The 62630-nt window shown below is 46.8% G+C and overlaps 1 protein-coding gene across 1 annotated transcript; it reads left to right on the top strand.

Annotated features, from left to right (window-relative positions):
• The first annotated feature begins 28686 nt into the window (after positions 1-28686).
• Positions 28687-62229, top strand: FLOT2 (flotillin 2). The gene is given in 13 exon segments (XM_033171608.1): positions 28687-28819; positions 44168-44249; positions 50924-51014; positions 54370-54493; positions 56147-56265; positions 56832-56844; positions 56847-56944; positions 57062-57181; positions 57952-58166; positions 58430-58613; positions 58735-58792; positions 58795-58883; positions 60250-62229. Coding segments are annotated over 13 exon segments (1281 nt in total). The 5' UTR covers positions 28687-28770; the 3' UTR covers positions 60289-62229.
• The last annotated feature ends 401 nt before the right edge of the window (positions 62230-62630 follow it).

Below are 62630 nucleotides of genomic sequence, written 5' to 3'. Positions count from 1 at the left end.
CCCTCTAACCCTAACCCCTAACCATAACCCCCTTCCCGCCCCATAAGGACCGATTCCCGAGCCGCTTTCTCTGCTTTGCAATACAACGGGTGTCCCAGCCTTGTATATCAGGATTTTGAGCTTGTATTTTGAAGTTCGTTATCCACGAAGAATTTATGAGTAACGGCTTCATCTTATTTTGCTATATCTAATGATATGGGGGGGGAGCATATTAAAATTCAGTGTATGTGATGTAAAAGTAGAGGAGAGGAAAGGGTCGAATGTTGTTAAGGGAAATCTCTACACTAAAAAATCACATTGAATCTTGGGAAGATTTGTCATTAGCCTTCCAGAAAAGCATATGGCTACACTAAAAAGTGCACATAGAAGATGTTAAAAGGGTTCTCTTGTACAAATGGTAGCTCATGTCCTGCAGTTCTATATCCATTTACCTGGAAGCCAGTGGGACTTTATTCTTAGTAGTCATGTGTAGGAATAGGCTGAAAGTCAAGGGGAAAACTTCATTTTCCATGATGGAAGACAATTGAAAGACAGGAAAACTCAATTTTAAGCTGTTTCTATTCAGCAGACATTTTAAGATTTCGGATTCTTGCAAGTAGGTTGGCTTTAATGGTTATATTTGAGCAAAAATATTTTAATTTCTTTCTCTGGTCTTGTGTCATTAACTCATTTAGAAGCCGCCCAGAGTGGCCGGGGAGACCCAGCCAGATGGGCGGGGTACAAATAATAAATGTGTTTATTTGCAAATCAGTGTGTAAATAATACCACTGAAATCAATGCATTGTTGACTTGTTCTTTCTCTTCCCATTATAAAGCTGTTCTCCCTCCGTTTAAAATGCCATGTAATAACTAGACCTGGTGCAAAATTGGTTAGAAAAGATCTGCTACGAATGTTTGCAAAGTTCCCAGTTTTAGAGCGTTTTGAAAGTTTCAGTGCTTAGATAACAAGTAGCTGACATTCAAATCACAGTTAAACTAAGATATTTGAATTTCTGTGGGTTTCCCATTAACCTAAATGATAGGCATCATTTCTCTCTTCATAGTTATTATCGGTAATACATTTTTAAAAATACCAGTGATTATACACACACACACAGAATATTAAACCAGATCTCAGAATAGAGATGTAGGGATAGCCATCTTTTTTGGTAATAAAACATTTGGCTATACTTTATTTCTAAACTGGTTTGCGCTTGTCTTTGGTCAGGAGTCCTGAATTTACCTAAGCTGATGGTGGTGATTTTATTTGCCCGTCTGGCCGGGTTACCCCAGCCCCTCTGGGCAGCTTCCAACATATATAAAAACATAATAAAACATTTTTAAAAAACAAACCTTCCCTATGTGAGCTTCCAGTTCATATGAGGGGTGTTTATGTGTATTGCAGTCGTCGTCCCCCCTTCAGCCTCCTTTCGTTCTGGCACATGCAAACTGTTTAAAACGCCCTTCTGGTTCTGCTCCATCAAAGTTGCTGCCCTTGTCGTTCTTTCAATTTGGAGAGGAAACACCGTTTTGCCCCTTCTCTTCCCCAGGTTGCCCTGTGAAGGCAGCAAGCTCAGGAAGAGGAACTGGGCATCAGCCACCCCACTCCGTTGCCCAGCGCCATGGAAATGTACGCGAAGAGAACAACGCAAGCGGGGGGCCCTCCCGCCTCTTGTTGGAGAGCGCCAGCCCACTGCTGCCCACGTCAGCTTCCGCGGTGCCAGCCTCGTCCACAGGTAAACGCAATGCCAAAGGACCCAGCCCTCACCCCGTAAGGTGGCAGTATTTAGAGGCTCTCCCAAGCCAAATAGGAACCCATTGCATTTTTATCCGTCTAGTTTTTCATTCAAGAGCATAGGCATATGCTGCCTCACCCCAGGTGAGATCATTTGTCCATCTACCCATGGCCAGATTTAGGTTTGATGAGGCCCTCAGCTCCTGAAGGTAATGGGGCCCTTGATATGTCCAGCTGTCCTGACTTCCGGCGAGGTCGCCATCACGGGCGGTCGTGGGTTGCCTCGGCAGCGAGGCGACCCAGTCCAGCCCGGGGGTTGGAGCCCCGCTACCGCTAAGCGGGGCTCCGGTGAGGCGCGGGAAGAGCGTCCCGCGCCTCGGGCTCCCCGGCGGGCCCACTAAGCTCTGTACCCTTCCCTCGTTCCCCCTGTAAAGGGGGAGTGGGGGTGAAGGGAGCGCGGAGCTGGGCCATTAGGGGACATGCCCCAACCGGGCGGAAAAGCGGCGAGTGCTGGCCGTGACGAGCGACAACGTTCTCCCTGCAGAAGATGAAAGGAAATGAAGCCCGGTGGTTGTGAGTACTTGATTGGATTAATTTGTGGACTTAACGATCCGGGAGGTTTCAGGGAAAGGAAGCCTGCCTCCCTCCCTTCGGTGGCAAGAAAATAACGGTTTTGACAGACTGCTGCTACAATGATGGTTACATTGTTTTGTCTTTTTGATAAGTGAGACTATTGAAATTTCCCTTTGGGGAGGAAGAGGATGGAAAATATCCCTTTTTAAAGTTGTGGTCTTTACGCCCCGGTTTCGGGGAAAATGGCTGCGAAAGCTTGAGTTGGAGTGGAAAATTACTGGCATTAAGATGGAGAATCATTGAAATAGAAACTGAAATTTGACACCTATGCCCGCTTCTACCATGTTGGGCTTTGTTTTTGAGCTTGTTTTGAACTCTGGATTAACTGATGAACAAAGGATATTACTTTTTTGAGACTGGAACTGCTTAACCAGAAACTGATGGTCTTGAACTGGGGCATGAAGAAAAATGTGCTTCCCACAGAGGAGACCTTTCAGGTGATTGATTCTATGGAAGAGAGCCTTGGCAAAGAGCTGAAGGGGATGATAGAAGAACAGAGAGAGATGGCTTGGCGACTCCGGGGAAAAGAAACGTCCTTTGGGGGTGGCAGGCCCGGGACGGTGAAGATTGTTATATCCAGCCCTCGAGGTGAGAGCTCGGGAGCGATGGGCAAAAAATTGAGATGTCTACAAATAGAAGAAGAATGCAGCATTGAACCGGAGAAGCTGGAAGAAGATCAATTGTGTACCCTGATGCTCGAGGCAAGGACTGTTATGGACTACGTCTGGATCTGTGGACTTATAAGAAAAGAGGACAATTCGAGGAGTGGTTCCTGTGTAAGGTGGAGGACAATGGTTAGAGGGGGGATAGGGTGAACTGTATTAAGCGTAAAATATAAATGGTCTGTTATGGTAACCTGAAATCGGTGTGTCAAGATATTAAGTCTTTTTAAATAAGAAAGGGGATATTTTGAAAAAAATTTTGTTATTAGCAGCAGTTTAAGGGAAAGAAGAAGTTTGTTTTGATGTGATACAAGAATAATACGTTAAGATAGAAAGTTTTGTTATGAAATGTCATGAAGTTACAATATGATTTGATTTTATCCAAGATAGAAGTGAGATATAATTGTAAATTGAAAAGATTTTAAGAGGTTGTTTAGATTTGATTTTTTTTGTTTAAATGAATTTAATTTTTAGAGAGGTGAAGTTATTAAAGTAGAATCTGGATTTGAAACCGAAGGAGAGAAGGCAGGGGAAGTCAATTGTAAAGATTCGAAACAAGAAATTTTTTTGTGTATGTAAACAAGAAGAAGAATCTTGGTTATGTTTGTATTTGTCTGGTATAATTGTGGGTGGGTGATTGTTTGGGTAGATGTAGGTGTGGGTGTGGGATTATTCTTTGTTATGAAAAATACCAATAAATTCTTTATATATATAAAAAAAGATATGTCCAGCTGTCCTTTGTCAACAACAAATTGCCGCTGTTTTTTGTGTTGAATATATGCTACTTGGTAATTTATGGACCTAATAGGTATCTCAAGCCATTTGCACATGTTGCCATGCAAGCAGTCCATGTAGAATGTAGGCACTGGACCTAATTGTCAGGGGTCCCTTTTCCCTTAACCTTTACTATGCTAATTTGCAGGACGAAAGATGGTGTGAATCTGGAATTGCATTTCTGAACTGTCTCGTTTGATTGTTTCAAGCCCAATCCTCTGAAGCCAGAGATTTTGGGGGAAAGCATTCAGTGGCCTATGGATGGGACTGTTTGACTCTGTGACCATCTCCATCCACTCTAACAAACCTCCAATCCTTCTAATATAGCAGGAGTCAGCCCTTCTTCCTTCTGGTCACATTTGGCAAATAACATTCCACATTCCACTGAGTACTGACATCTAGTACGCAAATACAGCATTTCGGTTGGTGCTGTGGGGTAGGATGGCTGTTGTTTGCCTAACACAGTTTGAGTGCAAAACTCTTATAGACTCACCAAACATACATTCCCCAAAGTAATGTTTTGTATAGTGTGTACACAGGGTATTGGAAATACACAATTCCTCTCTGTTCAGCATTAAGCATGTTAACAAGGCCTGATTGTAACCATGCTGGTTTTGTTTCTCCCCCTGAAGGTTTTTTTGTTTTGTTTTGTTATTGTTGTTTTTTGCTTTGGGATTGTAAGACACATTATTGCTGGGCTTTTCTGCTGCCTTACCTACAAATCTTAATTTCCAGAATATCACACACTGTTGATGTCCAGGGGGGTCAGAATTCCTTTCTGACATTTCCAGAGTAGCAGCAGGTTCAATTTCACCTTGTCAGGATCCACCCCCCCACACACACACCTTCCTTCCAGTAACAGAACATCCAAATTGTCTTGCACTCATAGTCTATGACAACAACACCCTTAGGGTTCAGTTTACGAGTAGCTCTATCATTTATCTTTCTCATCATGTACCACATTGTGTAACACATGCTAGTCCCCATATATTTACTTTTGGGACAGGTCTTGATTTTGAGTGGGAAACTGGCTAGAAAGGAGAAGGGCCCACTGGTTCTTCTCGCCTGCAGGTGACGAAATCAGGCATAACGTTTAGTTTTGGCACTGGGTCTGCCCAGTGGGCCCAATCTTCCCCACCCCATGCGGACCAAGTCTGACAGACAGACAGGACTTGCCATCAACCTGAGATAACAATGACACCAGGTTTGGTTTTGTATTTATATCCCACCTTCCCCCTCCAGGGAGCTCATGGTGGCCTGAAAGATTCTCCCACTCCTTGATTTAATCCCAACAACCTTTTGAGGTTGGTTAGGCTTGAGAGGCAGTGACCCACTGAGCTTCATGGCTGGGTGGGAATTTGAACCCCACCCATCTCCAGTTACACAGAAATCCATCCCAGCCCAGAATAAACAGGAAGTTCCGGCTGGTGGACTAAGATTCCTTTTGTGTCCACTCTAGCAATGTTGTATTTGACTGCTCCTGCGTTTTACATCCCACAGAAAGAAATCAGCATTCAGGATTTCTCCCATCAAATACATTCTTTCTTGGATTAGTCAGAGACTGGATGTCACTCCCAGGGACGTGGACTCCTCCCTATTTTAGTAGTCTGATTATGCTCCTATAGGGATGCGGGTGGCACTGTGGGTTAATATTCCAAGATTTAATTTTTAAGTTCATTAATTTTATTAAAGATCACGAAAAATTGTAAATAAAAATTGGTTCTTTTAATGGATAATGGATTTAATTAGTTCTCTCTATCTCCTTCACTTTCTTTAAAGGTATGGAGAGTAGGAAAAGTTTCACTAATAGAGGATTCAAATGCAGGGAGTGTGGAAAAAGCTTCAGTCTGAGTCAAAACCTTTATTAGTAGCTTTCTATACAAATATGAAAAAATATAGAATTGGAAAGTTGTGTTGAATGATCTTAGATGAGAAATATAAGCTTTAAAATACTTTTCACACAGTAGGCTTTAGGTTTTCTTAATCCTTTAATATCCATCTAGTAAGTGGTGTGTGCTAAAGTAAATGGCAAATCTCAACTTTTGCAACAAAATCTTTTCATTATAAGAAATAAGTTTGAACAGGTTATGCTCACAGGACAATGCTTTACTGGGTAGCAAGCAGTGGTTGAAAGAATTGCTTTATGCACAGCACTTTTGACTAGTTAGTAATGGACTGGATGGCTATTCTTGGTTTAACAGATTTTATAACTGACTGTGATGTTTGGAGCTTTCAGAGTTAAAGAAGCTCAACAGTTTGCTCCTCCCACAGGGAGGATGTGTCACAACATCCAGGTTATCTGCTGTATGCAATGTCAAAATAGCTAAATGAATAACACTTTGGCATAAATAGTTCCATCAAATGAAGTTACAATACATTTTAAAGAAGTGATGCCCTTATTGGATAAACTGTGTTGTAAACATTTCTGAATTTCAATCTGAAAATGTTGCTTAGAATATTCAGTTTCTTAACATTTTGCTTATAGATACAATACTTCAGGTAGAATCTGTTTACATTTTCTTGCTCCAATTTGCATTTTATCAGCTATAATAAAGGTCTGCTATTTTCTCTTCCATAAATGGTTTAACATCATTCCAAGGGGAAGCACAGGATGCTCTTAGATAACCTCACATTTTGAACTGATTCTGCTTACCTTTAGCTCATAGAATACTGTACATAGCAGTTAGCATGCAGAAAAATGGTTTTTTGGAAGGCATTTCTGAAAGATGTGTGCAGGGTATAAGCTATTTATTAAGTAGTGGATGGACATAGCAGACAACACAGTGATTCTCCAAGCAGCTCTCCTTATCTCAGGCTGGAACAGAACTGAACTGAAGGGCTGAGCCAGCCTGCTTCTATAGTACTCAGTAAGATACTTAGTATTAAGTAATGATGTGGAAGAGTGCCTTATCTTGTAGCTGAAGTGGTGTGATTATCTGTAAACTCATTCAGAAGTTTTAGGTATGTTGCAGCAGCAGCAGCAGCTCTACTGCCCTACAAATATATGGTGAAAAATTACGAAGGTTGTGCTTATTGTAGATAGCATTTGTATAAGGCATTTGTACTAGGTGCCTAGTCTAAATTTTGTAGGAGGCAAAACTTAACAATAGTATTCTAGGTTTGCTGTTGTTTAACAGGTCACATAAGAGCTTTAGCCTACTCAATTTTTCTTTGTAAAATGTATATTGTGTTTTCCCCCCTCCCCTTTTTCTACCTTCTTTTCTTTTCTTTTTATTTCTCTTTGGGCAAATGACAATCTGTATAATCCTTTTTAAAATCAGGAACATTTTCAGTCCCTGCATGTGGAACAAAGCAATGATCATACAGTTGAGTCTAACAACAACTCAACAATCCTGTCATCAGGTAAATGAGAAAAACTACAGTAACCAAATTTAGTATCAGTTTCAGGTAGGTAGCCATGTTGGTCTGCCATAGTCAAAACAAAATAAAAAATAAAAAATTCCTTCCAGTAGCACCTTAGAGACCAACTAAAGAAGTGTGCATGCACACAAAAGCTCATGCCAAGAACAAACTTAGTTGGTCTCTAAGGTGCTACTGGAAGGAATTTTTTATTTTTTATTTTGTTTTGAAAATTTAGTATTTCAATTTAACCAAATACCTAGGTGAAAACAAACAAAAGACATCCAAATCAAAGGTCTTAGCAACAGTTCCCACTCTGTTTTTGACAGCCCACCCCTTCCTTCTCCATCTCTCACACAGAGGAGGGCCCACTCTGTGCTGAAAGAGTCCAACCCATCCAAGCTCTCTCACTCGGACAGGTATTGTTGCCCAGCCCACAAGCATCTGCACCCCTTATATGAAGCAATTAAGCTCCCTTCACCCCTTTCTCAGCACAATTTATTCAGGAGTAGTGGCTTTTACATGTAATCTAATTCTTCAGTTATGTCCATTGTACCAGCCTATTAACTCCTAACAGCAGACTAAATGCAGTTTTAGGGAAAGGGATAGTGTAATAGGAGTGCACCCCACCTGTACCCCATCTGCACCCCACTATCACCCCAATGAACAGAGAGGGGACCCACGGAACCGAGGTCCAAGGCAAGGCCACCTGGAGGGAGAGAGAGCCATGTTGATCCATTTCTTTCCGGAAGCAGAAAGGCAGGTTGGGGGGGGGGACGGACAGCGACAATCCTGATGTTCAGATGCAAATCTGACCGCTCATTATCTGATCACATCTCCGCACCCCACTCATGCCTATCGCCTGCAGCTGGATTAGCCTCTCCACCCAGCCTCTTGACCATTTGCATAATCTAAACCCATCAGCCAGACCCGCGCCACCTGTTGGGTCTACTACCAAAGCAGCAAGAAATAAACATCGAGACGTCAACTATAAACAAGGACAACCACCTTTATTCATAACAAAAGCATGGACATTTGCAATTCAGGAAATTCCAATCGCCGGCTCCACCCTGCATACAGAGATATACAGGACTGTTATCTAGTCAAAGGATGGACAGGAAAAAGCATTCAACCACCATTGTCAAATCCAATCACACAGTAAAATGTACTTACCTTATGTAAAATCCCTTTTTCCCGCTCTTTTCATGTCATTGACTTGTATGGAAACAGAAATGTATATAAGTCTCCTTGTACCATAAGTTGGGGTTCTCTGTTTGTCTGGGGAACCTCTGCTGCAACAGATCTTGGAATAAACGGGAAGGCTACGCTTTGCTTTTTCAGCTACGGTTCGTCTCTGTCATTTCAGCGTAAGTGGGAGGCTCCGTAAATTACGGGGTCTTCCCCAGGGTAAAAATTCCGGAACTCCCCCTTGGGAAACGGGCCCTATTTTCTCCTTATTATAGTTTAATTGGCTTACAACAGATAGTTTTGCATCTTCCTGGAAAATAATCCAGATGCCTATTTGCCCAGTGGTTAGACCAGTGGTTCTCAAAGGGTGTGGCAGGAGACGATATCAAAAGGGCTGCAGGCGGTATCAGCAAAAGTCACACACCCCTCTGCCAGTAAGATCAAAGTCTACAAAAGCACCCTTCTGTGAGCACATTGGGTTTCATCTCTGGAATGGGGAGGGAATAAGCTTCCAGCACTATCCTCCCTGGCAGTACCCTCCTAAATCTGTTCCAGAGGGTTGAGAGGTCTTCTGGAGCAGATTTAGGGAGGGGGGCTGCATAAGGAAAGGGAGTTGCTGAAGATTGTTTTTCTCCCCCTTTCAGTGTCAGAAGCATTTCCATTAGTTGAGCAATACCATCAAATAAAACCCCACGTGTTTACAGATGGATGTTTTTACAGATCATTATAGATATCACACTCCTGGGGGGTGGGTGGGGATAGAACTGGATTCAGTATCAAAAGGCATACACTATTCTTAAAAAAAAGGAAAAGAACTATGAACCCCATGTGAAATTTTACATTAGTATATCAGAGAAGTTAAATAGTAATCAAGTATTATGGCATTAAATCCTTGGAAAAGCTCACAATGTTTACCGTTTAAAAGGTGCACAGTTTAAAGAAGGATTGGGATTTTGAAAACGAGCCCATTTATCTTTACCAAAATTTTGGCTTTCCTCTAACAGAAAACAACAAAAATTGATGTACCATAAAGATAGAAACCATGGGTAGGCAAACTAAGGCCCAATCACCTTCTAAATCCAGCCCATGGACAGTCTGGGAATCAGTGTGTTTTTACATGAGTAGAATGTGTGCTTTTATTTAAAATGCATCTCTGGCTTACTTGTGGGGCCTGCCAGGTGTTTTTACATGAGTGGAATGTGTCCTTTAATTTAAAATGCATCTGTGTTATTTGTGGGGCCTGCCTGGTGTTTATACCTGAGTGGAATGTGTCATTTTATGCATCTCTGGGTTACTTGTGGGGCCTGCCGGGTGTTTTTATATAAGTAGAATGTGTGCTTGAAAACCAAAGGAGCATAAAACACGTGCCGGCCGGGCTTCCCCCAGCTGTGACCCGGCCCGCAGCCCACAACTACCCTCCTCACTGCCAGGTTATTTTCGGGTGGGATTTAATCATATCCCAGCAATTTCAGGTCAAGCAATTCTAGTTGTTTGGGGTGCCTTGCACAGCGACCCCCCCCTTCCAATTTGGACCTTTTCCCTTAAGGAAAGTGATGGAGAAATGCACAGGAAACTGAGATATCACTTGCTTTGATCCAACACATGTAACTTCTTCACAAATCAGAAAGAATGCTCATTAAATAGCTAACGTCATCTAATCTTCCTGCAACCAAATCAGGATAAATGCTCAATAAGGAGGTCACCTGAAAGGGCTGAATTTCCTAACCTGGATATGCACTTAAGCGCCAAACTGAGAGCACAGGAAGACTTCACATCATTACACAGAGTGCTACACAGTATGCTGCTCTGCCAAGGTGAGCCCCGCCCTTGGCACCTGATCCATGGGTTGAGTGACAAGGTTTGAAGCTGCTCTGTCCTGCAACCGTTGTGCAGGATTCATACACTGTACTGTATACAATGTCGGAAGCCAAGGGCGGGGGCGAAAGAAGGATGTACACAACTGGAGAGGGTTGGGGAAATTGGGGAAGGGGGTGCTTTATTTATTTTACCCTCAGCAGCCCCAGGGTAAACCTCTTCCGCAGGCACTTGTCCGTTTAAAGACGAAGAAGCTGCAGCTTCCCTCTTCCCGCCCGTCCTAACGGTACGCAATCCCAGGTCAATGCATACCTGCAACAAAGTTCGCCTTAACGGATGCTTTGCAAAATAAAATAAAAATCTTGTGCAAAAATAAAATAAAATAATGACACCGGGAAGGAGGCCGGTGCTAGTCATGCATGGCGTTTATCTTCCATTAGCAGCTGCCCCCTGCGAGGTTTGCACCCGAGTAAACTTGCACCTAGATCCACCAGATCGGTTGGCGTTGCCAACTGGTGGTGCGGGCGGCGGGGGGGAGAGAAAGAGAGACGCCTCCTCTCCTTTGCAAAGTGCGAGACCCACCCACTATCAGGCGCAGTCTCTCCTGCCGGGTCGACCGGGCTCTGGACAGTTTGCACTGGGGACACCCTGGAAAGCTCTGGAAAGTTTGCACTGGGGACATCCTGGGGCTTAACTCGCACCCCCCCACCCCCCGTCCTCTCTTTCTCTCACCTCCCACGCACCCACCCGTTTTCCGTGCGTCACCCACCGCCATCCAGCAGATAAAAAGTGCCCGGGTGCGCGCGGGGGGGGGGGTTGCTGTTGGGTGTGTTGTGGTTTTTTTGTTTAGTTTTTTGGAAGGATAGATACCTAGTGGCTCCTGATTGCTGACGTGTTGTCAATGCGTATTGTTGTTGTTGTTGTAGCCAAGGGGGCCTCCGACAGCCCACAGCTGCTGCGCAGGCGCGGCAGGGATCTCCAGAGGGGGCGCACGCCCCTGCCTCTCCGTGACCCGGGCAGCTTGTAGAAATTGATACTGGTTTAGAAAAAAAACACCTTTCATATACGTAACCCCTCCCTGTTGGAAATGGTGCTGTTCTCTGAAGAGGCAAGTTGCTGCCTTTTAATGGAACAGGGTAAAACGCGGATCCTAATGGATCCTCCACTTTTTAAAAAGTAACTGCCACAAATCTGGTGTCAAATCACATCTGGAAGCCTAACCCTAACCCCAACCCTAACCCCCTAAACCTAACCCCTAACCCTAACGCTGCTCTAACCCTAACCCTAACCCGCTGCTCTAACCCTAACCCCTAACCCCTAACCCTCCAGATCCAGGCATTCTTCCCATTCAAAATGCCCCGCCAAATCTAGGTGCTCCCCCCGTTCAACCCACCCCGCGAAATCCAGGTGCTCTAGCCGCCCAAGATGCCCTCCAAAATCAAGGCACCCTTCCTACTCCAAACACCTCTCTTTCACTGAATGCCCCTCCTGTCCTAAATTATATTACTGGACAAAATACCCCTCACAATCTGAATGCCCTCAAAGATAGCAACTTCCTTATTAATGATGATACACACTCTGAGGTGGTAGAGGGAGCAATGATGCCGCCGGAATGCTCACTCGAAGCATGATTCAAAATGCCAAAGCTATTGCTGTTAGAATCCAGAACACTGTGTCCCCAGCTTGCAAAGGCCAGGTTCCTAAACCCAAGAATGTTAGAGCCAGAACCTCGGGCCAAGCTACAACCTCCACCCAAATGCCTCCAAGAGCCTTTCCGATACCACCAGTGGCTCCCGATGGGGCTCCAGCAAGGGAAAAAGGGGGCCGCAGCAAGGGAAAAAGGAGCGGGAAGGATCAGCTCCAAGGCCGCCTCTGCAAAGAAAGTTGCCGCAAAGGCTCAGAGCAACGGCAGCACCGAAAGGAATACTGCAGGGCAGTTGCCACTCACCCTGCTGGCCAGCACCCAAACCGCACGAGTTGGCTCAAGAGGAGGCCGCGACCAAAGTTCCTAAGAAGTGAAAGCTGGCAGCTGGGGATGCTGGCCTGGGTGAGCCAAAGGGAAAGAAGCTGAAAGCAAAGAGTGGCGTAGAGGTGCCGAAAAAGCTGAGGAAGAAGAAGAAGAAGAAGAAAGCCAAGTCTTCAACCGGCAGCGAAAAACCAAAGAGAAAAGGCAGCAAAGAGAAGAAAGCTGATAAGAGTAAGAGCAAAATAAAAAATTCTTTCCAGCAGCACCTTAGAGACCAACTAAGTTTGTTCTTGGTATGAGTTTTCGTGTGTCCCTTGCCCTATTCAGCACACTCTGCTGCCCCCAGATGGGCTCGTGCAGTATTGCTAGCTGGCAAGAAACCGTAGTGTGTGTTTGTGTTAGTAAGCAAAGGATGCAAGATTTCAGACCAGCAGCTTTCTCTGCAGAGGACCATCTGTTCAGTGGGCTTTGGTTAGGCTTCTGTATCCTGGTGCCTTCCAGAAGCTTTGGACTATAAAATTCCTGTTATCCCTAACCACTGACCATGCTAACCTGGGCTGATGGGAGTCAGGAGTCCAGCAAACCTGGAGGTCACCAAGCTATGCAGAAGGCTGGATCTGAATCCTGTGTTCAGAGAGTCTCCAAAAACATGATCCCAACTTGTCATCCTCCTGTTTCCCCTAAGCCTATGTTGCTCCCCTATTGTTGTGGATGCACCCAGTTGATGCAGTCTCTACTCAGGTGTTCCGCTTTCTGGGTCAAATGGCAGGGGCAGGGCTGTGTCACAGGTGCTGAGTAGTCCTTCCACATGGGGCCCGTCCAAGCATCTGCAGGGAAGATAGGGGGGCTTTCATGTGTGGAGCTGCACATAGGCTCCTTACAGACACCAGCCCTGTACAGTGTCAGGGGAAAGAGCTACTGTGTGTTTCGATTTAATGCAGAAGTAGAGCATCTGAATAGGGCCTGCTGTTGTATTGTCCCTATTTTGTTCCGTTACATTGCATAGTAAGCTGCTTTGGTGGTGGTTTAACAGAAAAAGCAGGGTGTGAAAAATAAATCTTAAACTTAGAACCAGCTTGATGTGCCTTATCCTCATTTACAGGTAAATTGGTGCATCAGGCTGGGCTCCCGTTGCTCCCGGTTGCCTCCCAAACAATGCAGTCATGTGGCTGGAGTTTCTTTGCCGCCAGTGAATAAGCTGGCTGCTTTACTCAGCAAAGCTCTTCCTACTTAAGGCCGTGGCTGTGCTTGGAAGGGATTTCTGCAGTGCAGTTTGGAGCAGCAAGGACTATTTTCTGCAAATGCAGGAAAGGGCAGAAGCCAGATGCAGCTACTGTATGTCCCATAAGAAGGGCAGCCCTTGCAATTGTGGTGTTTTTGCACATTCCAGGTGTGCATGCACTCTCACCCCCAGCTTTTTTTTTTTTTTCATTTTGCTGGTCCTGGCAAAGCAGAGGGAAGAGAAGTTTCCGCTATTAAATGGCCAGGCATCTGTGTGGCCCCACTAAGCTAGGGAACGGCCTTCTGTCCTGTATAGGAAAGGGTCTGTTTTTAAAAACTGAAATGGAAAAGTACTGTTATAAAAAAATTATGTAACTGGGTCCATCTCCAGAAGGGAGTCGTAACCCCGGGAAGAGCGCTATAATTTAAGAGCCCCTTCCCGACAACGCAGCACAAAGACAAAGACAATACCAAGACAAGACCTAGAACAATGGAGCGCAATCTCCTATATAGACTTTTGAAATTGCCCCCCTCCAGCTCAAGACAACCCCTCCATACATCATGGACACATCATGAAAGGGGAGGTCTGGTGGCAAGCGTCTGTGGGAGGAGAGTGATCCCTGCAGAGGCTTAGGATGGAAGCATGAGGCTTCCTTCCCAAGCCTCCCTCCCTCCCTCACCCCACTCCCCAGTCTTCCCTCCGTGCAGGCAGCATCTCCCTCCCTCACCCCACTCCCCAGTCTTCCATCCGTGCAGGCAGCATCTCCCTCCCTCACCCCACTCCCCAGTCTTCCATCCGTGCAGGCAGCATCTCCCTCCCTCACCCCACTCCCCAGTCTTCCATCCGTGCAGGCAGCATCTCCCTCCCTCACCCCACTCCCCAGTCTTCCATCCGTGCAGGCAGCATCTCCCTCCCTCACCCCACTCCCCAGTCTTCCCTCTGTGAAAGTATGGTAGCATTTATTACTACTCAGGAGGAGGAGGTGGCAGCAGCAAGATGAACATTTGGAGAAGGTGTGAATTACTGGTAGGTAGGTTTGACTTTAAATGGAAATTGAATCAGATTCCTCCCTCATATGAAAGCCCCCAGAGCTCTCTGTAATGAACAAAAAAGAAGAAAGTCCCACTTCTTTTGCCTTTATTAAAATAATTTTATAGGTCCAAACCATCCTGCCCTTACCTTAGCTCTAAGGACAGTATGGTTTGGACCTACAAAATTATGTGGGAAGCTCATATATTTCCATTGTCTGCCCCCCTTACTATGGGATAGTCTCTCCTCATTTGTTAATGACAGTGATGGTGTAGCCTTTTTACATGGCTGACCATTTCCGTTAACCTTGGGGTTCGCGTTGCACCACGAGTTGAGAGAAAACAAGGGGTCAATAACGACTCCGAAGACATAAAATAGAGGAGGAAGGAAACTGTTCTACTGGTCACATTATCTGGTAACTGGTCAACACAAATTAAAGCAATACGATCGTCCGGTCCTCCCATTCAGTATTCTTTTCTTCCCCTTCTTCTATAGGCGTGCGCAGGGCCAATGGCTCCCGGTGCATTGGCAGCAGGCCTTTGTTGCCATTGGAGACCGTGCTCTGACCCGCTCCCGGTGGGGTCAGAGACAGGGTTTCTCCGGATCTTCAGCTTCTAGGGATAGTCCAGCACACTGCGGCAGGTTCACTTCTGCACGAGCAGGGAGGCACCTCAGTCACTTAGATTGCAGGACCGCTGCATAGGGATAAACTGGCTTAGCAAAACTACACGGCGAGCATTTGAGGGCTTTCCTAATAAAAATAGAAGACACGTGACAGAGATAATATCTGTGCTTAAAGGGTACGATCGATAATGGTCACACCTCAGTCCTCCTACCGGTTTGAGGTAAGCTAGAATACTTTAAACAAATAAGGATGGCCTCCCATATACTTACAAGGTAAGGCTGACCATGTCAGATCACTATCTCCTCGAAATACAATATTCTTCCGCAATTATTATCCCATAACTCCACCCTTGACCTTACATGGTCTACCTTTTGGCCCAGAGCAATAAATTGGTTCATTTTCCCAATCCATACAATCACTCTAACCTTATAATGCACACAAATATAAACAAATACACAATACCACATATTTTGAACCATTTCCAATTTATATTGATATTGGAGATATATCTTTTATCTGTTAATACCTTTAGGACTTCCACTTGAATAATATTTTCCAGTTTCCATAGATATGCAGTGGGGTAGATCTTGCCCTTAATATCTATTGCTCCTGTCTAATCATTTGGATTAGATAAAATTTTATTATAACCTTTTTATCTTGAATCAACACACCAGCTTCCTGCAACATTTATCATTTCAAGATGACCACCGAAAGATGCCAGTTCATTTTCCAGAACTATTAGACTCAAAGCATTAATAACTCCAACTCCTGCACATCAGATTGATATATAAATATATTAATTATATATTCTTATCCATACGTTAACCCTTCAGTCATCCCCAGGGGATTGATTCCATTCCATAATACCGAAATTTGTAATACTTGATATTCACCTTTATTAGACAAATATCCATACACTGAAAGGTAACATTCTATTATAATTATTATTATTATTATTATTATTATTATTATTACCGTTATCATTACTATTTTCACTATTTCAGACCAATTTAGCATTAAAACTCTGCTAATGTCAGGGAACAGAAAGATACAATATCTCCCAAATAAGATCCATTTCCCCATCCCAATTTTATTATCGGTTCCAACAACAATATCAGAGATTAACTTTCCCTCCTCTTCTGTTTGTTTGCATCCAAGCAGACTGGAGAGTCCATGTCAACTTAAGACGCAAAGCCTCCATCACCTGTGGATAACAAGTATATTCAATTACTATTACTCAGAAATCAGCTAGATTATGTGCTGTCCAAATGGAAACATAACCTCTACCATGCCATATCATTCACTTGTATATCAGCTCCTATGGTCCCCTTTCCTAATACCTGACCAAAACCACCAGCCCATTATTGACCCTCAGGAGAACTTAGGGTGGGATCTGCAAACAGGGCAATAGGGAACAAGCTCTTGCATAAATGGGTTATCAGACAGAGCTTGGCCATCAATATTGATTCAGAGCCATCGATAGGTCGCTCTCATCATCTCACGCTGCATGGCGGCCAGCTTAGCAAAGTTTCAATTTGGACAATGGAGTCAATCCCTCGATGTGCTCATTCAAAAGTGACAATTTTCAGGGTTCTTTTAGACAACAACGAATCATGGACAGGGCAATAGGAAAGCCCCTGTCTCTTTTACAACAGTCTTTGAAGGGTTTGCTATATCCTACCACCTCTGTAATATCAGAGCCATCTCCAGGCTCCTCTCATCGACCCATGGTCCCGCAGCGGCAGCTTGGTGGACCGCCAACTCCTTGCCGGGCCACCAGCCCCGCTCCATGGTGCCTTGTTTGGGCGATGGAGTCACCCCTGAGATGTGCTCTGCAACTTGGCACGGTGGGTGGTGAAAGCACACTTCAAATCTGCAAAAGTTAAATATTTCCTTCAATATGCACACACTCTCTTTGCCATCATTTTTCCTTCCAATCATTCCAAATTTCTGCCCCCTTTTCTCCTGAGGTTCAAACTTCCCCCAAATCCTCACTTTTGTCCGGGCTCCTATCACAATTGCTGCCAACAGCCCTTCCCTTTCTGCTCCTACATTCCATTCTGTACTTGCCACCTTCCTTCCACTTTAAACCTTCATCTAAATTCCCACATACTATACCTTCAAGATCTTTCCAGAAAACAAAAAAAAATTAAACCTGGGATATAAAATAAAACTTTTCCTCTAATAAACCTTTATTGAAAATCATCAGCCTGCTTAAATCACCTCTCCCTGAAGCTGGTGGGAGAGCCGATTCCCTTCCAAGATTTTGCTGCTGCGAAGAGAGAGAGAGAGAAAAAAACTTTTTCTCTTTAAAATGAGGTTTGTCTGTCTCCCCCTCCTTCCTATTCCTGCTAACAGGCTTTTATTAGATAGGGGCGATCTCCCTATCACATTCCTTTAATGAGCAAGTTACTCCTTTATTACTTAACAAATATCAATCGAGAAGCAAACAAGGACTGTATTAGCTTCAAAAACAAACAAACAAACAAACATTCCTGATTGTAACAGCAATTAACCTTAAACCTCACATTTCCCCCAGAAATAATTCTCAGAACGGCATTCACATTCACCTAAACCTTGCAGAGAAATAGACTTTTACAGCCCATTCTATTGAAGATGCAAACCTTAGCACACAAACAATTTATAAATCACACACACTCACTTAGGTTCAAACAGATTCCTCGAAAGGGAAATTGTGCAGACACACTAGCTTTGGCGCACGAATAGTTTGTAAATAATACTCACTCACCCCTAGGTTCAAACAGATTCCTCGAAAGGACAACAACACAAAACAACACATACAAGGGGACTGCCACTGTACAGTCACATGTCATCAATTCCAAATCCACCTGAAAAAGCTGCCATTGTGCAGCCATCAATTCCAAATTCCCACAAGAAGGGCCAAGGGATGAGACAAAGGTCTGCTTACAAGATTGGGGTAAGCCACCCCCCTTCATACACAGAGAAAGAGCTGTGTAAGAGGGTGGACTTTAATGGGGGGAAAAACTTCTCTCCTCTATCCCAGCTCACCAGGACCCGAAGCTGTCTTCGACCTAAACAAAGTTGAGTGTTAAGGCAAAGAGAGAAAGAAAAAAAGACAAAAACAAAAACAAAAACATACGTGGAGCCTACAGCAACTTAGCTCCCTTTTGGCTAATTCCTACTAGCACACACACAGTATCAATGATATTGGAGGGGTTGTGAGGCCCCCACTTCCTTCCTCTTACTCTGATTGTTATGTAAGAGGGGCTATTTTACATAATAAAAACTAAAAATGAGGAAAAACAGCACAACAGGTAGACAAACAGATCATCTTGCTTCCATTGTCAAAGGAACACACAATTTTTATTCACACACTCTCTAAGGAGATAGCAGCCCTCCCTTCTCTCTCAATGTCAAAAAAGCTTAGGGCTGCCCTCTGCACCTCCACTCACTCACACACACTGAGAGGTAAAGGGGGAGGAGGAGGAGGACAAGAGGACAGGCAGTCCCTGTCCGCTAGACAACTGGAGAAAAAGATTTCCTGTCCCAGTTTTTCACTGGAACGTACACACACAGACAACAGAATTTCACCCAGACCCACACACATAAAAAATTCATTTCACAAGGCATACTGGATTAGCATAAAAATTCACTTCACAATGCACACTGGATTAGCAGCCAAAATAGCCTCTTGTGGCATCACTCAGACACAGGTGGACTCATACAAAATCACACAGCATGGCATCACTGCAAACACAGTCGGACTCATACAGAATCACACACAAGAGAAAATTCACATTATCATATCATTACAAATCATAAAATTTTTACACAGCAACAAAAATTCCAATTCCCCATCTCAGCTAGCGCAGGCTAGCTGTTTTCCCATTCCCCATGACCTGGGACACTCCCCCCACCTAACCAATTTTTTCTCACATCCACGTTCACATTACAGACCAACATTTCGCCTTGCCAGTGACTCTGAGTTCTAGCGTCTCATTCACTCAAACTCCACACACTTGGAGTGTCCCCACACACACATTCACTTCCCTTTTACCTCTGCTGGTTGCACCTTACTGCAAAACTACCAGCCTTTTCCTCTGCCAGTTGCACTTAACTGCAATCTACCGGCCGGGATTGATCAGATCCCTGTTTTAGCTCTCACAACAGAGCTTACCTCTGGGTTTCCAAACCCCCTGTGCACCCCTTGTGCACCCCCTGTGCGGCCGCTCTTCTTTCTCTCCGTTTCTGCTGCGTCTCCACTCAAGAACGGAGTGGCTGCTCCTCCTACAAAGCTAGTAGGATGTGCACAGGAGCCCCAAACCGAACCTGAGCTGATCGCCTAGCAGAGACAGCTCGGTCCCTTGTCCCTCAACCTCGGGGAACGCCAAATCCCGGCACGAGCCCCCAGGAAAATGTAGCCTTTTTACATGGCTGACCATTTCCGTTAACCTTGGGGTTCGCGTTGCACCACGAGTTGAGAGAAAACAAGGGGTCAATAACGACCCCGAAGACATAAAATAGAGAAAGAATTTATATTCTGACTGCCTAGGACAGCAGAAGGCATCCGCGTGATAATTCACAGCGAAATACCACAGGCGAAAAGATACATACAGCTTTTATACCCTTCAGAATCCCTCTCCCCTCATTATGAATTCATGAGTTCATGCACGTCACACCATTTGTAATATCAAAGCAAAGGTCACTTTGGCCTCAAGTTCCTGGTGCTTGCCTGTCTTCATGTGCCAGGCCACCTATTCAATGACTCATCTTGTCTCCTGGCCAGAACAGCCCTGAGTTCATTACTTGGGTGAAAGTTAAAGCTTTTCACTCTTAAGGTATGGGTCAGTCTGCCCTTTGGCTGGCTCTTATAATTAAAACTTTTTGCCTTTCCCTCTAATTGGTAGGATCACCCATCAAAGGATTATCCAATCCCCTTCACATCTCTGGCCAATTTCTGTACCTTCCACGGGAAGGGGCTTTCTGACCTACAGCTTTCCATTGATTAATGATATGCCAGTGAGTGGGAATATACACAAAAAATAAGTTTCACAAAGAGAGCCTCAAACAGGTAAAAACTAAATTTCAAATAAAAGGAATGAGAACCTACAGAAAAACTGAACATTATACCAATAACATAAAAAACATAAAAGCCAGAAAATAATATCAAATAAATGGGGCTAAAGTTTACAGTTGTACTTAGGTTACATCAATACAGTATACTTAAAAGGAAACATTAAGGAGGTTTGCACTTAAGCACAAAGAGAGCTTTCAGAAAATAAAAGACTATCTTAAAGAAAAAGGACCTAGAGAAAAGGTAAAAGGGGGAACTTACATCAATATAGAATCATAGAATAGAATCACAGGGTTGGAAGAGACCACAAGGGCCATCCAGTCCAACCCTCTGCCAAGCAGGAAACACCATCAAAGTATGCCTGACAAATGGCTGTCAAGCCTCTGCTTAAAGACCTAGCAATTCCACTTCCGGACAGCTCTAAAGCCAGCCATATGAATATCAATTTAAAATATCTTTCAGAAGAAAACCTACCTGTATTCAGGAAGAAAGAGGGTCTCTTCCCTTTCTAAATAAGAAGATTTTCAGCCCAAAAATCCAGCTCAAAGTCCAGAATGAGAGAGAGATCCTTTTCTCTCCTTAGGAAGGCAACAGACTGACTTCCCAGAGAGGGGGGTGAATGCGCCTCTCAAAAGCGAAAGTAGGAACACTAATTAAAGCTGGGCTTCTGTGCCAGGACTTCTTGGGTCAAGATGACCCTCTCATCAGGACTTCGAAGCCTTTTAATTGGAATGGGCTTTTCATGCCAAAAAGTTTAACGCCAGCTTGGGTCGAGATGACCATGCTATGCAGAATGAGGGGCCCTCTTAGCTACTCACCCTATACACAGCATGTAGAATATTGATACAGAAGAAAAAACTCCTATAGGCCTTACAAGCTATAGACAATAAAACTAGAGAATTGAATTCTCTCCCTTCAATGGTGGTTCTTAATGCCACTGTTGACTGCTGTTCACTTTACATTGTTGAAATATTATTCTGATATACTGGTAGTTTATTAAATAGTTTAGTTAGTACAACATTTTATTTAGTATATTTTTTTCTCGTTTTCCTCCTCTAAAAACTAGTTGCGTCTTACGGTCAGGGCACCTGATGGAGCGAAAAATATGGTATGTGGCCGAAATTGATTCTGTTATTCTGGAGTTAGAAAAAAGATTTGGTGACTTCCAAAAAAATGAATTGATTGTAGAGTACATGTCATTTCCATTCATATCTGATTTGGACATTTATCCACATCCTAGCTCCGCCCCCAACTTAACTTATTGATATGTGCGTGTTCACTTTAAGGAAGGAAAGCTTGGATGCTTGACCACAGATGTTGCTAATTAAGATCAAGCTCTCTATAAAAGGAAGGCATTTGGAATGGGAGAGCCTTGTCACAGACCCAGGGTTAGGGTGCTGTGAGTTGGACTGTCTCCTCGCTACCCATTTGAGGGGCTCCTGGTGAAGAGGGAGAGTTTTAATTCTCTAGTTTATAAGTTTATAAGTCTGTTTGTAACCAAGCTTTCTTGGTTAGCTTTCTCTCTCTGTATAAGTTGAAAAAAAAAGTTTTTAGCTAAGAGCTCGTCTGCTAATGCATTCTTTACTGACATACTGTTAATCCAGAAGCGGGCAGCTAAGGGAGGGGGCTTCCTCCCCCTTTCTCCTCCTCTCTCTCCTCTCCTTATCTCATACCTGGCTCTGAGTTGAACGAAGAGGCCCCCCTGAATAACTGGAGCTTTCAGTTATTCTGTGAAAGTCAGTATACAGACTCAAGCTTTTTTCTGAATAGGAGTTTTTCAACTTACTCTGGAGTTCTCAGTTTTCTGAGCTGAAAGTCAGCCTTTTCTCAAACCTCTCTGGAGAGAGAGAGAGAGTCTTTTAGCTTCTCTGAAAATCTCCTTTTTGTGGAAAAGACAACCCCACCCCCGGGTAAGCTTCACCCTCCTTCTCTCTGTACAAGTGAGTCTTTCCCCGGATAGTTTGATCTTCTTTCCTCTATGTAAGTCCCCCCCTTTTACCTTGTTCTCTACGCAATTAAGTCCTTTTAACTGATTTTCCTTTTTCTCCCTTTTAAGTCTCTTAAACTGAGATTCTTTGTCTCTCTCTCTAATGCTTTTTAAGTTCTTTTATTTGATATGTAGCTTCTACTGATGGTAGCATTCCTAGCCTCTCTATAAATGGTATTTAGACTTTACCTGAGTTTGTAAAACTTTGGCTTTGTCTGTAGCCCCTTTTATTTGATACTATTTGCCTGGCTTTTATTTGATACTATTTGCCATGGCCTTTTTAATATTTCTATGTTATTGGCATAATATTTAGCTTTTACTGTAAGCTCTGTCTTTGTGCAACTTATTCTCTTAGTGCATACCTCTCTGGCATATCATTAGTCAATGAAAAGCGCCCCTTCGCTGGAGCGCCCCTTTCCCTGGATGGCACAGGAATTCCTGGCCGAGGGATGTGAGAGTTGCCAGATAGCCAGAGACAGGATAATTCTTAGGGAAAGGCGGGAGGTACCAGGGCAGCCAGGGGCTGCTTAACCCCCACTTGAGATAAGAGTGTGAGACAGGAATTTTCACCCAATAATGAACTCACGGCTGAAACCCTTTAAGTAAAAGCTTTTCTGTAACCTGTTTAGATGAAACCTTTTCTGATAGATATGAACCTTGATTAGTAGTGCATTCCTTACTGGCATATTAAGCCAGGAAAGGAATAGATCAAGAGGAGCCCACTCAAGGAGACAGGCGTGCACCAGGAACGAACTCAACGCTAAGTGACCTTTTGCCTTGAAGATAAGTCCTTGATAACAGGAATTTTCAAGAATGTTACTAATGGTGTGACGTGCAAGAAGCAGATTCCTGGGGAGGGGGAAAGAGGGGTTTGAAGATTATATAAACTGTATGCAACTGATGCTCGGGGCAGTTCGCTGTGAATTATCACGCGGGTGCCTTCCTGCCATTCTAAATGACAGGAATAAAAACTCTTTCTCTATTTCAAATCCTCAGTGTCTTTTTTTGACTCCTTCCTCTCTCACCCCCCCGGGTGCAACAAAGAACCCAAGGTTAACGGAAAGGTCTGCAATAAGGCTACACTGGGAGCAGATTGGGGACATGTTGATTTGGGTATGTATGTTTTACTTCAATAAAGGTACTTTGGTTCACCTTCCACCTGCTTGGTTTATGTGCCCTGATATCCCTGAAAAGAATCCCTGCATTTGGCAGACCACCAGGCTGGTATTCTGTTGACATGTGTAAAGTATATCTTTGCAATGAGAGTATAGCCTCTCAGATCACACTGTCCACTGGTTACAAGTCTCTCACCAACCCTTGGCGTGGCCAGAAATATTCTACCTGAAGGAGAGTCTCTCCCCCCCTCACATCACTCAGCCTGGACACTGAGGTCCAGCTCCGAGGGCCTTCTGATGGTTCCCTCACTGCGAGAAGTGAGGTTACAGGGAACCAGGCAGAGGGCCTTCTCAGTGGTGGCGCCCGCCCTGTGGAACGCCCTCCCACCAGATGTCAAGGAGATAAACAACTATATGACATATAGAAAACATCTGAAGGCAATTTTGTATACACAAAGGTCCTGGAACAGCTGAATGCAGATTAACAGCAGCTGAGAAGACTTTCATTTTGTTTTCTTAGCTAGGTATTTTAGTTATTTTTCATCATTTTGAATGGCTTTTCTTGTTTCCTTGTTGTACTCCTCCCTGATATTTCACAAGAAGACAATATTGTACAGTACTAAACACAAAGCAACTTATCCCAATTCCTTCTTCCGAAAACCCCCAATAAATTCAGTTAATTGCCCAATAGTTCCAGCTGGAGGGCTGCATAGTTTTTAGGTGCATTTCAGAAGTACACAGTCCCTGAACATTGGGGAGTGGTCCACTCAAACACTTCTGTTTAGTCAGTAGACTTCTCGAAGCTATGCAGTACTCTGTAGATTCTTAATGAATACCGGTAGATGCATTTCTGATGCAAAAAACTAATGTATTAAATGTGTTTAAAACTTTTAGTCAACTGCCGATTTTAATTCTTGAGTGTTTTAAATAGCTTTCACTGTTAATGCCATCATTTGAGTGTTTGCAAACCCAGTGAGTTTTTAAAAAAACCTGTATAAATTTTATGCAATACAGGCCTACCCCTATGCATGGTCCCGTTTAAAAAGTTTAAGGATCCCTGCTAAAGACTAACAGAATTATGGTAAATATGGGTAAAGTTCAGCAGATGCACCATGTTATCCCATGTTGAAGGAACATATGTTGGTTCTGAGTATTTCAGCAGTAATTTAAGGAATCTTGTGTCATCAGAGACCTTCCCCATAGCATTTTAGCTTATTTTGCAAACCTCCACACCATCCGTCTTTCTCCTGACTCTCAAACACCTGCCCAGAGATTCCCCAGTGTCAGGAGCTGCTGTTTAATTAAAGCATTTTGCAGCTGCAAAATTTCCACCTCCAATTACAAAAAAACCTTATTTTGGTGCCTTTTGTGCTTGCTAGTCACATGTAATGCCTCCACCCTAATTCCTGGGGCCTTCTTGGCAAACTTGCAACTAGCACTTAGCAGGTCTAACTGGACAAGGTATGAAACATAGAACCATAGATCAAACCTGCAATCTTTTAGTTTGTCCTTTTTAATTTAAACGCAACCCTTTGCAATAGCATGTCTCACTACAATGCAGACAACCAATTCCCTTTTGGTGTAAAATTTACATGTACTGGGTGGTTTTATTGACTGCAATTCTGTAAAAATGACTTTCTACAAACACACCCCTTTTTTTTGGAAGTGCCAGTATTTAAGTGTAAAATAAACACTTTTTTTATTAAAAAAAAAAAAAAAGCTTTTGCATGGTGCCTGTCAACTTCGCATAGGATAGACTAGCTTTCCTGGCCCTTTAAAGTTAAATATAAGGTATATGGCTTACTTTAAAAAAAGAGAACTCTGCCAAAATAATCACTGCACCAAAACCACACATCCATATGTATTTTTTACAAAAAGTCAGCGACATTTAAAGTAACAACTCAACTGTCCTTTTCTTAAGCTGTTTCCCTCCACTCCCCTAAAGCTCAACTGGAAATGCAAATAAGCTTTCCTAAGCAATTATTCAAATTTAAAATAGAAATGCTCCAGGACAGCAAAAGGTTTTGCAAGGCAAGCCCTAACTCTTCCCATCGCCGTCCTCGTCCCCTAACGCGCGGAGCTCATCAGAACACTCAGCTTGCAGAACATATATAGAAGCAATGGCTCATACCAACTCGAGAACGACAAGAGGGGATAGCTCTTCCCGATCGCGCCGCAGCTCAAACCTCCTGCCCTGGTGGTATCTGTCAAGCTTCCACCTAAATATACTTCTGCATGCACACACACCCGTTCATCTGCTTGGAACAATCCTTGCAAAATCTCTTGGATGCTCAAGCTATGGGGTTTCCCTAGTGCTCTGAAGGGGCTAGGGTGAAGGTGTTAACCCTTTCTTCCCCTCCCAGCGTTATGCACCAAATGGTTTTGCAGAAACCTGGCGTTGATTCCCAAAGGCATTCAAATTGTAATGCAATAAAAGACCATCTTTCTTTAGAAATAAAAGAAGCAATAAAAATCCAATTAAAGAGCAAAATGGATACTTAACATGGCAGATATGCAATCGCCCTTATTGACCCACCAATCCAGACACGCCACTGCGGGGATTCGGTGCTGGAGCTTCCCGTGTGTGAGTCTAGGCCACCCACACACGGGATACCAGTTGCTGGGGAAATGCGGCCAGCGTTCCACGTGCGTATTGGCACGGGCGCCGGCCAAGCCTCATAACCTGAAGTTGCGTGAGTAAGTCGGAAATGAATGGATGCCTCGGAAATGAATGGATGCCTCGGAAATGAATGGATGCCTCGAACTAACTTGAAGTTACTTGCGACCTCCTGTACTGTTACCAACGTAAAAGCAATTAAACTAAGGCAAAGTTAAAGCACTAAGGTGATACCCCTGATGTTTTTTAAAATTAAATAAAAAACCTTTTCCCCAATAAAGACAGACACCGATGTTCCTTTTATGGCTTTGGCTGACCCGCATAGGCTCTTTATGCTGACTTTGACCTACCACTATTCTAGGCTCCTAAGCTAACGAACCCTGCACCGCCTGATCTTCCGCAGTGCTAAGGCTAGCTATGCCTATCCCGCCAGATCTTCCGCGATCTAAACCTATGCTAGGTCTAAGGGCTATCTAACCTTCACCGCCAAGTCTTCCGCGATCTAGACCCTAACTACCACCTGCACGCGCTTCCAACCCATCCAACCCATCCAACCCTCAGCCCCAAAACCCTTAAACTAAACTGTACTGAACTAAAGATAAAAGAACTAAGAACTAACTGAGAATGACTGACCTGCCTAAGCGGGGAGCCTCAGCCTTTTATTGATTACCAAGAGTGACATCACGATTGATAAATTTACCAATGAGATCGCTGTTGCTGCCCTCCAAAAAGGCGGGAAGCAGAATAAACGTCCATTGACAACTTCAAAAACCTCTGGAACTACACTTTTTAGGCGGAGTGATCTCAGTGGCAAAGCGCTCACTGAGTTTTACTTTTACTTTCACTTTAGAACGGAAGGATACTAAAAATAGTACTTAAATAAACATTAATACAACAAATAACCGCGGATTCCGAAGAATCCACGAAGTGTATTCCGACACGCCACTACCTCTCTTTTAAATCAGAACCAGTGAAGGCAGTGAAGGTCCTGTGTGAGTGTCTGGAGGCGGTTGGAGGATGGATGGCGGCTAACAGATTGAGGTTGAATCCTGACAAGACAGAAGTACTGTTCTTGGGGGACAGGAGGCAGGTGGGTGTGGAGGACTCCCTGGTCCTGAATGGGGTAACTGTGCCCCTAAAGGAGCAGGTTTGCAGCCTGGGAGTCATTCTGGACTCACAGCTAACCATGGAGGCACAGGTTAATTCTGTGTCCAGGGCAGCTGTCTACCAGCTCCATCTGGTACGCAGGCTGAGACCCTCCCTGCCCGCAGACTGTCTCGCCCAGAGTAGTGCATGCTCTGGTTATCTCCCGCTTGGACTACTGCAATGTGGGGCTACCTTTGAAGGTGACCCGGAAACTGCAATTAATCCAGAATGCGGCAGCTAGACTGGTGACTGGGAACAGCCGCAGGGACCACATAACACCGGTCTTGAAAGACCTACATTGGCTCCCAGTACGTTTCCGAGCACAATTCAAAGTGTTGCTGCTGACCTTGAAAGCCCTAAACGGCCTCGGTCCTGTATACCTGAAGGAGCATCTCCACCCCCATCATTCTGCCCAGACGCTGAGGTCCAGTGCTGAGGGCCTTCTGGTGGTTCCCTCGCTGCAAGAAGCCAAGTTACAGGGAACCAGGCAGAGGGCCTTCTCGGTAGTGGCACCCGCCTTGTGGAATGCCCTCCCACCAGATGTCAAAGAGAAAACCAACTACCAGACTTTTAGGAGACATCTGAAAGCAGCCCTGTTTAGGGAAGCTTTTAATGTTTAATAGATTATTGTATTTTAACATTCTTTTGGAAGCCGCCCAGTGGCTGGGGAAACCCAGCCAGATGGGCGGGGTATAAATAATATATAATAATAATAATAATAATAAATGTGCATTGAATGGAGTTTAAATACGTGGTGTGGATCTGCCCGGTGTCTGGCAGTAGGAGCCATTGTGATAGGACAGAGCTACAGAGCCCCTTTTTCCAACAGAAAACCTTTTTTTAATTGTGCAAAAAGCACAATTTTAAAAGGAAGAAGTTTCAGATCTCATGTCCATGATACAGGGCATGGTTGGAAAAGAAGCGATAAGCCTTAAAACCAGATAAAGAATTAAGTAAAACCAACTATCTGATAAGGCCCTCCAAAACCCCGTGTGTGGGGAGCTGGAAGCCATGAACTCTTAAGAGAAGGGTTTACTAAGGTTAGGAATGGAAACCAAACCCTGTCAAATTGATAAGGAGAGAGGAGACAAATGGGAAAGGAAGAGGCCCTTAAAAGACAAGGACCATTCAGATGTATGTTTTTAGGACCTGCCTTGCTGCTGCAATGGCAAGCTGTTTTTAAGACTGTTTTTATATTATATTTTAAATGTACCCAATCCTAAGACCTTGGGGCGAAGGGCTACTAAACAAGAATCAACAAGAATATTTACCATCATTGAGTGATTGATTGATTGTACCCCACCTGGGACCTGGAATATGTGGTGTGTTAATAACAACAATAATAAATTCTATTTTTATTTATTGTGCCCCGTCTGGATAGTAGCTTTTTTTTTTTTTTTAGTTCTGAGGATTGAATTTTACACTGCCCTTCTCTGCAGGATCTCGTGTGAAAACGCGAAAACACATAATAACGAAAACCAAACAAAGGGCGCAAGTTCTGAGGAAGATGGGGGGGTGACTTTATTTTATCCTTTTCTTTTGCTCCCCTCACACTTTCCTCCTATGCCCAAAATGTCGGCCGCAGAGGCGGAGGCGGGCTCTTCCTCCTCCCTCTCTCCGCTCCTATTTCCCGCTCTTTTCCTTTTCCCGCCCACGCTCCCCCTCCCCCGCCTCTGACCTACTTCCTGTGGGCGGAGCCTTCAGGGGCGGGGGAGGAGCCGAGGAAGGAGGCGGTGCCGCTGCTGCTGCTCCCGAAGTTCCCCCGACCCGTTCGGGCAGAGCGCAGTGCGCGTGCGTCGCGTTGGTGGTGGTCGGTGGGAGGGGGTGGGCTGCTGCTTGGCGTTGGCTGGGTCGAGTCGCCATGGGCAACTGCCACACGGTGGGGCCCAACGAGGCCCTCGTCGTGTCAGGTAAGGAGACCGAGGGGTGAGAGGAGGTTGAGGAGGGGGGCTTGTTTTCCTCAAGGGAGGCCCCCGAGGGGGGAAGGGACGCTGAGGCCCCACTTCCCCCGCATCTCCCCGTCTGCCTCGCAGGTCTGCCTCGCCCTCTTCTTCTTCTTCTTCTTCCTTCCTGCTGTTCTCCTTCCTCCTTCCCTCCGGGGGGGTCCTCCTCCTTGAATTGGGTGAGGCCGGGGGGACGACTTTATCCCTCCCCTCTGTGGGCTAGAGGGTGTCCTAGACACATGCAGGCACACACACACACACACACACACACAGAGGTATGCCTGCTTTCGACAGGTTGCATGCACACAGCGCTCTCTGACACGGAGTGAACAGGTATGCAGAGATTTCTTTTGCACAAGCACACACACGCATCTATCCCGGACACACGGAGATCTCCCTGTTACACAAACAGCACAGCATGCAAATGCGCAGGTGTCTCTCGCACAGAGGGCACGTTTACGTAGATTGTTCTCACGCATGCACACGGATGGGTAGATGGCACACACGGATCTCTCACGCCAACAGCATAGCACGCGTTTACACACAGATTTATGCACCCACGTATAGAACACACGCAGAGTTCTCTTATGCAAACAACATAGCACCCATACACACAGATCTCTCTCTTACGCCTGCACACATTGCAAACACATCTTTCTTACAGACAAACAGTGATATCTCTTACACATATTGCACACATTCACAGATAAATATATCACGCACATATAGGTAAATCACATCTCACCTGTGCACATTTATTGATATCATGTAGTTCTGTGTATGCAGCCACAGAAAGAGTGTTATTTATATATACAAAGATATTCTCTTGTACACCCCCCCCCCCCCCACATATATATACTTATGTACATAAACACAAAAGTACGTAGAGATCTCTTAACTCAGGGAGACACCATTTGTAGCATTTATATACCGCCTAGTTAACTTGGCCCCTATATATTATGGAAAAAACAAATCCACGACCTACTCAAAAGTCTTGTTGGCTCCTTAAAGACCAACAACTCTTTTTATGGCACAATATTTTTGTGGTTTGCTGCAACAAAAATGAACACAGCCTGTGTCTCTGGAAAACATGCACACGTATTTTCCCTGCCACTTGGTCTCTCTGAAAAAAAATGTACAGTTCTTCTTTAGAAATTTAAAAATAGTATTAATATTAATAATATCACACACACAACCCACCTTGTACAGCACAGAGCTCCCCATAAGGCCTTGGGTTTTTGTGTATGAATAATAATCACAATAGTGACGCAATGTGTCTCATGGGATCTATAGCACTTGCACTGAGCATTAGCTGGTTTGCATTGAGGTAAACTCCCAACCGCTCTTGACACAAACTGCAAAATTAGTTAGGGATCCATTCCTCAGTGATTTGAGCTTAACTTAAGAAAATGGTGCTGAATGCTTCCTGTTTTCATCTGAAGCATATTAAAATGGGCAGCTGCTTTTGCTTGGTGGGAAACAGTTGTATGGAAATGCAACTTAGATTGATTGTATTTGTGCGTCTCCTGAAATGTTTTCTGCCTGGTTCATGAGGATCCTGCAACCCACTTAACATTTTCCAGCACCGCGGTTTGGTATGATATTACAGTTAATAGGGTGGGGGGCCTCTGAATGTGTTCTCTGCCAAGTACCTGAGCTTTACAGGAACACATTTCCAAGGCAAAATATGTAATTTGCAGCCCAGTAAGTTATTTTCAGGAAAAAGAAGGTGTGAGCTGTTGTGATTACAATTGCAGGAGGCCAGTTCAGCTCATAAAAGCTGTCAGGGTGTGTGTGTGGTGGTGGGGCCTCCACCTCCCTTGAGAGCCTCCATTCTCCCTTTTATTACTGTCTCAGTGTAGCCAAAGCTACTGCAGTAGATGGAAAATCATTCTTGGGAAAACATAGCGCTCTTTAACCACCACACCCTCCTGCTTTTTTCTGTTTGGGAAGGAAATGGCTTTGAGTGGTCTGGAAAGAAAATAGGGAGTATAACAGGCAAAAGCTACCAGGTCTGGGTTGGGGGAGCATAAATGGCGTTGAACATGGGCAGAGTGTGTTTCCCATGAACCATGGCTTAACAGGTTAATCCTGGTACAGACACGGAATCACAGAATTGTAGAGTTGGAAGGGACCCCGAGGGTCATCTAGTCCAACCCCTTGCAATGCAGGAATCAGAGCTAAAGAATCCCTGGAAGATGGCCATCCAACCTCTGCAGATGAGGATCTGCCTACTGAGTCAAGCCTCTTAATCCTCTCCCTAGTGTTGTCTGCTCTTGACTGGCAGTGGCTCTTCCAGGGTCTTGGGCAACTGCGGGTCTTCCACTCTCTCTGCTTCCTGGTATGTGGGATTGAACCCGAGACCTTCTCCAGGCAAAGCAGGTGCTCTGCTGTTGAGCTACTTTCCTTCCTTGCCTGCTTGGAAGTTGTGATAGGCAGGGAAAACCCCCCCCTGCCTAGACTTTGGACGGGAACAGTGTGGGATGAAAATACAACAGCATTATCTTTTAGCATTTTATATACCATGTTCCAGAGCACTCAAACCATATTGTATGCAGTCCTTGTAATCCTCCCAGCAGCTCTGTAACGTAGAGCAGTACAATTCTCCCAAATTGTAGATGTGGGGACTGAGAATCAAGTAGCTGCTCTGTGAGTTCATGACCCAGAGCCTTCCCTCATTTCACATATGCCCACAGAGTGTCAACTTCCCACTAGTAGCCTCTTTCTCGTGGAAATAAAACCTTGGCTGTATAAATACCTGTTTAATATGATGCTTTATAATTGCACTCCTCTTAAACTTCATTATACCTGAAGGAGTGTCTCCACCCCCATGATCCAGCCCAGACACTGAGGTCCAACTCTGAGGGACTTCTATCGGTTCCCTAGCTGCAAGAAGTGAAGTTACAGGGAACCAGGCAGAGGGCCTTCTTAGTTGTGGCATCCACCCTGTGGAGCACCATCCCATCAAATGCAAAGGAGCTAAAGAACTACACAACTTTTAGAAGACACCTGAAGTCAGCCCTGTATCAGGAAGTTTTTAATGTTTGACATTTTGTCATCTTTTTATATGTGCTAGAAGCTGCCCAGGTTGGTTGGGAAACCCAGCTAGATAGTGAAATTAGTATTTTTTAAAATTATTATTATATGCTGGTATTTTCCAGCATAGGAGTAACAAGGATAACCCCAATACAGTGGTACCTCTGGTTACGTACTTAATTCGTTCCGGAGGTCCGTTCTTAACCTGAAACTGTTCTTAACCTAAAGCGCCACTTTAGCTAATGGGACCTCCCGCTGCCGCTGCGCCACCAGAGCACGATTTCTGTTCTTATCCTGAAGCAAAGTTCTTAACCTGAAGCGTTATTTCTGGGTTAGCGGAGTATGTAACCTGAAGTGTATGTAACCTGAAGCGTATGTAACCCGAGGTACCACTGTAATGTGTGAATTTGTACAGGCCTATTAGCATACATTTGCGTTCTCTACATGCTACCTGCCCTCAAGAGGCGTGGTCAGTCCTGGATTTCCCCCTCCTCCTCCTCCCCCAGTCTTGTGGCAGGCAGGCTGTGTTTGCAAGTTGTGTTGCCAGCTTGCCCTCAATAGGAGAAAAGGGTGATCCAAGGGTCTATGGTGTTACTGGATGGCATTTCCCATCTGCTTTATGGGCACTTTTTGAAATGGGAAGTGTTCTTAGTACTGCAGGGTTGATCCGTGTCTAGCAACAGATGTATGCAGGGTGTGTTCCTGTGTGTGTCAGGAGGCCTGGAGCCTAGCGAGCAGAAGACTTAATCAAATGGAAACCCCTGAACCTTCTTCCAATGCCAGAGTCATCCCACCCTGCCCTCTGTATGCAATGAGGACATGAAGTAATCAACATGCCTCTGATTTGAGTAACCACATCCTGGCGCTCCATATCTTGGATAAGGCCCCATGACTCCGCTACGGGAGTCTTGTGGCTTCTGGCCAGGGCTGGGCCCCAGCACCTCTTCCTCTAGAAATCAATTGAATGTAAAAAAAAAACTCACACCTAACTAGCAAGTGGCGCCAGCAGAACTGTTGCCAGGGAAAGATTTCTGGAGGATTTCTGCTTGTTTAAATCTTACCCCAAAGCATCATAATCAGGGTGAGAGTTGCATTCACCCAGTGCTGACAAGGTACTAACCAATCTATCAGGATGGAATAATTGCTTCCTTCCGTGACAGGGAATGGCTTCTCCAGCAAGTTTGTGTGGCAGGCTGGACTAGGTTTTAACCAAGGCCTCCTTACTAATCTGCAGTCCACCTGTGGCATGAAGTCTTGCAGTGGAGAGAGAGAGAGAGAGAGTGTGGTGTACGTCCAGCATTTTCCGATGTCGAGCCCCCGAGACAAGTCCAGGATAACCCGGCAGCTGGGCTTTTCGAGCTGCCTTGTTCTATTTTAACTCCCAAGCAAACAATCTGTGCTTGCTTTGCTGCTTTTGTTGAGGTGTGGGTTGTACCTCTGCTGGTGGTTTAGGGGACTGTTTGCCAAAATTGCCGGCTAGCCCTTAAACTAGCACACCAGCCTGCAGTTGCCCTGAGATCCGGCATGAGCACCGCCTGTCTTATTTCTCCGTCTAAATGAGATTAGATGGATGAACCCGTGACCCACTTTGCATCTGTGCAGGCAGGCAGCCTGTTGCAAAAATTCCCGTTAGCTTGTAAGGAAGAACAGGCCATTGTGCAACAGCCTTTCTCTGGAGAGAGGTGGGCTCCTTTCCAACAGCTGCTATCTTTTCGGGAATCAGGATTCCTTTTGCCAAAACTTAGCAGCAGAGAGGGAGGAGCAGCCTCTGTTTTCCTCTGCTGCCCTTCCCCACCCCACCCCCCCAAAAAAACCTTGTTTGGGAGAGCTGGGGGGGGGGAACCATCCTCTCTGCTTCCTTTACATGTTGAGCTGCATGTAATTAGGAGAAGTGAGTACAGTGGTACCTTGGGTTAAGAACTTAATTATTTCCGGAGGTCCGTTCTTAATCTGAAACTGTTCTTAACCTGAAGCACCACTTTAGCTAATGGGACCTTCCGCTGCCGCCACGCCACCAGAGCATGATTTCTGTTCTTATCCTGAAGCAAAGTTCTTAACCTGACCAAGCATGATTTCTGTTCTTATCCTGAAGCAAAGTTCTTAACCTGAAGCATTATTTCTGGGTTAGCGGAGTTCTTAATCTGAAGCGTATGCAACCTGAGGTACCACTGTATTTTCAACCCAGGAGGTGAAACTCTCTTGCTGCTGCATCAAGCTGAGTATGCTTTGTTGTTTCCAGCAGCTGTTCAGGTGCCTCTGGAAGATCACAAGCAGGTCACCCCCCTCTCTTTGTAACCCCAGATTCCACCACCGTGTCAATTTAGTACAGTATAAGTAGGTTTACAACTAAGGCTTTTCTGTCACCCTGTTTGAGAAGACTTTTCAAAGTTGCATTTCGTAATAAGGCCTAGGGCTGGGCGATATCTGACCAGCTAAACATCACAATATACTGATATATCACAAAGTATACTAAAAAAAAATTAGTACAGTTTTGTAATACAGGAAAATGTATACAAATACCTATAAAGTGGATAAGGGAAACAGAGTTAAATACCGTATTTTCCAGTGTATAAGACGACTGGGCATATAAGACGACCCCCAACTTTTCCAGTTAAAATATAGAGTTTGAGATATACTCGACCGCAGATTCTCCACCCAGCATATAAGACGACCCCCGACTTTTGAGAAGATTTTCCTGGATTAAAAAATAGTCTTATACGCCAGAATATACAGTACATTGCAAAACAAAACAATACAAGAGAAGGATATAAGAAGGACCCCATAAGATTGTAATTAAGAAAAATGTACGTGGTCTCAAGCGTTTCATCATATGTGAGTCACAATCATAGTTCTGTGAATATTCAGATTTAAAGGTATATTTTTTAAAAAAAAATCCTGAATGTTGTTATAAAAATTAGGTTCAACCCCAGAAGGGAGTCCACGAACCCGGGGAGAGCCTTAGTAGGGCTCCCCTCCTCTCAAGAGCACTTATGAATTAATATAATAATAATAATAATAATAATAAATTTTTATTTATACCCCGCCCTTCCCAGCCAAAAACCGGGCTCAGGGCGGCTAACACTAATTAAAATCACAGCAAAAACCTAAACACAATCAATTTAAAATAACAGATTAAAACAAATTTAAAAATTCAATATTAAAACTGCAGTCTCATTTTCAAATAACCCACCAATAAAAGAATGCATAAGTATCAAACAGAAACCAACCCAAAGACCAGGTGGAACAGCTCCGTCTTGCAGGCCCTGCGGAAAGATGCCAAATCCCGCAGGGCCCTGGTCTCTTGTAATAGACTGTTCCACCAAGTCGGGGCCAATACTGAGAAGGCCCTGGCCCTAGTTGAGGCCAACCTAGCATCTTTGTTGCTCGGGACCTCCAAAAGATTATTATTTGAGGACCTTAAGGTCCTACACGGGACATACCAGGAGAGGCGGTCCCTTAGGTACGAGGGTCCTAAGCCGCATAGGGCTTTAAAGGTCAAAACCAGCACCTTAAACCTGACCCTGTACTCCACCGGGAGCCAGTGCAGCTGGTAAAGCACTGGATGAATGTGGTCCCGTGGCAAAGACCCAGTAAGGAGCCTCGCCGTGGCATTCTGCACCCGCTGGAGTTTCTGGGTCAGCTTTAGGGGCAGCCCCGCGTAGAGCGAGTTACAATAATCAAGTCTGGAGGTGACCGTCTCATGGATCACTGTGGCCAGATCAGGGCGAGAGAGGTAGGGGGCCAACTGCTTAATACGGCGGAGATGGAAAAATGCCACCTTTGCTGTGGCTGCAACCTGTGCCTCCATGGAAAGAGAGGCGTCGAAGGTTACACCCAAACACTTGACAGAAGGCGCTGGCACTAATTGAGCCCCCGCAAGACATGGGAGTTGGCCTCCCAAACCCATGTCGTCCCAACCCAGCCAGAGGACCTCTGTCTTCGAAGGGTTTAACTTCAACCGGCTCCCATGCATCCATGCAGCCACAGCCTCCAAGCACCTGGCCATGTGTCAGGGACCGAGTCAGGGCGGCCGTCCATCAACAGATAAAGCTGGGTGTCATCAGCATATTGATGACAGCCCAGCCCGAAACTCTGGACAATCTGGGCAAGAGGGCACATAAAGATATTAAAAAGCATTGGGGAAAGGATTGTGCCCTGCGGAACTCCACGCACCAAGGAGTGTCGCGGTGACAACTCCCTCCCTAGCGCCACTCTCTGTCCCCGACCTGAGATAAAGGAGCGCAGCCATTGTCGGATTGTGCCCTGAATCCCCACGTTGGCAAGGCGGTGGTCTAAAAGATCGTGGTCGACCATATCGAAGGCTGCTGACAAATCTAAAAGAATCAGCAGGCCCGAACCGCCTCGATCCAGCTGTCTACAGAGATCGTCTGTTAGCGCAACCAAAGCTGTCTCGGTCCCATAACCAGGGCGGAAGCTGGACTGAAATGGATCCAGAGCCAATGTTTCATCCAGAAATCCGCTAAGCTGTTCAGCAACCGCTCTCTCAATTACCTTACCCAGGTACGGAAGATTCGAAACTGGGCGGTAATTGGATAGATCTAAAGGATCTAAGGATGTTTTCTTTAAGAGCGGACGCACCGCTGCCTCCTTCAATTCCTGTGGGAAAGTCCCCGTGCCAAGGGACAAATTGATGATCTCACCCAGGGGGGCCCGTACCTCGTCTGGACATGCTCTAATCAGCCAAGATGGACACGGGTCAAGGGGGCAAGTGGTGGGCCTTCCAGCTCGGAGGAATCTGTCTACATCGGCAGGGAGTATCCGATCAAAGTGGTCCAATACTGGACCCAGGACAGTCGAGGGGCCTCCAGTTCCATTATTGTATCCAAATTGGCAGGGAGGTCACGGCGGAGCAGCAAGACTTTCTCCGCAAAAAAGCTCGCAAATGCCTCACAGCTATGAGTCGAATTTGTATTTAAATTTGGTTGTTCCTCTAGGGTTGTTAAAGACCTAATTATTCTAAAGAGTTTGCTGGGCGAGAGCTAGCGGATGTAATGGAAGCTGAGAAGTAAGACTTCTTTGCCGCCTTCATTGCCATCATAGGTTTTCATAAGCATCCTATGAGATGTTCTTGAGGCTCCGTCGCGAGCACGCCGCCATACTCGCTCTAGCCGTCTGAGCTTCCGCTTCATTTTCCGAAGCTCCTCAGTAAACCAAGGGGTCCCGTTTCGGCGGGGTCGCAGAGGGCGCTTAGGTGCGATCTCATCAATGGCCGTCAAGAGTCGGTTATTCCAGTCTTCGACAAGGTCATCTAATGAGTCGCCAGGGGGGGCAGGGTCCCGCAAAGCCTGACGGAATCTATCTGGATCCATCAGCCTTCGCGGGCGCCAAAATAGGCTCGCCACCCAAGCAGGGGAGGAGCGGAAAGTCAATCTCGGCTCTCAGAGCATAGTGATCAGACCATGAGACTTCCACAGAGGGGAGCATGATCACATCTATGCCAGCACCAAAGATCAAATCCAGTGTGTGGCCTGCTTGGTGTGTGGGGCCCAAAACAAACTGGGAGAGCCCTAGTGTCGCCATGGAGGTCACTAGGTCCAGAGCCTGTGAGGAGGGAGTGTCATCGGCATGGACGTTGAAGTCTCCCAAGACCAGTAGGTTTGGGAACTCCAAGGCCCAGCCCGCCACCACCTCCAACAGGTCTGACAGGGTGGCTGCTGGTGCGCTGGGTGGTCGGTACACCAGCCAGACAGCCAAGCTCTCCTTGGAACCCCACACAAGACCAACACATTCAATACTGGAGATCGCCGGTACTGGCAGAGCTCTGAAAGAGCAACCCTCCCGGATTAACAATGCTACTCCTCCCCCCCGACCCACAGTCCGTGATTGGTGGAGGACGGAAAAACCTGAGGGTGCTATAATAGAGACGATACAGAATCTCCCAATGCAAGGCGATAGCCCTTTATTAGAAACTGCTGCAGCAGGGTGTCTTGCAAGCAAAAGACCACGAACAAAGGTGCGCAAGCTCCTATATAGACTTTTGAAATTGCCCCCTCCAGCTCAAGACCACCCCTCCATACATCAGAATTACATCAAAAAATGGAAGGGTCTGGTAGCAGTGATCTGAGCATCAAGGACCCTGCCCCCATCTCTCTTGCCCTCCACCAAAAACCCATCAAGTGAAACAAAAGATATTTACATTTCCCTATATCCCAGCCAAGTTAATCACACCCTTTTGTCTGACACTCAGGTATCAGGATGCCAGAGATTATCACTCAGGCAGAGGGCTGCTGAGTAGCTGGAGGGGCAACCCCCCCTTTGTTCCTGAGACAAAGAACACTTGGTCAGTTGGGAGTCAAAATGGAGTGAGGCCTGTCTTCCTGTGCTGTTTTTCAGACATGTGGCCTTATTTGTTTTGGTACATTAATAACAATTATATATAAATAAAATACCTTAAAAATCTTACGGCATTTCCCCCCTTTGAGGCTTAATTTTTTGATTAAAAATTATTGCATCACAAAATTATTAATCTGGTATGAAATGGATGCCTTTGTGTGAATCTGAAAAGTCTTGCAAGTCAGGGCCCTTAGGGATAACATGTTGCATTTTGATACTAAATTACTTGTGGTATTCTAGCACTTTGGGATAAACATTTTCTCCCTAGTGGTCTATGCTTTATTTACCATGAAGGTCCACCAGTGACTAAAAATGCAGTTTGTTTTGTTCCTGTCTTTTTGTGTGTTTCCAGGTGTCAAAGCTAGCTGTCCTATGGTCTCTTGACCTTCAGCATGCCACAGCAACACCCATCAACATGCATCCCTGGTGTAAGGGCTTGCATTGATTTGACCTAAAGCCTTTTTACCCCATGTGGTTAGGTGTGACATTCCCTGGAGAGAAATGCCCCATCCTGCCTATCCTTGGGGCCTCTGTGGCTTTGGTCCTGCTCTCAAAGGGGTGGGCCTGCGCTCTTGCTATTTAAGGGGACGAAAGCCAGTGGCACCTTGGATACACTTGTCCAATTCAAACAAAGTCCAATTAAAATTTATATAGGCCCATGGTTCTCACTTTCCAAACCAACCTGTGAAAAACCATTTAAAAAAAGGCAGTGGTCCAAATTAATCAATTTAACATATAAGGAACCATTCCTGCTAAATCAAAGTATAAACACCTTCATGTATCTGGGGTTTTGTTTTTGGTTTTTTTGGATCTTGAAGTTTCTTCTTGGTAAATGATTCAAACAATCTAAAATGTGTAGAGGAGGTTGGAGTATCCAGTGGGTCAAGGAAATGTGGTCACAAATTGGTCTAACCTAAATACTGGACTATGCAATAGCCTGATCTATTGAAATATAAAATGCATGGCAATACACTATACATTAAACATAAAAACAAAAAAATTAAACACAAAAAGAACACACTATCAGACACATTTCAGCATTCCTACATAATAACACATAATATACACAACATACAATTATTAATTCCACAGCAGTTGGATGTCTTTGAGGAACTCATGTGATTTTGAGACAATTCTGGCTGTTTTTACATCCTTTCAATCCTAGGGCACAGAATCTTGAGGTCAAAAGAAAAAAAATGTCCTTACAATTCAACTCCCCCCTTTTGTCAATTCCCCCCAACCCCCCCCCTCAGTCTTATGTCTTTTGGAAGGAGATTGCTGTGGCCACTCTGAAAATTCTGAAGTCTTGTTGCTGCTGCTGCTGCAGGAGGTAACAATAGTCTTGTGGTCACATGGAATTGGGCTGAGGGTTTTCCATCATTGGGTCTGCATTAACGTCCGTAGAAGGGATATCCTGTAAGGGGTAGGGTTTGGGGGCTTAAAGACATAGTTATCAAGGGAATAAGTAAAAGCCCCCCCCCCCAAAAAAATCTCCCAGAGTCCTCCTGGGAAACTGCAAACAAAAAATCTTGATGCAATAAGCATTTTCTTTATTTAAATGGAGTGAGGCCTGTCTTCCTGTGCTGTTTTTCAGACATGTGGCCTTATTTGTTTTGGTACATTAATAACAATTATTATATAAATAAAATACCTTAAAATTCTTACAACAATGTCTTTCCATAAGGAAGTGTGCATGCACATGAAAGCTCATACCAAGAACAAACTTATTTTGTCTCTAAGGTGCTACTGGAAGGAATTTTTTTTTTAAATTTTTTTTCCATAAGGAAGTTAGTCGACATTCTGTGAATGTGGACCTTGCTGTGCTTTGTGTGACTCTTTAAAAAACAAACAGACAGTGAGCTGCAAAGTCCTTTTAAATTTACACGAACACCTCCCAGTTGCCCCAAGCCTCATCAGTGCTCCAAAATGGCAAAGGAACTGGGATGATCTGCTCATGATGGCCCCTTCTTGGTCCAGTGGATGCCTCTCCTGGTAGAGGGGAGTGAGCGTCATTAGCTCAGGCCCCAAGCCTCACATGGATGGTTTTCCTCCTCCTTTGCCATAATCTCCCAGCAGTGTTCGAAACTCGCATTATTTATTCTAGGCGCATTTTGCGACTGGAAATTTCATTAGTGCGAGCGGTTCCTAAGCTCTGGGCACAGTACTGCACCTAAGATTTCAGGTTAAAACTGCAGAGTGGAAGGAAAGGAGGACCTTTTCCTGCCTCCCCCGCTTCTAGCTACTCTCTGAAGACTGGGGAAGAGACCCTCTTAAGAATATTAGGGGGTGGGCACTGGACAGGGGAAGGACTAGACCATGCGAAAAATGAACAAAATATTTTAGCTGCAGTTCATTCATTTTCAGCTTTGTATTCTTGTTATTAAAAAGTGTGCCTAGACATTCCGCTATTGCGCCCCATAACCTCAGTTTAAGATGCCATCTAGCCCCTAGCTTTCATATCTCCGTTTCTAACGTTGTCTCCCAGGATCTCGCCTGCTGGCTGCACTTTTCCTTCCATCTGAGCAAATCTGATTCCATAGCCAGCAGGGACCTCCCTGAGGTAGGATGAAGAAAACAGCAGCGGGTGTGGCTGGCTGGCATTTCTCAGTGCCAGTCCTCCTTTCCTCTCCACCTCCTTTGGCCCCCCAAGAAATAGCATCATCATTTGCTACTACACCCCTACACCCCCCAGCTTTGGGGTGGAGGAATAACCAGTCCACCTGAATTCTGGCTGCTTCCGCCTTCTAAACCAGCCCCCACCCCCTGCTTCTGAGATGAAGTTGTTGCCTGCAGGGCTGCATTTGGCAATGGAGGGTTTTTTTTGGCGAGTTAATGAACAGCCTCGGGGAGCTCCAGAGTGGTGGGTGCTGAAGGAAAGTGGCTGGTTAATGAGCAACAGAGGAACCTTTGGCCCACCTACCTCAGTGTTGTCTACACCGGCTGGCAGCAGTGGCTCTCCAGGGTTTCGGGCAGGGTCCATTTCCAACCCTGCCTGGAGATGTCATCGGGGATTGAACCGTGGAGCTTCTGCACGTGCTCTGCCGCTGAGCTGCACAAGCCATTCCCCTAAAGTGAGACTCTAGTCCTCATGTTTCTGAGTAACTCTTGAGCTAGGCCACGTGTCCCTCTCGCTCACTATAGCCTACACTGACTAGCAGCAGTTCTCCAGGGTTTCAGACATGGGTCTCCTTCCTGGAGATGCCACTGGGGATTGAACCTGGCACCTCTCTCATGAACTGCAGGTGCCCTGCCACCAACATCTTGGAGGCCCAGTGGAGTTTTTGGATTTTTCTCAGGGATTTGGAAAGTTGTATGTCCCCTTTACTGGATCCTGCAGTCCCTGAGAGCAGGCAGGCTTGCTGTGAAACCACTGGTTCTTCCAGGCCCCTTCTGGGTGTGTTGTTGGCATTCAGACTCTTAAAGCACCCAGGTGCCTCCCCATCTCCCACAGGTGCTTCTGGGCCGAATCCTCTGGGATAATTCTAGGCTCCCTGTTGAGGGGTGTGCTAATGCTGAACAGCTCTGAAGGGACAGGGTGTTAACTGTTTGCCGTTGGTTTCCTTGCTTGTTTTGAAGATATTTTATTGTGGTTTTCCTCCGAGAGACAACTGCAATAAATCTGAATGACAGGGCAGAATTGATTCACAAAGGCGTTCAAGGAGTTGGGGATTTGACAGAAGTGCAGGAGTGGAAAGGCGGGGGGGGGGGATACAATATGCATTTTCCAATCAAATGACCTAACCAAAGCTCCTTCTGGGCTGGGTAGGGAGCAGAATGCTTCCTTCCTCCTCTGCTTCCAAAATCTTCCTGAGCTGTGGGGACCGTCTGCTGAGGGCGGTGTGCTGCAAAACAGAGTTGGCACAGCCCTGAGGTTGGGAAAGTCACAGGCATGGGTCACGCGCAGAGGAATGGGAACTGACCCAGTTCCCTGCCTGCCAGAGGAGGAGAGCTCCTGAATGGCTCTGCACCAGTTTGGTCATAGGTGATCTCTTGGCTCCCTCCCAGATTTCATCTTTCCTGCACAGCTTGCAGCAGGAAGTTGCATTGGGCCTGGATGGGAGTGTGTGTGATAGAGGTGGGAGTGTCCTATGATGCCAGCCCCCACCTGCTCCTGTTTCTTGTCCATTAAGCTGCGTGTGGCTATTTCTGAAGTTCTGAGAACTTGCTTTAAAAAAATTTTTTTAAAAAAAGTGGAAAACAAGCTTCAAGTTCTCCTAGGGCTGCCGAGACAATGAGAAAATTAAGGGCAGTTACAGGCAGTTGTGCAACCCCCATCAGAGAAGATTAAAGTTAAAAAAGAAAGAAATGAAATTTATCTGGATGACTTGTCTGTGAGAAACTCATGCTGCATCATTTTCTAAGTGGTCACACACTGACTGCTTAATTATCTGTGACCCAGAGGCTCCTGGAGGTCAGCCTTTACAACTGGGATGGCTCCTCTCTCTTTGGATGATGGAGATTGCCCCCCTCCAATCAACAGGGACCTCACCTGTTCCCCAAGAATTCTCAAATATTAGAAAGAGGCTCTGAGATTATACCTGCCTACTCCTTTAGTATCATTGGGTGCAGCTCATCAGGCCCTGGAGATTTGAATTCATTTAAAGTAGCTAGGTGTTCCCTCACTACCTATTTTCCTATCATGGGCTGCAGCTCCCTCCTTCCATTGTTTATTCCGTTATCCCCAGGTTGGGCACGGCTTTCCTTTCAGGTGTAAACAGAGGCAAAGTAGGTATTGAACTGTTCCACCTTCACCCAATAGCTTTTTTCCATCTTCTGCATGCAGAGGAGCTACCAATTGCTTGTTGTTCCTCTTGCTTCAGACATAGCTAATGAAACCTCTCATTATTATTTTCAACCTCTCTTGCAAGCCTGAGCTCATTCTGAGCTTTGGCTGCCTTACCTTCTCCCTGCAACTGTTGGCTGCTCATGTATACTCTTCCTTTGCAATTATATTTTATTGAATTATGCATAGCAGAGAGGAAGTAGATAGAGAAGAGCTTTTCTCCCTCATTAGACTGCAACTCGTGGGCATCCCATGAAGCCGAATGTTGAAAGATTCAGGACAGAGAAAAGAAAGGCCTTCACACAGCACGTAGTTCAACTGTGGGAAAAGTGTTGGCCACAAACTTGGATGACTTTAAAAGGTGGTTGGACAGATCCAGGGAGGAGAGGACTGGATAGCTGTTAGCCATGAGTGTCCTGTCTCCACAATTGGAGACTGCAATGCTTCTGAGTATCAGTTGCTGGAAACTGCAGGAGGGGAGAGAACTCTGATGCTCATGTCATAGAATCATAGAGTTGGAAGGAACACCAGGGGTCATCTAGTCCAACCCCCTGCAATGCAGGAATCATCGCTAAAGCATCCCTGACAGATGACCCTCCAACCTGTGTTCAAAAACCTCCATTGAAGGAGAGTCCACCACCTTCCATGGACCAATTGGACTGGCTTCCGAAAAGGTAGCTTCCTATTTTCCTATTTAAACCTCTCCTTTATTTATGTTCATGAGGACTAGAATATTAGAACAGCAAGGGAGAGGGCTCTGGTGTGCTCAAGTCCTGCTTGAGGACTTCCCACAGGGGCATCTCTTTGGGCAGGATCCTGGTCTAGCGGGTCCATTGGCCTGATCTCTCAAGCTCTCCTTGTGCCCTTTTCGATTTACAAGGAACGAGATGCTTACAATCTGGAAATGCAGACAGATGGAAGGGAACAGAAATGGAGGCAGGGTTTAAACAGGCGAGCGGGTGTGCAGCAGTTTGACATATCTGGGCATTGCCATCATATTGGTCATACCGTTGCCTTTAGGTTCTGACTACTTTGATGGTTGCCCTGGAAATGCCTCCTCTTTGGAACGGTGGGCATCCTTCGAAGCTTTATAGACAAAATAAAGCACCTGTTCCCAACCGCGCTCTCTGCTTCCTCTGCAGGTGGTTGCTGCGGGTCGGATGACAAGCAGTATGTCTACGGAGGCTGGGCCTGGGCCTGGTGGTGCATCTCTGACACGCAGAGGTAAGGAGGGGAGCACCCTCATCGCTGGGGGAGGGGACAGGTGGCTTTGTGTCAAGGCCCAGCTAGATGTGACTGTGCTGCTTTCCCACATGCTCCTGTATCAAGTGGCTCCTCGTGACTCCCAAAGACTGGCATCTTCCAAGGGCTCCCCTCCCTCTAAGTTGAGTTGCTGCAGGGCGATGGGCGAGGTAGCGTCCCCTTGGTTAAAGCTGGCCAGGCGACAGGATGATATCATTTGGGGAAGGCCCATAGCTCAGCGCTAGAGCCGCTTTGCAGACAGCGGGTCCCAGGTTCAGTTCTGGGGAACTCCAGGTAGGAATGGGACAGACGCTCTGCCTGAAACCTTGAAGGTCTACTGGTCAGTGTAGACAATGCTGAACTAGATGGACCAGTTGTGTCACTCAGTGTAAGGCATCTTCCTGCATACTGTTCTCCACCGCAGGGGGAACGAACACTGTTCTCCCTTCCAATGCCTTTCTTTCACTTCCATGCTTCTGAATACCAGTTGCAGGAAACTGCAGGAGGAGAGAGTGTTCTTGCACTCGGAGTTCTGCTTATGGGTTTCCTACTGGAATCTGGTTGGCCCCTGTGAGAACAGGATGCTGGACTAGATGGGCCATGGGCTCTTATGTTCTTATGCCCATCTGCTGCCTGAAGCAGCACCTTCACTCTTCCCAATATGGAATGGTGAAAAGCCTCTGGAGCAACTGATTTCAGGGAGAGAGGTTCAGCACCTTTATGCAAACACTTTTTGCTGTTAAACTAATAGCCCCCTTCCCAAATAAAAACCCCTCCTTTAACTGTGAAAGGGGCAGCGTTGTGACAGATGGTCTGTTGCCTCTGGTCAACGGTGCCTTTACTCACATGTCTTCCCCGGTTCAGGGGCATTTTGGTCTTAAAGATAAAAGTAATGAATGGGAGACATCATATCTATTCTGGGAACATGTATAGGGACATATGATGTCCAGAGTCAGCCAGAAAGGATTAATTTCATACACACTGAGGCCTGCAACCCCCAGAACTTTTCCCCAGCGATCCACTCCATTATGGTAGTTTTGGGGCATTTTGTGAATATTTTAAAGCTGCCACATTTAAGGCACATTCACCCTGCAGCAGATCTGACCACTGATTTGCTGTCACAGTTCCTTTCCTTCTCCCGCCACCTCCTGATAATCCAGAAAATTGATTTGTTAGGTAGTTTGTATCACAGAGCTGCCCTTCCTTGGATCCATTTCCTTTGGACCATTTTGGCAAAAAAAGAAAACTGTCCTTGAGACCAGCTTAAATTTATAACCTTGACATGATTCAAGTGACCCCCAAAACCGCAGGCTTGGAAACACTAGTGTCGTGCAAGGCCCGTGTAGTGATGATAAACTCGCACGAATAATTTTTTGGAGAATATTCTTGATTAATGAGAATATTAATAAGAATATTAGAGAATTTTCAATTAAAATAGGAGAATATTCATTTTAATGCATTGAAAATGATATAATTTTAATCATTGAAAATGATATAATTAGTTAATATAGTTGATAAACAAAACTATATGCATACATATAAAAAGAAGCTATTAACATTAAATGTATTATCATTATGTGAAATATATTTCAGTATGTCAGTCTCTGGTAAATGGCTCCTTGTACCATTGAATGGCACTGCAAAAACCAGTTACTGGCACTAAATAAAAATATAGAAATGTCAGCTGTTTAAATCAAGGCCACCTCACATAATTGTATAGGCCTAGGTACTTTAAGTGTATAAAGCATTAAAGCTACTTTCTGGGGGAAATCACACTATTTCCAAGGGTATAGAATTGCTAAGAATAAGGTGACACCAAAATAGAAAAAAAGCTATTACATATAGGTAGTTGAAATACATACAAATTAAAATGTTCGGTCCTGTATACCTGAAGGAGCGTCTCCACCCCCATCGTTCAGCCCGGACACTGAGATCCAACGCCAAGGGCCTTCTGGCGGTTCCCTCACTGCGAGAAGCAAAGCTACAGGGAACCAGGCAGAGGGCCTTCTCGGTAGTGGCACCCGCCCTGTGGAACGCCCTCCCATTAGAGTCAAAGAGAAGCAACTACTTGACATTCAGAAAATACCTGAAGGCAGCCCTGTTTAGGGAAGTTTTTAATCTGTGACATTTTAATGTATTTAATATTTGTTGGAAGCTGCCCAAAGTGGCTGGGGGGACCCAGCCAGATGGGCGGGGTACAAAAATAATAATAATAATAATAATAATAATAATAATAATAATAATAATAATAATAATAATAATTAAATGAATAGCATTTTTTAAAAAAATGTTTTCTGTAGCTCACATTTCAGAACTGCCAATGGTGAATGACACAATGCCCCGTAATGTAATTAGATCAAAAAAAAAAAAAAATCATTACTTATACTGGCAGTATCACAGCTAGACTTATTATTTACTGGATTTTTAGAAGTGGTTTGTAAAACTGGTTCTTACATTAGAATTTACAGTTTGTGGAGAATATTCTCTGGAGAATTTTCTAGCAGAGAATATTCTCAAGAATATTCACATTTTCAAGAATATACTCACCTCACATCACTAGGCCCATGCAGAACTTGCCATGAGAAACAGCATTACGTAAGTAACAACTAGAGCTCAGTGAAGAGGCTGCCTGCTGCAGCTCTGCAGGTTTCCAGGCTCTGGGGTTGCCTCCTTCCATTGCTCCCAGTGAAGAGGCACACTAGTAATAATAATAATAATAATAATAATTTATTATTTGTACCCCCCCATCTGGCTGGGTCTCCCCAGCCACTCTGGGTGGCTTCCACCAAACATTAAAACATTTAAAATATCACAGTTTAAAAACTGTTTCCATTTGACCTTGGAAGAATCTTCCTGTTGCATCTCCGCGCAACTCACTGGCCTCAGAACAGAGACTCATGTGTACAGGCCCCTCTTACAAGTGACTGGTTTCTTTCACACGCCAAATCGAAATGTGTTGGATCAAATCCCCCCAAATATAACTCTACCACTTCTAGCTAAATTGGGGAATACGCCACCGGCTTCCTTCCTTTTGCCTTTACCCACAATGCAAGAGAAGGAGAGAGAGCCTGGTTGCTGGTTGGCCAGAGGGCAGGAGAGGTGTGCTCTGTGGCCAGCAGGTGGTGCTTGGGGGGGGGGATTCCTCGGGTCAGGTGGCCTTCTGCATCTGGGAGACTCCGACCCAGAGGAGGTGTGTTGGCATCCTGTGGTCTGGGGCAGATCCCTCTGCCAGCCTTCTTAAGGGGAAAGAGATCTCTCCCTTCCCTCCCCTCCTTCACCCCCACCATGTGTATCTCCCTCTCTCTCTCTCTGTCTCTCTGCCTTAACTGTGAATGTTGCCTTGCTGTGTGTCTCTTGCGTAGCCTAACTAACTGTTTTCTGTGATGCTGTCGCTGCTGCTGCTGTCCTGAAGCACATTGTGTTTAGTCCACAGGGTCCGGGGAGGGGAGTGGGGGGGAACCCACAGCATGTGCAAATAATCACCCTAACACCTGTGGGGGCATCTCAGCCTCTGTAGGCACTAACAAGGAAAGGAGAAAGACGGGACTCTCTGGGTTTGCTGCGGGAGGAGCAGACATCCACAGTGGGTGGGTAGATTGGGGTCTCTCTCCCTGCAGGGGTCCCTGCCCAAGGGTGGGGTTGCCACATCTTAGCCTGTGTTGTGCAGCTGGGCACTGCCCTGCCTTGCAAGATGATTGCCAGAATTTTACTAAAATTCAGGTAAATTCAATTGCCCTTCCTCCCAAAGGAGCCCAGGGTGGCAAACGCATCAGTAATTAAAAAAAAAAAACCATTCCAAATAATAATTCTAATAGTGAAAATGCATTCTGAAACAGTTAAAAAGCATACTCCCAGCCAGTGATTTGGGGAATGCCAGGAACAGTGTCGTTTGGCCAACAACACAAATAATCTTTAATGCCTCTTGAAAGTCAACAGAGAAGCACGCTTCACCAGGGAAGGCATTCTGCAGATTGGGAGCCACCACAGAAAAGGCACTGCTGTGGGTCAACACCAGCCAGAGAGCCCCAGTGTACAAATGTGAAAGCCGTTCAGGAATAATATATATTTTTAAAATCTAAACCAGTGAAGGCTTAAGATCAAAAGCAAAACCACCTCAGCTGCAGTTACAAATAAAAAGCAGGGTTTTCCCGATCCCAGCGAAAGCGTGATGAGAAAAAGGGCCCTTTAAACCTGCTATACAGGTAAACAGAGCAGAGCACCAGGGGAGCATGTCCAGGGTGGGGATGATGCTTTCATAATTGGGGAGTCCTTTGGGGAGGATGTGTGTGTGTGTGTGTGTTGGGGGTTGTACGCAGAGTAGGACAGGTTCTTTGGGGGCAACAATGGCCTTGGCTCAGCATTGCCCCCTTCAAATACCCGGCCCCTCTTGCCTGGCCCCAAGATGCAACCCCCACCCTGGAGTCCCGTCTTTCCTCCTTGGCGAGTTCTGGTGTTCTCTTGCTCTCTGGTAACCACCACCTTTGTGTGTTTGCTGTCCTACCTTTATTTATCACTGTTCAGACTGTCTTTGGAGGTTATGACCATCCTTTGTCGCTGTGAGAATATTGAGACGTCGGAGGGGGTCCCACTGTACGTAACGGGGGTCGCACAGGTAATAATCCCCCGCTTCTAACCTCTTGTCCCTAACCGGTCTCCTTCTCTCCATTCTTTCTCACAGAGCAGCAGCAGCAGCAACCGTGGTGGCACAAGGACTTGAGTGCTTGCTCTTCTTAATATATTTTTTCCTTTCTCTAGTGGCCGCTCTTGGCACCAGCGCTTTCTCTCTCCTTCGCCTTCCTCCTCCCCCTTGTCTCTGGCTCTTGCTACCTGCTGTTGCACCCCATGGTAATGGAGAGAGAGAGAGAGAGAGAGGGAAAGAGAGATGCATGTAAAAGCTCTTCCAAAATTCTCACAGGGTTCTGGGAACATGGCTAGCATCCACTCGTCCACCGCCTCCGCCCCCCCCCCATTGCCACATCCGCCTGCTTCACCTGCCTTGCACAGGGACAGGAAGGCAGCTCTGGGCTCTGGGGGAGAGAGAGGGGGGGAAAGGGGGGCCTAGGATCCTACCCCTTGGGGACATAGTAGACTTCCTGGGCCAGTCACAGAGCAGGGTGTCCTGTGGCACCTGAAATGTATCAGGAAATATGTATATCCCCCCCCCCCCCGGCCAAGGGCAGATCACCCTGAGCTGGATGCACCAACCTTCTGAATCAATGCAAATCATCTTCCTGTGTCCTAGCCCTGATTGACAACAGCTCTCCAGTTTTTCTGGCAGAGAAGGGTCTTCCCTGCACTAACCCTTCTCTAAGTTTTGGGGGCTGCCTCCATGCAAAGCAGGTGCTCTGCCCCCCTGTCAGTAGTAGGGTGTTTGGTAGGCCAAGGTCGACTCTATGAGTGAACACACACCACCCATCAGGTGAAAAGCACACACCTGCCAGGTGTGCTTGCTTCTCCGAAGCTTTGAATCCAAACTCCCCCAGCCAGGGCTGGGCCTCCAGGCGTTGCTTCCAGCGTCCCTGACCATTGGCCATGCTGGCCGCCCACCGTGATGGGAGTTGGGAGTCCAGCAACCACGGCAGGGCACCTGGCCAGAGGAAGGTTGATAACAACTATACTTGGCCCCTTTCTCTTCCCTCCAGGGACATAGTATAACTGTGGAGGGACTCACATGTTTCCACCTAGGCAGCAGAAGGCCCTCTGTAGTCTGTGACAGGCCCACCTGACATCTGTAGTACTGTGTCCAGAGGGATCAGAGCCGCCTTCCTCAGCCCAGGGGATGTGGACTGCAGTTCCCATCAGCCCCCCACCGAGCCAGTGCAACTATACGATGATGCTGGCGCTGGTGGGAGCTGTAGTCCAGAACACCTGGAAGGCACCAGGTTGGCAAAGCCTGGATAGCAGAGCCTGTCATGGTGTATATGTTTTTTTTTTTTTTAATACATTTGTGTGTCTCATTCAGCCAAGATTAAAAGAAAGCTTGTGTATGAAACCCCTCCTGCAGCTCAGCTTATAGGAACAAAAGCCAGCCCAAATGGGGGGGGACCTTTTAAATCCTAACTCCCCAAAGATTTTCAGCCTACGCACAATTTCTCCACCTCGGAGGAAACCTGATATTTCCCCACATCTAGACAGTCTCCAAGGGTCACCCCAGCACACTACAGTAGCCTAGCCTCAACCTCACAGGGGGTCCTTCCTTGCCTTTTGATGATGCTCAGGTTCATAAACCAGCCAGCATCCCAGGGGCCTTTTTTAAAAGCCTGCTTCCTCAGTCCTTTGCCCAGGCAGCTTCCAATGCTGACCTTCTGCGTGGACACACTAGGGTGCTTCAGGCAGGCAGCTGTCCTTCTGAGGCCTGAGAAGCAGGAGGGGCCATCCTCCTTTTGGGAGGGGGAACCTCTCAGTGGGGGCCCATTGTGTTTACCTGGTCCATGTGGCTTCAAGACTTATCTCCACTGGCTTCCAACACAGCCAAGTGGCCCTCGTTTTTTAGGGGTGGGGTGGGGGAGGGAGCCCCCTCTAATTTTTTGGCCAGACAGCCGTACATCTTGCATCTGCATTACCTGGGAGGAAAGCAGCAGGTGGACCCGAGCCACGGGGGAAGAGAGCTGAGCCTGTTACCTGGAAACGTGCCAATGTTTTACGTTTTTTGGCAGGATTTCCCTAGAGATAATGACGTTACAGCCCAGGTGCGAGGACGTAGAGACGGCGGAGGGGGTAGCTTTAACTGTCACAGGTGTGGCCCAGGTACAGTAACTTGAAAACACCTCCTTTCAGGAATGCATGCCTCTGTAACCCTTCCTGGTATCTCCCTCCCAGGAGGCCGCTCTAGCCCAGGGGAGCGAGAGAGGCACTGTCTGCTCCGAAAACACCAACCCTTTGTTTGAAAGCTGATTCTCAACCCCCCTCCACCGCCAGTTCGCCGCTGCATGGTCCCCCCACCCATGAGGCCCTTGCTTCTCTTCCACCTGGGCAGCAGAGGGCGCTGTCGCCACTTGTGAAAAAGCCACATGCACCCCTGCTCCTGGGCTGCTGTATACTGCCACCCTCAGCCCGAACTCATGCTGGTTGTCAAGACACTCTGGAATATTTCTTCGGTGTTTTCTCCCCCTACATATGCAAATGTTGTGATGGTGGCAGGCCTGAAACCACAACGAGCTACTGGTTTTCCTGAAGGGCCTCTTTGGAGTAGAGTGTGGTGAGCTGGCCCCACCCACCCCTGCGTCGCTGTTGTTCCCCGAAGACGGTAGCTAGCCAAAAAAAATCCTTGCCCCAGCTTCTGCTCTTTCCGTGGACCCTTCCTGGGTGGGGGTCCCCTTAGGTTTGGCCCAGTTGTCTGGTCGTCTGCAGGGATGGGGGCACACCTGTTGCCCACCAAAAGTCACTGAGATGCCGTCACCCCAGACCATTGGCCAGAGCTCCAGACCTGGCCCAGCTCCTGAGCCAGTGCATCATCCACCTCTGTCTCTGGAGTGTCGCTGGGTGCAGGGTCATTGCAGCAATGGAGCCATTTTGCAGCCAGAAACGTCGCAAGTTTAGCAAGACACTCAGCTCCCAAGTTCCAGCAGACTCATTCTGAGTCTGGTTTTCTGCAGTTTTCTTCCATAGGCGAGCATCCACAAATGCCAGAGGCGCAAGCCCCCTTTTAAAAAATGGGTGTGAGGCAGAGGGCCTTCTTGGTAGACGCGGCCACCCTCGCATCAGACGTCAAACAGATAATAAACTATGACTTTTAGAAGATATCTGGAGGCAGCCCTGTACAGGGAAGTTTTTAATGCTTGTGGCTTTATTGTGTTTTTAATATTGTGCTGAGAGCCACCCAGAGTGACTGGGGCAACCCAATCAGATGAGTGGCATATAATAATAAAAGTATTATTATTACTTCAGCCATGCTTGTCCAGGAGGAACTTCCCTTGAATAGGGACCTGAATGTCATGGCTAATCTCCACGGTCTTATTGGTAAGACGAAGGGAAGGGATGTAGCTCAGTGGGCAGGGCATCTGCTTTGCATGCAGAAGATCCCAGTTTCAGGCAGGGGAGAATATCCCAGTCATGAAATCCTAGAGAGCCATTGCTACCGGTCAGTGCAAGCAGTACTGAGGTAGATGGACCCAGGGTCTGACTCTAAGGCATCCTCCTGTGTCCCGGCGGTGCTTTGCGAGGCGATTCCCACCGTTCACCCCACCCCACCCTGGTCCCTTTTATAGTTCCAGGAGGTGCAGAGTGGCGGGGTGAGGCTGGAAGCTTCCCAAGAGCTCCCTCCCATTTTATTTTCAGGGAATAGGGACGTGGATTTCAGGCAGGCCGATAGAACAGGGGGCAGGGGATTCAACTGACGGCATCCTGTCAACGGAAGCCCAAGGGCTGGCGCAGTGAGGCTTCCACCCCACCTCCTCCTTTCCCCACGTTCCCCACCCCAATTGGCTCTTGGAAGAGTGGTCAAGAGACCCCCCCGAACAGTGCAGAGGGGAGCAGGGATTGTTCGGTGGGGCAAGTAAATATGCTTACCCTGGTGGGAGTTTCTCCTTAATAAGGCATTGGGATTCCTCCTATCACATCTGTCTCCCTTCTTCCTCCTGTCGTTATTTTTGAGTTTTCTCTGGGGTTGTGCAATGCGGCAATGAACTCCTGGCTTCCCCAATTAGCACAGCTCTAGGATTTTTATATTAAAAAAAGTTCATTGCCTTCGTAATCCCAGCTGTGTTAACGTTAATAAAGCCTCTATCTCCTGCTTTTTTACGTATATTTTATCAAGTCTGCTGGTGAGTTCACATTTTTAATTTGCTTTTTTTATAAAAAAAAAAAACCTCCTGGGAATGTTTTTTTCTTTTTCTTTCTGTGCCATTTGGGTGCATTCTCTTTCCTACCAGGCCAGACGAGAGAAGGAATTATGAGGTTGTATCCAATGTTTTTCTGCTCAGAGTACACCAACTGAAGTGACAGGAATGACTGAATGAGATGCATCAGTTTAATAGGTTTGCTCTGAGCAGAATCTAGTTGGCTAAGACCCCTAAAGGCTAAAGGAGGCCGTGGGGGGGGGGGGGAGAGACTTGAAACTTAGGAGCGGCCCCAGGATGTGAGAGTGAAATTATGTCCAGCCTACACAGACATACAGGCTGACTTCCTTTCCGGTGGATAACCTGCAGAGTTCAGTACAGACCACCACCCCCCAAACTTCCCTGTCTCTTTTTTTGCATTTGGGATAAACAGCTACCCCCTTCCTACCGATCTCGAGCAGCGCTTGCCATCCCCAAACGGAATAAACATTTGAAACGGGTACAAGAGAGGCTTGCTGGCTTTGCGCCAGCTTGTACCATCCATTAACTGTGGGGGAGAGAGAAAAGCGTTCAGGTGATCTGGCCGGCCTGCTTACCCCCGAGAGCTGCCAGTTTTAAGGAAATGACTTTTCAGGAGGGAGGGGGTGGGGGGAGAGCATCAGCAGAAGCAGGTTCACATACATTCTGACATATGATTCCAAACCTTCCGAATTAGTCATGCGGGGGTGCTTTGGAGCTCCATGTGCAATGGGTTGCCTCCCTCCGGCAGGAGCGGGGGGGGGCTCCTGGTTTTGCTTACAGCAGGTGGGGGACCCTGTGGCCCTCCAGTTGTTGCTGACCTCCAACTCCCAGGTTTCAAAGGGAATGATGGGAGCTGGTGCCCAGCAACATCTGGGGAGGGGTGGCAATGCCCCCACACCTGGCTTACAGCATGTCCTCCTCTTGGATGCAGAGCTAGGGTGCCGGACCCCCAGAACTCGTGGCCTTGCTGCTTTGAGGCTGGGTGGCAGCTGCTTCCTTTGGGGCCACCCATTCTGTTGGTTTGCTCTCCTGGATCAGGATGCAGAGTTAAAATCAGGTACAGGGCCCCCTGCAGCTTGCCTCCTAACAAAAACTCCCAGTTTGCTGCTGATGGGTATGAGAGGGCTCCTGTGACCTGATCCTTGTGGGGCAGAGCCGAGCCGAGCCACCCCAAGGGTGCCCCAGCGGTCACAGACTCTGCTTCTGTTTGCTAGCCCATCAGTTCGTCAACTGTATTGGCCCCTTTGCAGCTCACGTCAAATGCCTTCTCTTCTCTCTTTCTCTCTTTCTCCCTTTGCTTGCAGGTGAAAATCCTGACTGAGAGGGAGCTTCTCGCGGTGGCCTGTGAGCAGTTCCTGGGCAAGAATGTGCAGGACATCAAGAATGTGGTCCTCCAGACGCTGGAAGGGCACCTGCGCTCCATCCTAGGTGGGGATTGTGGCTGGCGGGGGGGGGTGCCCTCTCTCTCTCGCGTAAACATCTGGAAATAAGCAGCTGCAAGGATTGGTTTTCCCGACACTGTTTCAGTAGCATTTTTTTTGTCAAATGAGAAAACATACGTCAAAGCAACTGCAATATTAAATGCAATGTTACATATATTTACCGGTAACTGCTTGGTCACATTCAAATGTCGTAAATACACAGATGGTGCTTTTATTGTGTGAAGTAGACTGTTCTTTAATCTGAGGCAATGGCAGTCTTCAGCTTCTAATGGAAGCTGTGGTTTCTACAGTTCTAGCTGCATCAACAGAAATCTTGTGTCCAGGTCAAGGGAAGTCACAGTACCCCTCTATTCTGCTGCCTTGATCAGATCACACTTGTACTGTGTCCAGTTCTGGGCACCTCAATTTACCGGTAAGAAGGAAGTGACAGACTGGAAGGTGGGCAGAGGAGGGCGACCAGGATGATCAAGGACCTGTAAACCAAGCCTGATGAGGAACGGTTGAGGGAGTTGGGTATGTTTAAACTGGGAAAGAGGAGATGGAGAGAGACTGGATAGCCATCTTCCAATATCTGAAGGGCTGTTCCATGGAAGAGTGAGCAAGATTGTTTTCTCCTCTGCTCTGGAAGGTAAGACTCGAACCAATGGATTCAAGTTACAAGAAAGGAGATTCCCACTAAACATCAGGAAGCACTTTCTGATTATAAGAGCTGTTTGACAGTGGAATGGATTCCCCCAGCAAGTTTCCTTAATTGGAGGTTTTTAAGCAGAGATCAGATGGCCATCTGTCATGGATGCTTAGAGATTCCTGTCTTACAGAGGGCTGAACTAGATGACCCTTGGGTTCCCTGGGCCAACTCTACAATTATACAACTCTACAGGAGTATCCTTCTTTTCCTGTAGTAAATAATTTTTAAGATATATTTAGTGAGTTTATCAAGCGTTCACACATTGTAGAGCATTGTGGTGCTTTGTTGCTTATTGATTATGTCAGGGTATTGTGATTGCTTGCAACTTAGGTAGGGAATGTTTTTCATTACCTTCCGATTCCATTTACATACGATTCCCCTGGACATAATAAAAAGTACTGTTGAATTGCAATCCTTGCAACTTCAGTGTGCATGTGGCTGCCTAAGAAGAGCTAGCTAAACTCTTTGCTCCTCGGGTAGCATAACCCTTGACCCCATCTGCACTGTTATGTTTAAAGCAGCATTGCACCCCTTTAAATGTTCATGGCACCCCCCAAATAACTTTGGGAACTGCAGTCTGTTCAGGGTGCTGAGAGTTGTTAGGAGACCCCGTCCGCCTCCCACAGCTGCACTCTGTTAAACCCGGAGTGGTTTAACAGTCCTTCCCAGAGAATGCTGGGAATGGTAGTTCTTTGAGGAGCATAGGGTTCTTTGGAACAACTCTGAGCACCCTTAATAAATTACCATCCCGAGATCTTTAGTGGGGAAGCCATGACTGTTGGAAGCAGTACGATGGCTGGTTTAGATGTTTAGTGCAGATGGGACCTTTCTTTCTGCTCACTTGGCTTGGCAGAAGCACATGCCGTACAGGCATCTCCTGTACTCCCTCCTTCGTAGCCACTTTGCCTCCGTTCCAGCAGCCATCTTTTCTTCTGTCTCCCCCTTTTGCAGGGACCTTGACCGTCGAGCAGATCTACCAGGACAGGGATCAATTTGCCAAGCTCGTGCGGGAAGTGGCGGCTCCTGATGTGGGCCGGATGGGCATTGAGATCCTGAGTTTCACTATCAAGGTACAAGCCAGGTCCCTTTTTGAGTTAGCCGTCGCTGCCTCCTGTGGGAGGGAGTTCCGCAGTCTAACTGTGCTGCGTGAAGAAGTGCTTCCTTTTATCTGCTCTGACTCTCCAACATGCAGCTCTTCGTTGGAGGCCTATGGGTTCTAGGATTACGAAAGAGGGAGGGAAACCTCTATCCCATGTTTCCATGCCAGGCATCATTTTATATGCCTCTCGTCATGTCTGATCATCTGTTTCAATACCTCAGAAAGGCCTTTTGTTGCTTAGTGGATTATTCAAATACATAGGAAGCTGCAGTACAGAGTCAGGCCATTGGTCCATCTAGCTCAGTGTTGCCTGCACTAACTGACAGCAGCGCTGTCCAAGGGGTCTCTCCCCTCTACCCTGGGATGCCATTGGGGATTGAACCCAGGCCTTCTGCATGCAATGCAGGGGCTCGGACACTGAACTACAGCCCTTGATCTCGGAGAGGCAGGGAAGTTCCCGGTCTGCATTCCTGTCCGCTGAGCTACATGTCTCTCTCATGTTTCCTGAATGGAGCAATTTCTCTCCTCCCCATGCAGGATGTCTACGATAAGTCAGCTACCTGAGCTCACTAGGGAAGACCCAAACCGCCGTGGTGCAGAGAGACGCCGATATTGGGGTGGCCGAGGCAGAGCGAGACGCCGGCATCCGGGTACGTCAAATGGCGCAGGAGGAGAGGAGAGGCCTGTCTTATGTTCCTGCCCAGGCTCCAGCGTCACTCTGAGCGTGGTCAGCTGACCTCTGTCTTCTGACTGTTTTGCTTCTGCAGGAGGCAGAATACAAGAGAGAAATGTTGGATGTGAAGTTCATGGCGGACACCATGGTAGCCGATTCGAAGCGTGCCTTTGAAATGCAGAAAGCCGCCTTCAGCCAAGAGATCAACGTGAAGGTGGGGGGGGGTATGGCGAGGGTTGGGACTCAGGGGAGTGCTTTGGGGCTTCGGTAGAAATTTTTCTAACTTCTGGAGTGGGTGGGTGTAGGAACGATCAGCCAGAGTGTTCACCAACCACCAAGGTGTTTTGAGAAATTGGCTTGTCTGAGATGGCTCCACAAAAGTACGAAAGGGGCCCTGCACTGCTGCTGCGTGCCCGCAGCCGAGACACAATACTGGGTTAATATTAATATATAAGCCTTTAACAACTTGAGACCAGCTTACCTGTAAGATCACCCTTTCCCATATGCAAGAACTTGATGTTTTAGTGGGGCAGCACTTACTCTTTGGAACTCCCTGCATATTGTTACCAAGCAGGCACCTGCCTGGTACTCCTTTAGGCGCCTGCTACAAATTCTTGTTTTGACAAGCCTGCACTGATGTTTAGACACCTGATGCAAGTTCTAATCTGCTTTTAGTCTATTGTCCATTGCAACTTGAAAGTCTTAAGTTATTGTGGTTAATTATTTTTAGATAATTTTATTGTTTTATCTTTTTTGCAAACCGCTTTGAGGTTGTTGTTTTTCACAGTCAAGTTAAAATGAATTTAAAGTTTGCAGAGAGGGGGTGGGGACATCGTCACCCAAGGACAGGGAAATGTAGGATGCTGGTGTAACCCAGCCCCGAGCCTCAGAGTGACTTAGAGGGCTCATCAGGACAAAGTGGGGGCTTTTTTTTCGACCGCAGGCCGTGTAATCTCCTTGTGGCCCCTTCCCCATCTCTTGCAGACGGCGCAGGCCCAGCTGGCGTACGAGCTGCAAGGAGCTAAAGAGCAGCAAAAGATCCGTCAAGAGGAGATCGAGATTGAGGTCGTGCAGCGCCGGAAGCAGATTGACGTTGAGGAACAGGAGGTCATCCGCATGGACAAGGAGCTCATCGCCACTGTCAAGTTGCCAGCGGAAGCAGAAGCACACCGCATGCAGGAGATTGCCGAGGGAGAGAAGTGAGTGGGGGTGCAGGGTGGAATTTTCCTTCCTTAGGGGGCCTTGGGAACTTGCGCAGCCAGAGGAGCCTGGGTGTGTGTGCCCAAGTAAACTTCCCATGGACCCCTATGTGAGAACTTTTGCTGCGTGGAGGGTCTGGAAAGTCCCTGCTCTGAGCCACCACTGGAGGAGGCGTCACTCTTAGGGCAGTGGGAGGAGGAGGAGGCCTTGTGTGCCCCACATCCTGGGGGAACATCTCAGACCAAGCTCTCTCCCTCTCAAGGGTGAAGCAGGTGCTGATCGCTCGGGCCGAAGGGGAGAAGATCCGCAAGATCGGAGAGGCAGAGGCCCTGGTGATTGAGGCCATTGGCAAAGCGGAGGCTGAGAAGATGAAGCTCAAGGCAGAGGCCTACCAGCAGTATGGGGAGGCAGCCAAGATGGCCTTGGTCCTGGACGCCCTGCCCCAGGTGAGGAGGCTGATGGGGATGGGGGGGGGAGGGCTGCCTGCCTGCCTCTCTTCCCCTGGGGCCTGCACCTGGATCCTGACACACTGGCTTCTCTCTCTCTCTCTCTCTCTCTCCCTCTCAGATTGCTGCCAAGGTGGCTGCTCCTCTCTCAAAGGTGGACGAAATCGTCATCCTCAGTGGAGAAACAACAAGCTGACTACGGATGTGAACCGGCTGCTGGCTGAGCTCCCTGCGTCCGTCCATGCCCTCACAGGGGTCGACCTCTCCAAGGTGAGGCGCATGGGGCAGGCAAGAACGTGGTGTCTGCCTGCCCTTTGAAATAATTTTTTTAAAAAAATGCTGCTTTTAATTTCTGCTTCTTTTCTTAACTGGAGCTCACAGCTGATGGGCCATTGGCCTGATCCAGCAGGCTCTTCTTTCTTTAATACCAGAACTCATTGGAGTCACCCGGTGAAGCTGAATGCTGGGGGGTTCAGAAGGACGAAAGGGGAGTCCTCATTCTCACAGCATATACTTAAACAATGACATTGATGGCCACAACATTTAGTGTTAGTTGTCCAAACGAGTGGCTTTATTTTTATTATTGAATTAATTAATTTCTATACTGCCCTTCATCCGAGGACCATAGGGCAGTTTATAAGATAAAAACATCAAAATACATAGCATAGTAACAAACAAAAATAATAATCCCCCACCACACAGAGGAATGTTCTTGGCTGGCACCTAAAGATATGTAACAAAGGCAACAGGTGAGCTTCCCTGGGGAGAGGATTAAAGAATTGTTTTGGAGAATATGGCTGTCAGGGGCTACCAGCCACAATGCCCCTGTGGCATTGTTGGAGACAGTAAATGCCCCTGAATGCCAGTTCCTGGGGATTGCAAGTGGGAAGAGTGTTGCTGTTGCGCTTGGATCCAGCTTAGATGTTTCCCACCATGGATGTCTGTTCGGCCCCTGTGAGAACAAGAAGTTGGTCCGGGTGGGCTCCCTTGGTTCTGATCCAGCAGGCTCTTCTGATGTTATATGCATTTGGATACATCTTATGTTTCCACAACCAGATGGTTCCCAAGGTCAAGGAGCAGTTTTTTTGCCTACGTTTGGGTGCCATTTTGAATTCCCCAGCAACGACGTGTCCAGGCTGCCTATGAGTTCCAGTTCCAATTCAAAGTTCTGGTTTTGGCCTATAAAGCCTTAAAGTGTCAGGACTGCAATACCTCAAGGGCCGCCTCTCCCCATATGAACCTGCAATTGTCATTAGAGGCCCTTCTTCGTTTGCCTCCTCTGCAAGATGTCTGGAGGATAGAACATGAGAATGGGGCCTTTTCTGCAGTGGCTCCCTGTTTGTGAGATGCTCTCCCCAGGGAGGCTCACCTGGCGCCTTCATTATACACATTTAGCTCTCAGGCAAAAACATTCCTCTTCAGCCAGGCCTTGGGCTGATAAATATTTGACAACCTTTTAAATGTGTGGGGCTTGTTCCTATTTTGTTGTTTGTGTTTTAACTATTTACTTGTGCTTTTGTCCTATGTTCCACCCTGAGAACCTTTGAGGAAGGGTAGTTTATAAACAAGTAAGAAGCTATAGGAAGGAGGAACGGTCCTTGATGGCCTTTGTCCCGCCCTCTCTTCTCCCTCGCAGATCCCGCTCATTCAGAAAGCGACTGGAGCCCAGGCCTAAGAGGAGGCCAGCTGGTGAAGAGCCCCCCTCTCCTTCCATTTATGCACTTCCCACCGACTGCCGCAAACACTGCGAGCTCCTCTTCATCCGTGGATACGGTGGGGGCTACTCTCGGGTGCCTTATATTTTGGGGGGGATCTGAGCGGGGCATGTCCCTGTTAGTCCTTGCATTTCCAAGAGAGGTTTCCTTATTTTGTAACTCCCAGCCCCACTCTGTGTCATGCTAGCCAACACTTTCTCCCCTCTCTTGTCTGTGCTCTTGCAAAGTTTGTGCCTTGACGACCGCTGCGCCGTTTTTGGGGCAGGGGCGCACCCCCAGATTGGGAGGAGGCCCAAAGCTGGGCCCTGCCACCCCCTTGAGGAGAACTTCCCCCTTCCATATGCTTTTGTGCTGTGGAAGGGGCACGGCCCTTCAAGGTGGTGATGGCCTTGGGGGGGCGTCCCTGGCCACTGCCCCTTTAGGTGCCACCAGCGGATTGAGATTGAGCCATATCTGCAAGTGGGGTGCCCTGCAGTCCCTGTGCTCTTGGAGCTCCGAAGGGGGCAGGCGGCACAGGTTGGAGGCCGCCATATTGTTACGCCCCCGGTCAGCCCAACCCCTTGCCAGGACCTCAAGCCGTGAGCACCTGGTGGGTGTCCCCCAGTCCAGGGCCAAATCAATGCCACAACCTCTCGTTCCGCAAATGCCATGAACATATCTTGCTCGCCATCAGTCCGAATACACACACACACACACACACACACAGTGCCTGATTTCTTTGATGGTCCATCATGCCTGCCCTGCATCCACGTTGGCAGAAACCTCAAGAACCCCTCTGGGCATCCTGCCTTCTGCTCCCGTGTCTTGCAGATGCCCGCCAGGCCGTGATCAGCCTGCCTATGCTCCCCGGGGCTCCTTTACCCACCCACCCCTCCAGAACTAGAAAGGGAGAAGAAAGATGCGCACTCTGGCAAACTGGTTGTCTGCTTTCTCCCTGAACTGTGGGGAGAGGGAGCCGGTCTTGTATCCTAAGCTGGGAATTTCCAAGCAGTCCCTCCCTGCCCCACTGGCGAGAGGCCCTGGCCACATCCCCAGGGCTGGCATTACCCTGGGTGCACTAGAGTGGTGGGCACTTACCTTCTGCACCTCTTGTCTCCACCGCAGCCACAAAACACGGCCCCCTCTCTTTCCCCGCTCCTCAGTGCCGTAGAAATCCCCTTCTCCCTTTGCATTATGCTACACGGTGCCCCACCCTCCAGATATAAACATGACTCCATGACAGTTTGGGGGGAGGTGCAGGAGAGCAGTGGAAGGCGCTCTCTCCTCCCCCCTTTGCAGGGTTTCTATGCACCTTCCTCCTCCCCAGTCTGTACTGTTCACACACATACATCTGTACTGTTTATTATTCTTACATGTGAAGCGTGCCTGTTTGCTCTCCGCATGCGGGGGGGGGGCGTTATCCCAGCCATGCTTTCTTGCAATTGCCTCCTGTACAGGCTGCTGCTGCATTTCAGAGCCCCTTCACTTTTTATACCCCACCTAAGTACTGTGAAGGAGGTGGGAGGGTGCCAAGTTCTTTATTTTTATTTTATTTTAAGCAGGATCTGGGTTTGTGCCGCCAAAGGTTTAGTTGGGGGGCAGCAGAGGGGTTATTGGGGTGGGGTTCTGGAAGCTTGGGTGGAAGTGAGGGGCTCTTTGGGGCCCAAGCATGTTCCCCTCACCCCCACTACAAACACAAAGGCCTGGGTGGTGCTCTGTCCCCCTCTGCCAGCTTTCAGGGGGTGGGCAGGAGAGAGCACTGGATTCCAGTCCCCATTTACCTTCCCTCTTCTCCCCCCCCCCACGCCACGCATTCTCTGCATGGATATGTGGTGCATGACCGCCTGTGCCAGGATTCGCCGGGGGCCTTGTGTGCATCCCAAGTGTGAAATAATGTACAATAAAAAGTTATTGTGACCTCACCAGGCCGCCTTCCATCTTGTCTTTTTCCGTCCTAGTTTCCAAAGAGGAGATGGTGCAAACGGGGGCCTCTCTGGGGTGGTGGGAACCTCACTGCTGCTCTTGGGGATACAGGGGAACTCTCCCCTTCCGACCCCACCTGCTGTGGGTCTCCAGGCATGGCTCAGCTTATTGTCACATTTATCCCACTTTTTCTTCCAAGGAGCTCACAGCTGAGAGACAGCAACTGGGCCCAAGGTCACACCCAGGGAGCTTTGTGGCCGAGTAGGGATTTGAACCCTGGACTCTCCCAGGTCCTCATCTGACTGAACTGCACTGGTTTCTCGAGGCGTCAAAAGGCATCCCATTAGCTTCCTGTTTGCCTCTGAAGTGGGCATTTATATTTGGATGGCTTTTGAGGCAT

Source organism: Lacerta agilis, chromosome 15 (genome assembly GCF_009819535.1).
Source record: "Lacerta agilis isolate rLacAgi1 chromosome 15, rLacAgi1.pri, whole genome shotgun sequence".
Lineage (NCBI taxonomy): Eukaryota > Metazoa > Chordata > Lepidosauria > Squamata > Lacertidae > Lacerta > Lacerta agilis.
This window is presented reverse-complemented; position numbering and strand designations above follow the sequence as displayed.